Raw genomic sequence first — 72,089 nt, forward strand, 5'->3', positions numbered from 1 at the left:
AAAGTCACTACAAGACCTACTCAAAAATCAAACCCTAGGGCTTAAATTTCTATGAAATCCACTAAAACACTCAATGCTATCGAAACAAGTTCAGGTGAAGATCTTTGACAAGGGACTAATGAATCTGGGCAGTAAAAACTGAGAAAAAGCAAAACCTAAGAGAAAAAATGCAAAAAATGGAATTTTTTCAAATTTTAGCAGGGGACGCAGGCGACCCGTTAAGACAGGTGCGGGCCCGCTCTGTGCACACAGCGACAGTGCATCCAGGGACGCACTGTGCAATACTCAGAGGGTGCGTCCTACTGGAAAATTCAAGAAAAACCAAAATAAATCTAACCCTAAGCTAACCCACCCAAAGACAAAGTCACAGAGCCAAAAACCAGAAAAATAAACCAATTTTCTCAGAGCAAAGTTCATACAAAGGAAAAGACTTTCACATCAATGGACTCCCTAGCGGAGTCGCCAATTTGTCAGGCGGAAAGAGTCGATAGTGCGGACACAAATCAACCTCCCTAGGAGCCTAAGACTCTCTAGTGACAAACAAGACAAACAAGAGCAATCCTTCTCTAAACATGCATTTACTATATGGGAGATCAAGTGTTTAGATCCTACCTGTAACCCAACGTTGTTGTAGCAGTCCAGCTCCGCTGATCCGGATGAGCTCCTCCTTCACTTTGAAACCTGCATACACTAACAATCAAACGATTAAATAGCACTTGATAATCTCATAGAATAAAACATATTTAACACATAGACCAAGGAGTACATGAAACAACTCATAAATAACAAGTTATTGAGAAGAATGGACTCATTTGCATTAATAGGTAACAAAAGGAACAAATACAACCTGAGCCTTGGTGTTGTGCAAGTCCCTCCCAGGGTCCATCAAGAGTTCTCCTTTACTTTGACAAAGCTCACCCACTTCCAAATAGAACAAGCAAAGATGGCAATCTCTCCTCACAAGCTTCTAAATGGGAGTCCTAATTCCTGCAGCATTTACCCTTAGAAATGTATAGCTTCCAACCTCTCCTCCTTCTGGCCCAATGCCTGTATTTATAGTGCTCAAGAGGAGGTTAATCAGGTCCACCATCAATGGGATAATCCCCTCTTTGGATGGGATAGCTCCCTTATTGATGGGATAAGTTCCTCTTTGGTAGGAGTGCATGAACCATCTGGAGGTGCTCAATACACGTCGAACAACCTTCTAGAATGCTCTAGAAATGACCACAAGTAACTTTTTAAAGATGAAACTTGTACATTTTAACCTTTACAGGGGGATGCACCTGCCCCTTTACATACAGAGCGTCCAAAGACGCAGCTTTTGTGAACATTGGGTGCGTCCCCGCAGGTAAGGTTGAGAGAACCTGCGTACCCAGAGATAAATACATTTATAAAGACTTTCTCTCTTTTTGGAGTTTGACATGGAGAGCAGAGGCTTAAGACTTGCCCAAGAGGATAGCATGACTGTTGATAGAGCCATACTAACTGTAAATAGCCATGGTGACATTTTTTAGTGTAACACCTTCCGGCTGATCTCCAAGGATCTCAGAGTCTCCTTGGTCGCTTAGGACTTGCTCGTCTTCTATTGCGGTGGAGCTGGTAGGTTGACCTCTTGGTGGCGAGGCATGAGGTTAGTTTCTTTCTCTAATTCTTGCCGCTCCATATCCATATCCATTTGTTCAAGTGCTCGCTCTATCTCCTGAGCGAAGTCCTGCTCCTGCGATGGTTCACCCTGTTTGCCTGATGCCAGCTATTTTGATGACTCCACTACCTGTATGGGAGCTATTTCATCCATCTGCAAGATACACCCCCTATTGTACCTGTTCTTACTGCACTTCCTTCTCTTGTCTGAATAGCTCCTGTTCCTTCCGGAGTTGCTCCTTCAACTCATGCAACTCCTTCTCTGTTTCCTCCATTCTCCGTTTCTCTCTTTGCCTTTGTGCGTTTCTCTTATCGCGTTGTTGCCTCTTCACCTCTATAGCCATAGCCACTATCTCCACAAGTGGATATGCTCAGAACTTGCAGCTTTGCTCTTCCTCCATGCAATCAAAAATCTTCCTCTTGCCCTTGTCACGCACTGGTATGTTCACCTCTGCTGCTGTTGTTGCTTCTAGTGCTCTCCGAGATGCTGCTTCACATTGCTTTGCTAACCATTCCATAGCGAAGCCGACTAGTTCATTGAGTCTGGAGGAGTTGTAACAATATCTCCATGGGTCCTCCTTCACCCAATGACATGCCCCGTGGATCCAATTTAATTGTACTCTTGTGTAGTGATCTTTCACAAGACAATGTGGGTCATACAAATTGTAACTTCAGAGATCGAATGGATACTTCTTCATCAGCTCTATTTTGGCATCTGTATGCTTGAAACTCCAGATCTTGTATAACCCAATGTGCAACGAAAGAGAAGGCTAAGGTACCTTCTTCTTCCGGTGCAGCCTAGCTGTCAATCCTGCCGAGATGTGATATGCTACTTCCTGCATGATGAGTATGTCCAAGGCAAACTTCAGTAGAACATGCAGAGGCTTCTTTGCGTTGTACATCCATATGAAGGTGCCAGACAGTGAGGCATACCAATCAGGAATGTCTATCAGTGCCTCCATTGTTTCCTTCGACATGCAGGGTGGATCCTGTTTGAATATTATCTTGTAAACCAAGGTGAAAAAATGATCGAATAGCCGTGTGATAACTCCTCTGAAGCTACATTCAGACAACATCTTACAGTAAGTGTTCACAGTAGTCTCCACTGGTGTCCATGCCCACTTCAAGCCTGGGAACTCTTGTCGAGTGTAGATTGCATCCAAGATGTAGGCAGACATGTAAATCTCTGCTTGCATACCTTTGGGTGGTTGTCGAGACCTTGTTACCTGTTCCTTCAACTGATGAGCCAACATGATGGACCAGATACATACTTTTCCCTCTCTAGCCAGTTGGTCCAACGCAATCACCCAACTCTGTGGGAAGATTTCCATGCTTTCTTGGCCATACAGTCGACATGCAAACATGACAAAGTATTGATACACCTTCCGCAGTATCCTCATCTTGTAGATCTGGTTGGGTGTCATCCTGAATTTAGCTAACTCCTTCACCCAGTTCTTCAAAATGTCTCTGGAGTTGGCATTGATTCTGGATAAGCTGAAGGGTGTCTCCATGATGGTCACGGGCTCCGTCATCTGATACATCTTATCATAATCCTGTGCCCTGAAGTTAACAATCCCTGTCCCGCTGACACTGCTCAATGTCATCGTCTCAGGATCGGTGTGTGAGATGAACCAATGTATCATGTCCTCGCATGGGAGCACGAGATACCTACATGCAATCCAATACAAGCGGAACTTGTGGATGTTCACATACACCTGACGGTCTTTGAGGTCTTCCCCAAATGTGCCTGCAAATGCATCATTGACCTCTTTCCATTTCAACTTGATTTCCTTGTTTAGAATCAGCTTGGTATCTTCATAGATCGGTAGACTTGCAGACACTCGCTCAACTGCTACTCCAGTTGCACTTCTGTCAGCGTCCTTTGATCCTACACTCTTGGAGGCCATTGGTCCTAAACTTCAAAGAGGCAGACTAACACCTGCTAGATATGGAGACAGAGTGACATGCATGGCAAGAAATCTGTCAGCAAAAACCAAAGAAAACTTGAGGAAAGACATGCAACATACCTAGGGATTGATAGGCAAGGATTGCGCAATTTATTCTGGGAGGCTGGCTGACTGGCTTCCAGAACTGCGCAAAAGGTAGTTTGGACTATCTGGGTAGGCTGAATGGCTGTTGGATTTATGCAATCTAAATTCTAGGCCTACTGGCTATTGGAATTATGCAATGCGCAATTTCATCTGGCAATGGTTGCAGGCCCAGTGACTGCATTGCGCAATTTTCTGGGCCAGCAGTCACTGTCCCTCAGAATTACGCAATGCAAGCCTGGAGGATAGCTCCTGGGAAGAAATGTGCATTTCCTGAGAGGAAGACAAAGCCTTCCTTCTCAGGATTATGCAATGTTGTCTTGGTGAGGTAGAGTCTGGGCCAAGGCTATCCAGACCCGACGACGGGCAACTGAAAGAAAATGTGATGGTGAATTCATGGCGATACTCAGTGTAAGAAAAATCAAATGATCGTGCATGCAAATAGTGAATGAAAGATTAATAAAATGGAACAACATGCATGTGGGTGGAGTGGGTCGCCGAATCGGCGACCGTTCGTGAAAAACAGTTTCATGCATGCGACAATAGTGAGATGATAACGAAAACTGAAACGGTGCTAGTATGCATGTAAATGATAGCAATCATTCAAAGAAATCAAGCAAACAACACTCACACAAGCAAAAACACAAAAAGCGACATAAATGCTGCAAAAGACAAGTTAAGACCACTTACCCGTGAATAGTTGAGCTAGATGTGTCGAAGAGTCCTGGATGTGTTGTGGGATGTCAGAGCTCCAAGATTAATGTGAAGAAATGAGCTCTAAAGCGTCAAATAAATAATTTTGAAGCTCATGACATGCATGCTGCAAATCTAGGAAAAAGCGACACTTGGAGGAAAGATTCTAAAACGATCTTTGCATGTAACCTCCAGTTGCTAAAAATAGCTCCCTAAAATCTAGGGATGCTTTTTTCATGTTGCTTTTTCTATTCTGGGAAAAAGCAACCCATGCATGCAAGTCAAGTTTTCTTGGTCCCGGGTGGAATCGTTCAAACCAACTGCACATGCAAGAGCTTGCTCAACTACTGGGAAAAAATGTGCATTTCTGGGAGGGAACTGGGCTGGCTACCCAGGAGATTTGCACAATTTCTGGGTAGAACAACTGACTACTGACTAGGATTACGCAATTCTTGGGCTGAGCAACCCTGCTGGGAGGAATTGCGCAATTTTCTAGATGAAGCTTGACTGGAAAATTTGTGCAATTTTGGAGCCCAGCAGGCTGCCAGATAGAATTGCGCAATTTCTAGAGGGAAGGCTGGTTGCCCTCCAGAATTGCGCAATTTCTTGAGGGAGCTGCTCAGCCTGCAGCTGGACTAAGTTCGGGGGAAACAACCTGTGAGGGGAATGCAACAAGCTTTGATGGACAAGCTATATTTCTACAAGAAAATCACTGAAGCTTGTGTACTTGACGAAGCAAGACATGCTGTTGTGAAAGGTTGGTAGGGAGGCTCCAAAACAAAGCTAAGGAAAAAATTTTGAGGGTGGTTGTAGCCGCTACAACACAATGTCTGCCATATTGCATAAGGAGTTTCTTTACCATTGATATTGATGACAATGTGGTCCCATACTCTCTCCAATATTATTATCCTCTCCTTGGCTACATCTTTTTTCCATTGAGCAAGGTTATGGGCATCTGATGCTTGTGGTTTTGCAACATCTGTCTTGATGTATTCTAGCAATCCATTGTCATCCAATACCACCTCCATGTGATCCTTCCATGTGATGAAATTAGAGTTGTGTTCCAAGGCATACTCTAGCCTCAACTTGTTGAAGGTCATCTTCGCAGCTATGAAGAGATCCTTCTACACTAAACTACAAATTCGAACCTCTTGAGAAACAACTTTGAAATTCCTAATCTAATGTGAATCTTGCTCTGATACCATATAGAAATTATGGTGTATATTTGCAACTTCTCATGAAGTTTTAATCAAAATCACAAGATACAAACATACTCTACTGCTATGCGGAATTGAATTCACAATTTATAACATCAATCACAAACATGCAATTAAAAATAACACACATCCACACAATATTTTTCCAGGGGAAAGCAATCTGCTAAAAAACCCTTTTCATGCTTGCATTAATCTGATGAACAGAGATGTATTACAATTGCTTTGCTCAACTGAGCACAACCTACAAGTGAATAACCTATCTCTCTGCTTAATGAGAAGCTCTGACCTGGACTTAGTCAATTTTTTCCTCTACTTGAGCCCCTATTTCCTTGTGCAATTCCTTGAGAAATTAGACCCCTATTATTTTTGGAATTTCCCCAAAATGGATTGCGTAATTCCCAAGGTTGATCATATGACTACATGCAACACCTATACACTCAAGACTAGTCTATAACTGATGTTACGCTGCCTTGGAATCTCCACCACAATCGGGGAACTCGAATTCTCTGCATGCACTAGCTATTTTGCACTCATTGGTCAGTTAACTGGATGATCACTAGGTTTGACTGAAGTCCCACTGCCCAACTGACCTTCCACTAGTTCCTCCAACAGTTGGAACTATTTTAACTGAAAACAACTTGAAATAATTGACCTTGATTGCTACAAATTAGCAATCACACATGCTTAACTGAACTCTAACTCCTCCAACTCGAATTTACTGAATAAACTGGGTGACACAAGCCATGTCACACAAGTTAACTACATCCAAGTTGTCTGTTGATGTGGAAATTTGAATTTTCTCAATTTAATCAAGGCAAAATCAAATTGAGAATTTCTTACTGCATTTTTTAACATTGACATGGTCTTAACACTATTGGAAAAGTAACAACTATATGCAAATCCTTCCAAGTGTGCCTTTGGGTTCAAGAAGTGAAATATTTGGGTCATATTGTATCACATGATGGTGTCAAGGTGAATCCTAACAAAATCATAACAATGAGAGAATGGCCAATCCCCAATACCTTAAAGAAACTCAAAGTGGTCCCATTTTATCATAATTGTACCCTTTGTCTCGTATATATATACACACACATGAAGGAGAACTAGTTTTAATATCACCATTGTCTTGTAAATCGTATTCATTGTAAAGGAGCTTTCCCCCTCAAATAGGACTATAATTATTTATCTTGTATCATTTTTAAGGCGCAAGATTTATAACAATTATTGAGCATGCACATTGAACTAAACAAAGCTAAAATGTTGTTTTGTTTTTGTTTTTGTTTTTGGTCTTCTTTAACATGTTTGAAAGAGAATTTTTAATCGAGTATTGATGCTCTACCTAATTTGTATATCCTTGTAATGGCTTTGAGCATTGTTGTCTAATAGTCACTCAAGGATCAAACCATGGATATTCATCATATGGAATATAAACATAGAATTAAAAGGGAAAAATAATTTTTTCTCATGTGGTGTGTGTGTGTGTACATGCGCGTGTATGGAGAGAGACAGAGAAAGAGATCCATATTAACTTTGAATTTACCATGTGTAGAGGGATAAATATGTTGAATTGAAAACTTTTTTAAATTAAAAATGTTTGAGAAAAAGTTTGCACCTCAAGAAATTTGATCCTTCACAATACATGATAAATCCCAAGGCTTTTATTGTAAGCTATTTATTCTACTACTATATACAAAAACAAGAGAGTAAATATGTTGAATTGAAAACTTTTTTAAATTAAAAATGTTTGAGAAAAAGTTTGCACCTCAAGAAATTTGATCCTTCACAATACATGATAAATCCCAAGGCTTTTATTGTAAGCTATTTATTCTACTACTATATACAAAAACAAGAGAGTTTCATACTCTGGTACTTTAAAGAGAACATAACAACCATTAAAGATATGCTTTTGATATCCAATTTAGATAGCTTTTAGATACAAAAAAATAAATAAAAAGAGTCTTGAACGTTGTCCCGAGGGAAACTAAGCATTACTAATAGAGGTTTAAGAAAGGTTATCAAATTTAGTCTATTATATTGGTAACTAAACTAGCCCCAAATCAAGTTTTCAACTACTAAAGACTAAGAACAAAAAGCCAACAAAACATTCATAACATAGAAAACCATGTGACCTAAGAAAGGAAACAAAAAAAGTTTACTTAAGCAAAAGGACATGTTGAGACATCAATGGGGTTGTCCTTGGAGCATCCCTTAGCTTCATAGATGAGGACACTGTCATGCATCTTCGCTAACCATGTGTAGAGAGTAACAAACACCCTTTCTTCTCCAAATTTTGAATACGTTGCTTGGGCTCCAATGATTTTGCATCTTGATTGAGGAGGGCATGAGCTACAAAAGTCAAGTGTGCCAATAGAGCTTCAAGGTTTAGTGAAACTTCGCATTTAGGGTTCTATTAGTCCCTAGGTCCTAAACAAGATGCTTGGCCATGAATTTTTTTTCCTAATCAAAGTGATGGGCCCTCTCCCTCTTAAGCTCTTCACTAAGAGCTGGAAGACCATGTTTGATTGCAAGTTGAAAGGAGCAATGAAATACTTTTGCTACATCACAGGCCACCAACGCCACCTTAGTTTGGCACATCGAAGCCTTCCCATGGTGGCAGGAGTATGGAGCCATAACGACTAGACAAAGTTAGAAGCAAAGGATAGAAAGAGAGTGAGGGGAATCGTTGCAACAATTTGGAATGGAAATAACATGCTAGAGAACAAGAAAAGTGAAACTCAAATAATACATTGGATGGCAATGGAGATGGAGCCACACAACTTCCATTTGTGGTGAATTGATGGCATTATCTTCCATCATCATTCCAGTTGCATCCTAAGCCATCATGCCACAAACTTCATGTTGTGCAAACAAGATCTACAACCTACTCTTGACTATTGTGTTTAAAGACGATATGTAAGTCCGATAATGTTTTTTATTTCCATCACATGAGAATTTAGTCTAATTATACAATCAAATACCCAATATAAAAATTGATACATCCAAATTAAAATGAATCTATACTGATTATAAAAATAAAAATTACCTAAATTAAATTAAACAATATAAAGTAACATCATAACTCCTCTAACCTAACCCTTAACCTTATAACTATGACCTAACACCTACTTTTGATACTCCTCTAACCTAACACTTAACCTTATAACTATGACCTAACACCTACTTTTGATAAGGGGTGAATAATGAGTCACATTACATCATTAGAGAGTTCATTACCTGTGGGTGTAAATCAGCTATGAACAATATAAAAATATCGTTAGAGAGTTCATTGCTTTTCATTAGACAGTCGTTATGAGCCATTTGTTTCTCTTTTAACAATCTAGTCCCCACCGTACGAACTTGACGTGTAGCGCACTTAACTCTATCCAAGGAGCCTGTATATAATTACAAGACTTGATCCTTCACAAATAAAATAATAATTATTACTTTATTACAAGACTTGATCCTTCACAAATAAAATAATAATTACAAATAAAGTAATAATTAGGCTACGTCATCTTTTAACGCTTTACAAATAAAATATCATGTCTTACTTTTGAAAAAAAATGATGGTCCCAATCATGCAAATCACTTGACTTTTAATCGAATAAAAATAACATTTAATGCTATGTTCAAATTATTTAAATCTAGAATGCATGCCTGCATGCTATATATTGGTATTGTTTTTGATAAACCGAAATGATTCCAAACTAAATATGGAGATCACCTTGAATTTTAAAGTAGATTTAATCCTATTTAATCATTGAAGACAGCATCTAATGCATAGGGAAAAGATAAACCAATAGCAAATGAATAAGGCTTGGTGGGGATAGAGTTGTTTCTCACCATGTATATTTTCTAATTTTAATGGTAGTAAAGGGATAGGTTGAAGTAAGGAGTGAACTTATAATATTATTTTAGTGCATAGATTGATATTCATTTTATTTAATTTTAAATTTGTTATAATAATTTTGTATATGTTATGGATTGAAATTCATTTTACATTTAAATTTAGATTTATTATAATATTTGTATTATTTTATTTTTATATTTAAATCATTATGTGATGGCAATTTTTTTTTACAAATAAGAAGGTTTTGTTTTTGGGTTGGTTATAACCTTAAAATTTAATTATTATTATCGTTATAAATCTAAGTTTATTTTATGTTTTTTGTGATGTCTTTCCACAACATAATTTTTAGGGATGATGTATTAGTAAAGTTGTTGTTATTTACTAGAATAAGTGTAAAGATTTGATTTCGTTTTTCTAATTTATACTAATTTGTATTATGTTATTGAGGATAATCTTATGTTGTATTAGTAAATGTATTTATAAGCTTGAGAGATTTGAAATGTTCAAATATTTATAATATATGCATAGGTTCTATATTTATGAGACAATTGGGTTCTATAATGAACTTATTTTTTTTTTAAATTACAATTTATAATAAGCTTATTCATGAAAAGTTGGCATTCTATAATGAGTTTATTCATGAGACATTTGTGTTCTATAATCAATGTAGTGTAAACCTCCAATCCATGATGAGAACATGGCTACTTAATAAATATGGATTGTTAACATGGATTGTTAGACATGGGGAAGTGAGCTTATATGACCTAACCACATTAATCAAGACCTCTCAAAACATAATGAAAATGTTGGTTCCTAATAAGCATGATACCAAGTTCAATGGGACAATTACATCCAATAAGCCTCAAAGAAAATCAAACCTTAAACTTTATAGTTGTAAATGTAAATCCCTCAAAATACTACATTGAAATGTTATGTGCCTAGTAAAAACATCATGTGGTTTTGTAAGGTAATTAGATTGAACAGATCATGGGGGAAATTAATGCTTAAGCTTTATACTTGTAAATGCAACTCTTGAAGATCAAATTGGGGTATCTATTGAGACACTCCCATGAGATAGTGAAGAACTTATGTTTAGGGAGATATTTTAGTTCCACAAAATAATTAAGTGATTCACATGAACAATGTGAAGCATACATCCCTTTGAGAAAGAAAATCAAACTATTTAATAATTCCTAAAAGAAATGAAATTTTAAACTTTGTACTTGTAATGTAAGTGTACAAAAAATACAAAATTCATGTCTTTGGTCCCACATGTCCCATTTCCATGGAGAAGTGGGCTTGCAAGATAAGATAGACATGTTAAACTTTGTACTTGTAATGTAAGTGTACAAAAAAATACAAAATTCATGTCTTTGGTCCCACATGTCCCATTTCCATGGAGAAGTGGGCTTGCAAGATAAGATAGACGTGTTAGAGGTCCCATATGGAATCAAAGAAATTACTTTCAAAGAAGTGCATTTGCAAGGCATAGACACACTAATAGAACTAAGTGTGTCACATGTCCCTCATATAGAAGTGAACTTGAATAGCATATACACACAAGGGAAATAATTCCATTGGAAGCCTCTCATGAAACAATGAACTTCTAAGGTGTAGTTGCACTAGGAATATAATGTGCCACAGATCTCTGATGAAAAAGTGAATTTGCAAAGTGTAGGCACACAAGGGAATCAAATACATCACAAGTATCTAATGGAAAAGTGATTTGCAAAGTGTTGACACAATGAATCAACTGCATTGCAAGTGTCTTCTAAAAATGTGTACTCCCAAGATGTAGACACATAAGGGAATCAAATGCATCACAAGTTTCTTGTGGAAATGTGAACTTGAAAACTGTAAAACACATAAGGGAATAAAATGTATCACGAATCTCTCCTGGAAAAATGAACTCGCAAAGTGTAGACACATTAGATAATCAAATATGTTGAAGCTCTATCATGGGAAGTGAATTTGCAGAGAAAGACACACAACAGAATCAAATGCATTGGGATTCTCTCGTGGAAAATTTAACTTGTAAGGTGTAGACAAATACGGGAATAAAATGGGATGTAAGCATTTTGTGAAGAAGTGAACTTGCAAGGTCCAATAAAAAGACCTCATTGGTATATATAGGAGTCTAAATGGTCAAGATATAATTAGGGCCTATATAACAATACTAATGCAAATGCAAAACAATAACAATAGTGGCCATGGGTCACAATAATAACAATATAGGGGCTACACTAGTATTATAGGGACCTAACATGCCCCTCTCCTTCAAAAAAATGGCGTTGTTAATGCTTGAGAAGTTATGTATGCTTTTTTATAAAATATTCATCCTCCCATGTGGAATATTCAGCAAGTAAGCTCTTCCACTTAATGAGATACTCTGAAATTGATCGATTTTGCAGTTGTTAGATTCTTGTTTCATGATTACTTTAGGCTCAGATATGATTTTTCCTTCCTCGTCAAGTTCTGGAAATATAGTTTGTACTGGGATCTTGTCACCTATAACCTTCTTTAAGCATGAAACATGAAAAATTGGGTGTACTCATGAAGATATAGGTAGCTCCAATTTGTATGTCATAGTACCAATATTTTGCAACACTTTGTAAGGGCCATAGTACTTGGGTGATCATTTATTATCCTTCTTAGCTTGCTTGAGGGACATTTGTTTGTATGGTTGTAGCCATTAAAATACGCAATCGTGCATGCCAAAACTTCTTTCACTGCAGTGTTGATATTCTTGTTATTTCATTCAGTTCTGTGCCAGAGTCAGGTTATCCTTTAAAAGTTGGAGAACTTGTCATTGATGCTTGATTTGGTCATCCGTTGCTTAAACCTTAGAATTGTCTCTTAGAGATGATGCAATGGATGGTGGATGATATCCATAAAGCGCCATAAATGGGGTCATTTTTGTTGTCATATGGAAGGAAGTGTTATACCACCATTCTACCAGAGGTAACCACTTGATCCATTGTGTTTGTTTATCAGATACAAAGCAACGAATATACCCTTCCAAACATATGTTCACTATCTTAGTTTTCCCATCATATTTAAGATGATAAGATGAGCTAAGATCCAATTGAGTACCAAGATAAGAAAATAATTTTATCTAAAAATTTCTAGTGAAAATGGGATCTTTGTCACTTACAACAATCTTTGGGTTTCCATGTAGCTTTTGAATTGTTTCCACAAATGCAGTAATGATTGTACTAGCCTTGAAAGGATGAGATAGTGCACAAAAGTGTGCATACTTAGTAAGTCTATAAACTACCACCATAATGACACTCTTCCTTTGGACGTGGGTAGACTTGTGATAAAATCCATTGATTTCTCCTCCCAACGTTGACTTGGAATGACTAATGGTTGTAAAAGACCCGGGGTCTTAGTTGTCTCAACTTTATTTTGTTAGCAAACCTAACATTATACCACAAACTTTTGAATATCATATTTAAGGTCATCCCCAAAAAAATCCTTCTTGACCATGTGGTAAGTTTTTAAAACTTCTGAGTTCCCTCTTGTAGGAGAGATGTGCAATTCCGAAATAACCCTTTGTTTGGTTTGGAGTTCTTACATAGATGTAAACAATCTTTGTACCATAGTAAATAATATTTCCAGATAAATGTATCATATGCACTGGAATCTTACTGCAAATTTTGAATGAGTGTCCACACTTCTTTGTTATTTTTCTATTCATCCCTTTCTTTAGTTATCCACTCAGGTTGGATAATATAAATGGCATAGAGTAATGCCTCTACATCCTCATCCCTTCTTGAGAGTGCATCTACAAAAACATTTTGATTCCCTTTTTTGTACATGATTTTAAAGTCATAATCCGACATCTTTGTGACCCAAGTTTGTTGCTTTTCTAAAGATAATCTTTGTTCCAAGAAGTATTTCAAACTATCATGACTTGGTTTTACCTTGAAGTATCTTCCCATTGGGTAAGGGCACCATTTATTCAGGGCATGTAGTATTTCCAACATTTCCCTCTCATTAGTAGGTTTGTGTAAATGCTTTCCCTTGATTGGATGAATTTCAAAAGCATTGAGTCATCCTTCTTGCATGAAAACAACTCTAATGCCATTTCTTGAGGAATCACATTCCACAATAAAGATTTTTGTGAAGTTTGGTGTAGTTAAGATCAAAGCTTGTCGCATTGCCTCTTTAAGATGTTCAAAGGCCTTAGTTGCTTTTGGAGTCCAAGAAAATACATCTTTCTTCAGTAATATCGTTAGAGGTGCTACTATTTTCCCATAATTCTTAACAAACTTGCGATAATACCTTGGCAACCTAAGAAATCCTCGAAGATGCTTTAAGGTTGTGGGGATTTTCCATTCCTTGATTACTTTAATTTTGTTAGGGTCTACCTTTGGCATCCTCATGAGACACAATATGACCCAAATATTCCACCTTGGGTACCCCAAAGAAACATTTGGATGGTTTTGCATACAATTTTTTCTCCTCCAAAGTTTAAGAAACCTATCAACATGTTGAACATGATCTTTCCAAGACTTGTTGTAGATTAGTATATCATCAAAAATTACTAACACAAATTTTCTAAGGAAGGTTTTGAAAGTGGAATTCATCAAACCTTGAAATGTGGAAGGTGCATTACTAAGGCCAAAAGGCATGACCAAAAATTCATTATGACCTTCTTGAGTTCTAAATGTTGTTTTTAGAATGTCTTCTATATTTATTCTAATTTGATGATATCTTGAATGAAGATCTAACTTGCTGAAGTAAATTGTTCCATTTAATTCATATAAAAATTCATCGATGACAAGAATGGGAAATGTATCTTTAATAGTGAGCTTATTGAGATCTCTATAATCCAAAAACATATGCCATGAACCATCCTTCTTGTGCACCAATACTACTCGATAAGAGAAAGAACTTTGGCTAGGTTGAATTATACCTGCCTCTAGCATTTATGTAACCATGTGTTCCATTTCATTCTTTTAGGCATAGAGATATCTGTAAGGTATGATGTTTGGAGGAACACTTCCTAGAATCAAGTGAATAGCATGATCATGATCACAAATAGGTGGGAGACCTTTGTGAGTCTCAAATACCTTGGAATGATTGTCAAGGACTCTTTGGAGATCTAGAGAAATGGATGGCTTCGATGTTTAAGCATCTAGTGAGCGTAATTGTGTAATAACTCCTCATTATTCCTTATTCAAAATATTTTTCATGCCATTACAACTAATTATATTCCTAGGCTTCTATGTGATACCCCTTAATTCAATTTCCTTCCTTTCCCAAAAAATATTTAAGAAAAGTTCTTGAAAATAAAAGGCTATCGTCCCTAAATATTGTAACCATTGGACTCTCATGAATACAATATCAACACCATGCATTAGAATGGAAAACATTGGACTATTCAATACATACTCCCCCATGATTAGATTGATATTATGGAACTTCCCTAAGCAATTTATAGTTCCTCCATTTGCAACCATCACTTGCACTCTAGTGTTGGATATAGAAAGCAGTTCAAAGCCTTGGCTATCTTAAAATGAATAAAATTATGAGTACTACCCAAATCTATCACCACTATTACCATTTTCTTCTTGATATATCCTTTTACCTTGAGATTTTGAGGAGTGGTAAGTCAGATTTATTTCTTCTTTTTCAACCCCCGGGGTTGGTTCTTGGTGTATATCTTCTTATTTTGATGTTTCTTGTTCCTTTTCTCCCTCATCTTCACAATCTATGTAAAATAATTTATTCTCATCACATTTATTACCTTTAGTGTACTTGTTAGCACAACTGTAACAAATCATTTTTGTTATCTTTTCCTCTAGTTGGTTTGGTGTCAACCTTGTAGATTATGGGAGGCTAGGAGAGGTAAACTTCCATCTTTATAGCTATGAGTGGTAGACCTCCTTGTTGCCATAAATGTGCTTTCAACATTTATTACCACCCTAAATGAATTCTCCAATGACTTAGGTTCCCAAAGGCGAACTTCATGTTCTATATTATCCTTTAAAGTTCCTATGAAGACATCAATTAGATGCTCCTTTGGAATATCAATTACCTTGATATTCACTCTTTGGAAGTTCTCAATGTGCTCCACAACTATACCCCTTTGTTTGAGATTTATTAATGGATAAAGACGATATTTCTCTTTGTATCATTTCCCCCATAAAAATTGTCCAAGTTACAGGTGATTTACGACAACAAATCCATCTCTTCCACACAAAATGATTGGGTTCTAAGTATAAAGATGCAATGTGTACATTTTTTGTGTGTTGCACATCATGTAGATCAAAGAGTTGCTCCATCTATAGTATCCATGTTATCCGATCCTTACTATCAAAATTCCTTGTATAAATATTTAGAATGTGGTTGGTCTTCAACCCAAACTTGGTGTCTCTAAATCACGGTTCACATTCATTTTGTCCTCATCACGGATTTCATGAAATACCTTAACACTACTAGAAAGCATTTCTTGTAGCAACTTGATCAAACCTTCCTTCAAACCTTCCATTTATTCTTTTAACCCATCCTTCAAACCTTCCATGTCCCTTTTTATTTTTTCTTCTAAACCATCCATCTTAACATTCATCGCTTCCAATTGATTTTTGGTTGCTCTTTGTGAGAGTGCAAATTGTTGCACTTGTTCCTGCAAATTTGATATTTTGTGTTGCATTCCCTCTTCTTCATGTGTCATAGTAGATATTTCTAAGGGCTTAATGGGTGTAGAATACTTTTATTTGGGAGGCATTTTAGAACCAATTAACAATATTTATTCTTTACTATGCTTTTTGAATCACTTCAAAGTAATTTTTTTAAACAAAAAGTTATGCAAATTTAAAATTACACACCTTTTAAGAGCTTGATTTTGAGCTTGTTTATAAGGTTTACCTTGAAACTATTGTATATCTATGATTTTTTCCTCCAAAGGTCTAAAATTGCGTCCTATGGTAGTCCCTTGTGACTTCTTTCCAACCCCACCAGTTAGACAAAGATTGGGTTCTTTAATATAAATTTTTGCCAAATCTCCCACGATGGCTTGATTATGGATTGGTTCAGTAGAGCGAACTTATACAGAATGCCATGTGTCACTTTTTTAATATTCATCCCTAAAATGATAATCGAAAAATAAAATTCCGTGAAATTTCAGTGATTTTTAATGAAATTCAACTTCGATGCTCAAAGAGAAATTTATGACAATTTTCCTTGGGACACCTGTTTGAGACAAAGTTTTGGAGCATACAAAAACCCTAACTTCCTTGGACCATATCTCCAAAAATATAGCGAACCAAGGTCTGAAATTGTAGCCAAATGTTCATCAAGAATTCATCTCCACTTGGTAACAATTCTAGGGTTTGAAGCTTCACATAAAAAAAAGTTAAGCGGAATTTCCAAGACGACCCATTTGGAGTAGCAAAACCATAGGATCAAGAGCTCTGATACCAAATGTTAGTATCAAGATCAAAATAACAAGAAAGCATAAGAAAATATAGCTCAATGACTAGATAATAAGCCACTTCGAGGGTAAAACCTCCCTTTACATCACATAAATAAAGAATTCTTGGATGATTCAAATGGAAAGACCTCCATGGTATATATAGGAGTCTAAAGGGTCAAAATATAATTAGGTCCTACATAACAATAATAATGCGAGGGCACAACAATAATAATAATGGGCTTATATAATAACAATATAGGAACTACACTAGTATTATAGGGACCTATCATGTAGACACACAAGGGAATCAAATGGGTCACACATCTATCATGGAAAAGTCCCATAAATGGAGTGAGAAGGGACATGCCCCATCATGCAGATGGTGAGGATGTTATCACCTCATTCAATGTGTGAGGTCGTTGCTCCCCCATTCTTTGTCATCATATGGAGATGCAGAGGTTATGATAAGGCCAGGTTATTGCAGGTTAGATAGTGGTAATAGTTCTGGATGGGTTATATTCATGTTCCATTCCTCACATGTTGCTTCAGGTGGATGGCAATGATTGGCTCCTTTTTACATCATTCTATGGGTAGTCTAGTGCAATGGAAATCAATGCTATCTTCATTGGTCTCCACATGGAATTATGTATCAAGCTCAAGACATGGTGTTTGTTGTTCTTTCCTCCACTTTATCTACATCAAATTATGCTTTTCTTAGTTTTTCATGGTCACTAGGTCCACTGGCCATGGGATTTCTACATTCACATCTGAGCCCAACACTTAAGCATGTGTTTGTAGCTCCATTCATCGAAGTATGCTCCTATTTGTTTCCATTGGTTCACTAGGATGGTTAGGCAAAGAGATCATTGTTGAACAAGATGTGGGGGTTGTGGGTCGCAAGGAGGCTCCAAGGCCAACATGAGGGTGTAGAACTCAGTTAGGTTGTTTAGGGAGCAATTGTCATTGAAGGTAAAGGAGGCGCTTCATGAATTGGAAGAATACATTGTTGTAGAGAGAAAATACTTGTTCGACTCTAAAGTGATTTTGGATATGAAGGAATGGGTGCCTAACATGGACCATACTCATGAAAGGTTGAACGAATATCTTCTTTTCATTGACATGTTTAGGAGGCTGAACTCATTGTTAGGTCAAGTTCTTTTGGATTGTAATGATGCTAAGGAAGAAATGATGTTGGTTTTGGATGATGTTATGCTTCAACAAAATGATATGAGCAAGCAAATCAAGAGAAATGAGGCAAGTGTGGCTCCTGGTGCTGGCCTAAATTGTTGCAACCATGGGGATCTCAACCCAATTTAGGTGGATGCTTCCCCCTATTCTTATTCTTTGTCATGATGTTTAGCTCTCAATTTGTGGTGTGTTTTGGCTCTACCATTCCTTTTATGCTTGGTTTATGATTTCTAGTTTCTGTCCATTTGAAAGTAGCTCATAGTGAACAATTTCTATATCACTTTGTCAATCTAGGAGTTGCTTTGCTTTCTGAGATAATTATTATGAAAAATGGATTTTGATGTAATTATGATCTATTGTTTTGTCAGTGGTCTGGTTTCCCAAGTGGCAGGCCATTGTCAGGCAACATTTTTGTACACATGTAATTTCTTACAGTTAACCAAAATATAGCTTACAAAACAAGCATCTCATGGAAAAGTGAACTTGGGAGGCATACACATATAAGGGAATCAAATGCATCATAAGTATTGCATGAAAAAATGAACTTGCAAGGTGTAGACACAGAAAGGAATCATATGCATCACAAGTCTCTCATACAAACTTTAGGGGATCAAATGTATTGCAAGACTTACATGGAAAAGTGAACTTGCAAGGTGTAGACATAGGAATGAATCAAATACATTGTCAATAGTAAAAAGTTGAACTTGCAAGGTGTAGACACACAAGGAAACCAAATGTATCACAAGTGTCTAGTTGAAAATTGAACTAACAAAATGTAGACACACAAGGGAATCAATTGTATCACTAATTTCTCACAGAAAAGTAAACTTACTTAGTGCAAACACAAAAAGAAAACAAATGCAAACAATGCATCGCAAGTGCCTTGTGAAAAAGTAAATTTACAAGTAATTATACAAATAGAACATCACACATCTCCAAAAATTATACATGTATCTTTAATTAAAAACTAAGTTAATGCAATATAAATATATCTAAATCCTTGAAAAGAAATAAATATTAAATTAGTAAAGTATAATGTAAAATAAAATGTTAAAAATAAGATAGGCTAATAAAATAATAAATTTATAATTATTTGCATGCAAAATTCATATACAAATACAATCTTTATCTTATCAATTTAAAAGGTTGACTTTTAATTAAAAAATAAATTGACGTATTATCTATTCTTTTAATCTAAAAATCACATAATTTATATATATATTTTAGTGAAATCTCCTAATTAATATATCATTTACTACCCATTATGAATATATCCAAATTCTAAACTGAAAAAGCTTTCCATGCAGATTATTCCTCATGTGGCCTCTCCTTTACACAATGGTTAAAAGCCACACAAGGAACAAAGAATACAGGGAACGGATCCTATCAACCAGGAAAATTATATCCAATTATATCCAATACCTGTAGAAGAAAGTTAAAATTCCACCCCTACATTGGCAAATGATTCCTCATGAATCAGCTACCTTTCACACAATTGCTGGAAGCCAGGCAGAGAATATTGGTGACCAAAATCTTGTAGGATGAGAGGGACTCTTAAGTATTTTATAACAGGCTTGACAGCGACTTGAAACTAAAAAACGTCTATCACATGCCCACTTCCGACTTCTGTGTCATTTGAGTGGGAGGAACGTAAGTATGCAGAGTCCACTGTAGTGGGTGAATGGGTAGGGTCGGTGGAGTTGTAGAATATATCATCAATACTTGGTGTCTCCTTCGGTAACAGCACGCATAATTGAGATATATATATTTATAGTACTCCAGTCTTTTGAGATTCTGATCCCTTCATTTTTCTCGGAACCATATAAGAAAGAAGCATGGCGTTGTGTTTCAGAGAGGTTCTGCTAATAAGTGGGCTCGGGCTCCCCTCGAAGGACTGTTATTCTGTTGGTTCAAGATTATCTGTGAGATCTTCAATTTCTGTGCGCACAAAGGATGTCACTACCAGGGCAACTGTGTTCCCAAAAAAGTATAAGCTATATGAAACTGTGAAGGTAGGATTTTCCTATTTAAATTTAAACTTGTTTTTCTTTTCCCCCTTTTTTTTGGAGAAGGTTCGGGGGATCAGTTCTTACAGTGGGTAATGTGTCCAGGTCTATCAGGATGCCTCCAGAGGCATAGTTTGCTATAGAAATGAATATGGTGAGCTCATCTGTGAAGGTTATGACGAGGGTCCACATTTGCGCCGTACCCAAGAGCAAGAAGAGCAGTACAGGTAATCAATTCATAGTTTGCAGGAATTTTTTTGGTTATTCTTCATTTTTAGAGCCTTTTTGGATCCATCGGTGCAAGCAGATACGCTCTGACCAGCGATCTGATATACCCAAAGCAAGTTATGAACTCCCTCAAGTAGAAATTCCTACAGTATTAGAGCTATCTTACCGAATATATAGATTATGGTTCAACACCCAATGCCACGTGGGCTTTAGATTAATGTTGCAGAGAGGGTATACCCATCCAAATCTGCCTTTTGTCTCCAGTTATAGGTCGTATATCTTGAATTCTAATATTTAAGTAGTTAGATTATTTATGTGAAATTTGGGATGTTTTCAAGGGAAAACCCTCCAGGAAAATCAAAGATGTTTCCTTATATTAGTCATTGGTATCTGTAGTGACTCAGGAGATTCAAGTTGGGTGTCAGTTATATTACTCATTGGTATATGTAGTAACTCAGGAGATTCAAGTGGGGTGTCAGTTATATTAGTCATTGGTATATGTAGTAACTCAGGAGATTCAAGTTGGGTGTCAGTTGGCACTGGATTACCCAAATTTTCAACAGTATTAATTACAATTGATTGAGCTAATTCCTTGGGTTTTAAATTCTGGACTAGTTAAATGCTCAACCCTATTAATCTCAATTGATTAAGCTAATAAAATCCATATCCAATTTTGGTTTAAAAATGTATTTGTCCTAATATCACTTTTCAATGAAATCCATTATACCCCTTAACTCATTACACCTTTACACCAACAAAGGGTTGGTCGATACCCCACTCAGGCTAAGGCTGTAGAGCGCCTTACTTCTCTTAGTCCGCAAAATACAATGAAAAAGCCCTTAAAATGATCCTTGAATATAGGTATTTTAGTCTACGAAATATTGATAAATTAAGGCCTCTACAAATTTCTATGACATGTAGAGAACACAGATGAAGCTATACCATGGTTGCTTGTGAAGTCCTCTAAAAATTGCTATGACATGTAGAGAATACAGATTAAGCTATACCATGGTTGCTTGTGAATTGGCTTTTGAATCTATAAGAACTCTTATCTTTTCAAAGTTGGATCAAGTAGTTGGAAGAGTCTTAACTTTTTTTCTTCTTCTTAATCTCATAGATACAGAAGTTATAATGAAGAACATTCGCTTTTTTGACAGACCAATTGTTTTTTCCCTGATACAGGGAAGATGTCAAACTTTATGGCTGTGTTCAGGAAATAAGACCTTACCTTCTTGATGGAATTGATTATACATGCATGGGCGTAGATCTTGTGGAGGCCTCTTCTGAAGGGAAAGATGAAAGCTGATGTAACATTTCGGGTGTGTTTGGTACCCAGTGGATAACTTAGCGCAAGGAAAATATGGCCCTCGGATTGAAATCTTGTGTAGGACAACGTCTCAAGAATTTCACGAGTCTGGGCTCTGTAAATTTATTGTAAGAAAGCCCTTCTGATGAAGATGTACAGTTTCCTGTCAGGGCTGTTTCTTTTGCTCTTTATGTGTATAACTCTGCCTTGGGATAATATACATAAATCGACCGAGGCAGAAAAGCCTTTTTATTGTACATTTGATTTACCAGAAGATAAACCTCTGAATGGTTAAGAATGGAAACAAAATTGAGTCCATCTGGTTATCATCAGTTTTGATGAATTGTCTGACTCTGTCATTGGCTACTTTAACCATATATTTTAAGCTTGAAAATATTGATTAACATCCATAACATGTTAATAATTGGAAAAAAAAACATAGAATTTCTTATAGGGATTTAATACTGTATATATGTCATGCATATAAGATGGGTGCAGATAAGCATTTATTCAAGACGTAGCTTAACGTTTAAATTCTCTCCTCTGCATTTCTCTACCACCACATGATCTGTTAATAAGGCCAGGAAAACATTGCCACACCCATTCTGATACTATTCTGAGTAGACTTACAAAGTATGTAAAGAAACATGCTGCTGAAGGGTGGGACTTTCATACTGCCAAAAGTAAACCACTAGATCTTAAGGCAGCCTATGTAATCAGATAGAAATCTGGAACTCTTTACAGTTTTATTTGATTTGCAGGCAAAACCTGCAAAAATGTTTCCTCTTTAAGGTCATGGAAGTAACTCTTGAATCACCATTCTCTAAATTTCCTCAATGCTTTAATGGACATGGATTTCCATATCAAAATTTGGAAACTGTCAATCTAGCCAATCCGAACATTATGGTTCCTCTGTCTAGAGGTTGAGACTAGCTCGCTTTCTTCTTTATTTTTTTTTAAATACCGAGATTGGATTTAAGAACAAAATAGGTGCTAATTTGTTTTGAATATGTACGGATTCTGGTAATTTTTAGATTTGTTAAAATTTTCTATTCCCTTAATTTTCACAACCAAAAACATAAAATGAATTGGTTGACTTGTTTCATTTCAACCATGCCATTCATTGTACTGGCAACTCTTCTCGCTGCAACTTGGAACTTCTTTATTTGTCCGTTATTGGTATTGGATTCCTACCAGCTATTGCTACTAAGCTTCTTGTCTTGGCCTTGGATTCATCATTTACAGGTGATATCACAATGATAATTGGCAATAAATTGTGATTTCCACTGTTTTACTTTAGAGTTTATTTATCCATGACCCAAACCATTGTGAAGGCAATAAGACATTTGCTACTTTGTAGCTTGTTGCATGTGACTGAGATTTTTTTATTTGATCATGCTTCGTATTAAAGTTTTGATCATGCATGGAAGGAGGGATGTTTTGCACTGAGTGATGGACGAAATTCACCTTTTCCTGATCTGAAATTTACACCCATGAATGAATTAATTTGATGCACTTGTGTTGGCTTCATAATGTGACAGTTGATTGGATTTTTGGTACCTGCTTTTATTAATAAATGTGGTGTTGTTGTTTACTCAAATACTCGGATTCCTTTCTGCTCAGTTGATTATCTGGTTACGGTTTTAAGTTTGATGATATGTGTCGTTCTGGTCTTATACTTTGATTATCTAAGGGTTTCCTTGGTTAACTTGTTTAGATGTTTTAGCCCAGATCTGATGTTTTTTGGTAAACATAATGTTGTCTTTCGTCACTTTTGGCTTTTCCTTCACACTTTTGCATATTCCAGGTTCCCTCGGTCAACATGGAAATGTTTTAATTCACAGTTTTTTTCATTTTTGCATAAGTTAATGGAAATGGGAATTTAATTGCCGTGTTTAGAGTTAGACACAATACTACTAGAACAAGGAGGGAGAGATTCAGTCACAAATGTTTGGAAGGGAAATCAAAAATAGCACTTACAAATGAGAAAGATGTTACAAGATTGGTTAGAATTAAGAGTTGATTTAAGTAAGATCTAAGTTTGTAAGTTATTATGTTATGCGTGAAGTTTTCTTAGATTTTAATAACAACAGATAAATGTATGTTAATTGAGTTTAATATAAGGAGTTTATAGTGGGGTTATGTTTTTTTTATCTAGGATCAATTCATGTAAGTGCCATGTTGAGTTTTTAATGAATATATTGTTTTAATGGCTTTGAGTCTTTAAGAATATTGTTTATATTGGGTACCATCCTTGGAATAAGGAAAAATACTAAATGAGTTTCTTGGACATGTATTTCAAGGAAAAAAAAGCACCAAAAAATTAACAAAAGAAAAAGGAAAGAAAATTATGATCTATTCCCTTTAAATCTCTTGGTGACTAGTGATCTATTTGCATGAAACAAAAGAGAGATTAAAATAAAAGAAGGGAAAACCACTACACCCTATCTAACCCCACTTTCAATTTAGCGCATGCAGAAAACATAAACACTATTTGAACTAATGAAAGGGAACATACAAAATGCAACCAAGAAGAGAGTGGAACCCTACTTAACATAAATGATTATGCTAGTATCTTCCTATGAGACAAGTTTGGAAATACTGGCTATCTACTTCATGAAATGAAAGAGTTTAAATGAAAACAAGGAAAGAGAAATATGTCCTAGTCAACCCACTTTTCAAATCAATGCATACAACAAATATTTGGACTAAGGAAAGGAAGCATACAACATGCAACCAAGAAAAGAGTGAAACCCTACTCATCTTACATGATTATTTTGGTATCTTCCTACAAAACAAGTTTGAAAATACTATCCCTTGAATATATAATGAGATGAAACACACAAGCAATTAGAAACATACAAAAAAAATTAAATCCTAGATATAGATATGGGGATCTAAGTGCCCTTAGATGGTAACAACTTGACCCATAAGTTGTGTTCAAAACTCCATTGGGGTGGTGATGTTGAGTTGATCTAAATTGGATCAACATAGTATGTAGTTTATTGATGGTTTGGAATGGGGAAGAAAAAAATTGGGACCTATAGAGAATCCTTGGGACTAGATCTTGAAAATTGCACTAATAAAGCAAAATTAAAACCATGTTGTCATGGGAAACTAGAAGATAGTGAGTTGAGGGAACACAAAGAAGATCTAACACTTGAGAAAATGAATTCCAGTAATCAATCTTCTAAGCACCTATTTAAAATAGAAATAGTGGTTGAGATCAATGGCTATGAAGAAAAAGTAGACATAGTTAAGTTGAATAATTGGTTGTGATAATTGAAAATATATTTTGATGTGTGTAGTGTATGGGAGTAGAAAATAATGTTTTTCAAACTCAAGATAGAAGACCACACACATACTTGGTGGGAAAGTTACACCAAGACCATTAGCCTAGAGAGAGACTTGCTAGTAATTAGGTGGACAATATTTAAAAACCTTCTCAAGTCCTAGTGTTATCTTATTAGGGATGAAAAGGATTGAAGGATTTAAGTGACTCTATTTCTGACAAAGGCAAGAATAGTATACAAGAGCACACCATAGAACTTTGGAAGCAAGCCATTTATTGGGAAATAAATTTCAAGAACCTAGATGTGGTCATAAGACATTTGGGTGGTTTTCACAATAATATAAGAAAACAAGTTATGATATTCAAGCCCAAGGCCATAGATGAGGTCTATGTGTTGGTATAGTACATTGAATCTAACAAGAAAAATGGGTATCTACTATCCAAGTGGTTCAAAGTAGTTATACTGACTTGGAATTCCAATAAAGGAAAAAAGAAGAAGGGAAAGAGGACATATAAGAACGTTAACACCATTGCACATGTGTGCAAGTAACCCAACAACCATTGTGATTATTGCAACATTAATGATCACACTAAAGGAAAATGTTGGAAGTTGTATTTAGAGCTAAATCCCAAGAATCACATGTAGGAACAAGATAAGAGGAAAAATCTTCTAGTTTTGGACACATGAAGGGAGATTAAGACAAACTTAGATGTTGACAAGAAAGTTATCAGCACAAAAAATAAGAAGGAGGTGAACTGGAGTAGCCTCCCACAAAGGGGATAAGGAGATGACAAAGTTGTTCCATATCAATATTTTGATAAAGAAGAACAAGGTAGATGTTTAATTCAATTTGGTTCATATGGCATCCTCATTGTAAAATATATCAAAATAATATTGGCTTAGAGATGCATGGTCTCCTCCAAAATTACTAAACTAGCTTTGGCCCTTGAATTATAATTTGTTAATTCATGTATTACTTGTAATAAGGTGTGTTACCAAACATTTTGTGGGTAATATCCCTAGGATAATTTTTTTTCTCCAAGATGGTCCTCAACCAGCAGCGAACAGCCCCTTGCAGCCACCAGTAGCTCATTCTGCCATTTCTCCACCACCTGAGCCAGCGATGTGGTCCTTCGCTCATCTGCCATGATCGTATTTTTGAATGTGGGCCTCCTGATCATAGTATCCATTTGCAGGGAAATGTTATGTAACATTTCACTCTTAAAATCCTCCAACATAATTCATATCTCATGCGTGATGGCTATTAAAGAGGGAGAGGAATTGACCAAGTCTTGGCTAGACCAACCCTTTTTCCTAGCAACCCTAGTGTGATTCCTGAACACATTTTTGATGTCATCATAAGGAAACTGGTAGATATCTCCTCGAGGCAACATGTTGAGGGTTTCCATTACATCTTCCCTAATACCTCGAAGAAGAAATAGCCTGCGTGACTCAAGATCAATGGTGCAATTGACCCTCCTATAATTGAGTTGAAATCTTTCCTCATAGTCTAAGGATTCATTGGGTCCAAGGGTCATCTTAAATATTTCTTCCTTTCTTTCTTTGGACCTACAATTGTCCCTGTATTTTCCATTGAAGGCTTGTTTCATTTTGGCCTAGGTAGTGAGGTTGTCTCTAGGTAAATTCATAAACCAACGCAAGGATGCATCTTTGAGGGTAGATGGAAACAACTTCAGCTTTTGTTCATCAGAGGCATTAGTCATAGGTCCTACAGGAAACAACAAACTCAAACGTGAAGGTGTCAGGATCCTCATGGGTTAGGTCATGGAAGTGTGCAAGGGTCGTAGGGCTTATATTCTTCATTCTGGACTCTCCATTGGTTTCTCTGATAGGGAAAATCTCATTGTTCTTGTTTTCAGCCATGATTTGGGTAGGTGAGATAGGTTATTCTTCTCCTATAGGTTCTTAAAAAAATTCATGTTTCTCACCTAAAGGGTTTTCTAACTCCCTTGTAGTCGGAGAGGGAAGTTCATAGTAACCAAACAAGAATTAAGGTTGATTGCTTGAGGGGGTGGGGTTTTTTGGTAATAATTTCCCTTGGTTATCCCTACTCCTACGAGGCATGAAAGAACAAGTTTCTTTTTGATTTTTTTACTTTTTCTTTTAAACAATAAGACTGATGCAAAACAAGAAACAAAAAAAAAATCATCTCTTAAGTAGAAACAACGCCTACTTAGACACCTCCTCGGTAATGGCACCTAAAAGTGATGGGACCTGGTATTGCACCAAGGACGTTGTAACTCCTAAGGGCTTCTCAACTTAAATTATCAACCCGGGGTTCGTACAAACTTAGAGGTGACAGTGCTATATGCACAATAGGTTAGGTTCTACTCATGTCACCCTCATTCATGAAATCAGATCAAGGTGTTCAAAGACCACTCCTCCAACTAATTACAGTGAAAACTTCTTATGAAAGCATAAATGAACATGATTCTAACTACAAAGGTGAAAATGCCATTCATTAAATGTAAATGCTAATTGAAATTGCATGAAAGGAAAAGGCTAGTCTATTTGTAGAAGTAAATCATGCTACTCTACTTGCACACTTAATCAAATAAATAACCTACTTGCATGCATCATTTGTCTACTCACACTTGCTTGAAAATGAGGAATCCAATCTTTAACATACCTATGAAGAAAAATACTAATTCTAACTTTGTTTTGTTATCTGATGGTTGCAGTGAGGAAAGGATGAGGTTGGAGTGGTCTTAGAGTCTTCCCTAATCATCAAATCATAGTTTGGGGGACATTATTCAACTTAACTATGCTAGAGTCAAAGTATGGAGCAAAATTGGTTGAAGAAAACAATGCTACATGTCTTCTATAGAAGGTGCTACAAGAGGCCCAGTTTTGCTACAGGAGGAGGGTCTGAGAGCTTTTGAGGACATAAATGGTGTCTTAAAAGAGTAGGAAGGTGGATGAAAGTAGAAGGAGGTGAATGAAGGGTGTGGAAACCCCTTAGCCAAGCCTAGTACCCCTCAGAGGTCTATCTTGCACCAAAGTTGATGCCCACGGTGTCCTTCATCTACCTTAACAAAGTGACTTCAGAGACAGAGTTTGGAAGCAAGGTGAGGTGCCTAGGAGGAAGATGGAAAGGTCCAGGTGGATGTGGAAAGGTGTGCCCATCCTTGCAGGTCAACACAATCCTTGCAAACCAATCAAACACATGCATAAAATGATCATTATTGCAACAAAGTAAATTAACATGGAAAAGATGAGTTGAATTTTATTGAAATCTACTCTAACCTACAACACAATTCCAATTTCCAAACCAATGTTGCTAACTCCTAAGTTGCAGAAATTAAACATGCAGAAAGATTGCAATCCAATACTTAACAATTTCCAAGAAATCATAAACAAATATTTTTGAGTTGTTATTGTGGATCTTTCCAATCACTCTTCCCACAAGAGAGGTGATAGGAAAGCCTACAATTACAATTTTTTATGATATAACCTCTATTGAAACAAGGAAATAATTGCAATGCTTTGAACAAGAACAAGAAAGAAATACAAGAGAGGGACTAAAGCCTATGGGTTGGGCCCAAACCCAAGGGTTTCATCCCTCCAAAACTAACTCAGATGCAGACCAATGGTAAACTTCTCATTAACATAAAATGATAGTCACATACATCATATGAAAGATAAGAATAACAATGTCAAGCACTAGGCTCTCAGTAGCTACTCCTAGCTGCAACCAAAATTCAAATCCTAATGAGCCTTTCAGCTGGTTTATTTATACAAAAGTAATTGAGGGCAGCTCCCTTGAAAGGAGGAATGCTCCCCTCCAAAATCTCAAGATTTGTGGATCTAGTTCCCTTTGACCTTGTCATGCACTTAAAGTTCCTCCACTGCTAGTGAAATTGAGTTGTTGGTGAGAATTTTGTGATCTCAAGCTGAGTTAGGGAGTTAATGAGGTGGACAAGCCCCCTGTATTATCTCTAGGTGTCTCCATCAAGCCCCTGCATGGTAAATATCTCAAAATATGTTTTTTTTTCCTGCATATTAACCACATTAGGCCATACAATATGAAAAACACCCTCTAGTCTTCCTACTGGCTAAAAAAGTTAATTAATGTGAGAAAAGGAGAGTTTTAAGGACCAAAGGTTAGCAAAATGAACCTCAAAAATACTTATTGATGGACCCCATCACTAGGACTAGTCTTGCACCTAGTAATTTACCTCCAAGCATAATCTTGGTTGATAAACACCTAGGGCGACCTTTTCTCATCTAGCTTGAGGGATTCAACACCTTTCTAGTGGTTAACATGGGGACCTTGTAGTCGTAAAAGACACAATATCTGCAACGCCAAAGGCATCGGGTGGTTGGAACATAGGGGGAGGTATGTTAATCAAGCCTTTGCTTTCTTCCCATTGGTTTCCATCCCACAACCTACTCTAAAGACTGGTCTCAAAATAGTTAACAATAAGGTTCCATTTAAACTAGGCATACAACTTACAAGTGACCAAGATCCTTGCATTTCATCTAGGTCTTAGGACTTGCATCTCATATAGGTTAGTGAAGCATATAAGTAGTGGTTAACCATCTGGTTACTTGGTCTTAATTTATAATAAGAAATAATTTTGACTCCATAAGGCATTGGTCTAATATCTGAATCTAATATAATCTTTGAGTCTAGCTAAATTTAACCAAGTAGCTAGGCCACTCAATCGTGTTTCTCGGGCTTGTTCGTTGTCAAATTTCCTTCCACCTTCACATTTCCATAGGGACTACTCCCCAGCTTGTTTTTGGGAGACAACTAGAACAGAAATTTCGGGGATGAGGGTGACACCCCTCGACATGAGTGGTTATCATAGTGCATGTACAATCTAAGCGACAACTTTTTCTACAATGTTTTATCATCTATCATAAAATATCTCCTCAATGATGATGTCACATGAGGTTAAAATACTTCATTAAAGGATTTTCAAAAGTTTAAAATCATTTTTTTTTATGATATCATAAAGGGAAGGTTGGAATATTGGCATTATTTCATTTCATTGAACAACCAAATAATTATCGAGCAAAATCTTCAAGATAATTGTATGGATGGTTTTATCTTTTATGTTGGTACCTATGTTTCCTAAATATATGATGTGTTGATAACTTTTATTAGAATGAAATCAAACATGGTTATGAACATTCAGTTTCTAAGTTAGGTAGATTACATCATCTCATTCGTTGTCTTTTTCACCTTTCAGATGGATCCGTCATCCACACCATATATCGGTCATGCCGACGGTGCGAGTCGCTTCTCCCAGAATCTAGCCTCGGCAGTCTGGGCCATTTTTACCCCCTTGCATACGTTAGTCCTTTCGAACGGTGTGTGCATTGGATCTGCCACCAAAAATCAAACTAAATATGATGCAGTGATAGGTTTTTTAGTCAATGCCATTTCTCATCGCATCCTTCATCTTAATGTTCATTTAGATTCCTTGCTACTTGTCATGCAATTGAATGGTGTGTATCATGTACATAACCAAGTCCTATTTAGAAAATATCTACGAGTTAAGTTGTTGGTACGTGAATTTGAAACCATTACATTCAGTCATGTTCCTAGAGCCAAAAATCACTATGTAGATACCATTGCAAATAACATTCTAGATTGGCATTTATCACATGTATACCACAGAAGACAACCATAAAATAACACATGGCGAACCATCATCGTCATACAAAATGCATAATCATATTATGTATCATATAAATGTTTGGAGCAAATAGCTCTAAATACATCTGACATGCCCATAACATGTTACAAAAACCAAAACCAAAGGGACCCACATGTCCCCACATCTAGTCACTATCCGACGGATCTCGCGCCAAAGGCTCTACTCCACCTGCATGTAGATCATGTACTGACTGGCTAGCCATCACCATGCGCCGCATTATACCTCGCCACTCTGAGGGAAGGTCGGTACACTCATATGTGTATCGATCATCTAACCCACGACATCCACGCTTGGAAACTCCAGTTAAGAGTACATCAAATCTACGATGTACATGAACCATGAGGCATTATTGAGGACCAACAATGAAGCTTTACAAATTTTCGAAAACACTTGATGGTTGGGGTACTTTGACAAAATGTAAGGGTTTAATGAATAAATCACATTGGAATTTGCACAAAACTTGGAGGGTCTAGAGGCAATGGTGAAAGGATTCAAAATTACAATGGATGAGGAGTTTTTTTGTTGAAGTTACATGATTATCGAGGACAAGAGAATGTTGGTTCTCAAAGAAGAGCTTACATTTCAACATTAAAGAAAATTATTGCAAGGAAATGAATTATTGGTAACAAAAGGATGGGGTTTTGCAAGGAGTTCACTTCCATCACCATGGGAAAGAATTTTCTACTTCTTATAGAAGTTTGTCACCTGTGAGGGTGATCGGAATCTGGATTAGGGACCAAAATTTGCTCAAAAATGAAAGTATTTGGAATCACTCAAAACCTGAAGGACTGTGTCTGTCTCGTCAATACGATCACAACGCAATTTGTTTCACTAAAAACCGAGTCCGGATGAAGGAGAAAAGGCATGTTGTTCGTTTTCCTAAATAGTTAAAAAAATTGCATAACATGATAGAATGATGAAATGGCAGTATAATCAGCATGATGAGAATCTTCTTCAGTTTTTTCCCAATGAGGTTGTGACAAGTGTCACTTTAGGATTCGCCAGTTTGGTTGTGTGAAGGTGAAATTGCCCAATGTCCTCCAAGGTGGAATTATTAGTTCATGATGAATACTATGTGGAAATTGTATATATATATATATTTATATGATTTTAAATTCATATATTATATTATAATTAATATGTATTATATATTATATTATATATAAATATTATATATCTAAACCTTATATAATTCCAAAATCCGCATATACATATCAAATGGCGTATTTTAATATGGTATATCAAAGTCAACGAAGTATTGGCATTGCAATGTTTTATTTATGGTGGGAAAAATGTATTAAGGGATGGACAGAGGGCGGGTTGAACTCATGACCTCCCCATCCCAATTCCATTGCAGTAGCGCTGGACTAAGTGGTGGGTTTGTTAAATCATAGCCCGAAACCTTTATTTAAGCTTACAATAAATGCAACGGTGGGAGCGGAGGGAGCCAGCCCTGCGGGCCAGGTCCCTCACCATACGACCACGTAGCTATGACCATGGGCCAGCGCCAAGCATAAGCGCGCTTAATACGCCACTAATCTAGCTTAACCTTAACTAATCCATTTTTATGTTCGCGGTAGTTTTGGAGGTGCTCCGATTTCGGCAGAATTTCCAACTTTGGCGGACTTAACTGGAGTCTTTCCAGTTTTAGCGGAGGTTTTCTAGGCCAAACTGAAGAAAGCCATTGATTGCTCAATTTTTGACCAATTTTAGAAAATGCATAGTCAATTTTGGATGATTTCGACCTTATGAACTCATTTGTGTAGGTTTCAGAGGCAATAGAATACTTTTACAGGTGATTTTTCCATAGGGAAGTTCAGGGAAGCCTAGGGCCACCAGGGAAGGAGGTCATGCCCAGATCAGCCAGAGTCAATTTTCAGAGATCTAATAGTCATTTTTGGGGTTTTTGGGTCCTCTGAACACAATGGAATAGGTTTCAGGAGCAATAGGACACTTCTGTATGTGATTTTTCCACATTGAAGTTTTATGAAGCCTAGGGCCACCAGGGAGGAGGTCATGCCCAAAACAACTGTGGTCCATTTGAGGAGTTTGGAGAGTCATCTTAGGGGTTTTGGAATGCTTTGAGTCCATTGAAGCAGGTTTCAGGAGCTGTAGAGCATTGTAAATTGTACTTTTTTCCATTTTGAGCAAATACAGAGGCCCAAGCCATGGAAGCTGGACCAAGGAGATGTAGCCCAGGAGGGGTGAAATCCTTTATCAAAACACTATGTTGAGTGTTTTTCTTGATGGTTTGTTTTTCATTTGCTTATTGTTGTTCAATACTTACTTTCATGCTATTATGCTCATGATTTCACATAAAACTTGACATAAAATTTACTTGTTTTCAATCACAAACAACATACCCTGCACATGAAGAAATAGACAAGCATGTGTTTTAAATCTGTAAATAAAATTAGCACAACAAAACTAACATTCAACTACAAATCAGAGGGCCATAAAGCAATATCTTCTAGTATCACCTCAAACTATTAAACTATCTAAGGCACCAAAATCTAGTCAATATTCCCTTGTTTTTATGAAGGTCATTGCAGTTGATGGCACAAATCGTTCAACAATTTAAGAATATGATGTTATTCATTTCCCATAAGGGTTGATTAAGCTCATAGTAATAAATTCCCTAACATGAGAGGGTTGGACGTGGGAGTGGTTTTTGGAACAATCACTAGCTACAACAACTAAAAAGAGTAAGGAGGAAAGAGTTGCAACATAAAAAAAGAAGGCAAGAACACAACATGAGCCAAGTCCCTCCATCTTGGGCAAAATTGGTACAATACCTACTAGTAGTTCTCCTCCAAAGAGGATAGTTCGACCCTCACTAAAGAGGAAGTCCCTAGGGAAAAATTAGCAAAAATAAGAAGAGGAAGTTGTAGTGCTAAGAAAGGAGACTAACCCACAGAATGAACCTAGACTCTCGATTCCATGTGACAATGAAGTGGTAGTCAATGGAAGCTCTCCCCCAAAGGGATAGGTTCAGTCCATGCAAACAGGGAGGACTAGAGGGCTTCCTAAAGTTGAATTCCCTAAGAAAATAAGGACACATCCATTAGAAAGGATGAAAGGAGCCAATGAAGGTTAAGACAACCCCCCTTCTATAACATAAAAACTAATAAGGGGAGATGAAGGACAGGAGAAAGAAAGAAACTCTTGCTACAACACAAGAACTAGCAGAGGGTGAAGAGAGAGAAGAAATACCTATTTCCATACAAGAAATAATTGGGGGTGAAGACAAAGAAACTTCCTTTGTTGTAATATAAGAACAAGTAGAGGCTGGAGAGGAAGAAATGACTTATTCTAAAGGCAAAAAATTAGAAGAGACACATGTCACAACACCAAAACCAACAGAATGGGAGGAAGAAAAGAATACATCTACTATTACAAAAGAACCAACAGAAAGCGAGGAAACATAAGATGCCTTTGCTGTGACACCAGAACCAGTAGAAGGCGAGGAAATAAAATATACCTCCATTGTAACATCAGATATAGAGGAAGGAAAAGTTACTCTTGTTGTGTCACAGGAACCAGAAGGAGATATAATGGCTACAACACATACAAATGAAGTTGTTCCTGTTGAAATGGAGGACAAAGGCTAATGTGGCACATAAATTTTTAATTCACCAAAATTTGCAGAAGGAGTGATTGAGGTAGATAATATTGTGAATCTCTTGGAGCACCTAGCCCAAGTGGCTGAATATCTAAAAGAAAATGAGAGGTTCAAAAATCCCCCATAGGTATATTATAGGGATATTGAAACACAAACATAACCTCAAGAGGAAATTATGTATGTTGATGAGGAAACTTAAATGGAAGAAGCTAGCCTCCTGTATAAGAAGCTAAAACCTAAATGATTAGTGATAGTGACTATTGGCTAAGGGATCAAATTGCTAAATGGAAGAACCTAATTGAATTTTACAAGAAGGGACAATGAATTTGATATAGTATCAGAGGGATATCTACAATCTGAGACATAAATGGGTCGAATAGTTGGTTAGCCATCAATCCAAGTTAGAGAAGTGACATAAGGACACAACAAAGGCTACAAAATTGCAAGAACATGTGAGAATCATTCTAGAGCAAAAGGCACAAATGAATTATATGATTGATTATATTATTGCATGCATAGAACCCTTGCCCTATTTATTCATTATAATTGAGTGAAAGGAACCTTCTATTCAAATATAAATCTATAGTAGCAAGAAAACCTTATAAGCTGATATCAGAAGAGAAATTCTTGAAATTGTACTATGAAAGAAATAACAAGGCGAAGAACATGTTGTGTGAATTGTATCAACACAAAATGCTCCTTGAATTTGAACCAAAACGGAATTCAACCCCTTTCATTTGTGACATATAGTTGATGGTGTTAGGGTCCTATACTTTTTATAGGATTGCTTGATTATAGCCGATCATTATTATGTTTGAGATGTTGTAAATAATATTTCATCTTGAAAATTATTTCCAAAGCGACACCAAGTATTAAGATTTGAGGAAATATTTTGCATAACAATGTTTGGATTAGATCAGACTGTAGGTGTTTTCATCATAAATTGCTCGGAAGCAGCTTTCCAATGGTATATCCTGTGCTCAAATCCTATTCCTGGATGAAAGGATAGGCTAAAAAAAAGTTTGCACTTCACGAAGCAGATAAAGGCTCAAAAACTAATTCTGCTACAATTTTAAATTATATTTGCATCTATCCTTTGTTAAAAATATTTTCCCCCATTATGAATATGCCATATGATTTTTAACTCTAGCCTTAATCTATTATTTAAATTCCTAAACCTTAGTTGCATTTCCGTAAACCCAAACTCTAGCCGCATTCCCATTTGGTATTATACATTTAACTCTAGTCATTTTCCCATATCATTAAACGTGCTCACATAGTCCTTTGTAATACATTACAACGTAATACATTATATATAAACCCACTACCCCGGGGCATAAATTGGGCCTGCAGGCCACGTGTCGCCATATCGCACCATCCTACAAAGACCCGTAGCCGATAAATCCCGCAGTCAACCCCCTCCTACGACCGATTGCGATTAAATCTCGCCCTCGATAAGTCCCGCCCCCGATAAGTCCCAACTCCCGATAAGTCCCAACTGCCGATAAGTCCCGACCCTCACAAAGCCCCGCAGCTGATAAGTTTGGCCCTCGATAAGTCCCAACTATCGATAAGTCCTGGCCCTCGATAAGTCCAGGTCGTCGATAAGTCCCCCTGTCAATTGCCCCCACTGATTGCCATATCGCAATCAACGATCACACCAATTTTAACTCCCACTCCTGTGTACTCCCTTCCCAGTTGCAATTGCGATGTGGAAATCCTTGACTGGATGCAATATTTTATAGAATGGATTTAACATATTTTTCATCTCCACTCCCTTTGAAAAAGCACTGCGAAATATATTGTATAAGCCTCAGTACTGTTGCGATTGCGATAAGGAAAAGGGTCGTGTGTTTATAAAAGCTCCTTATCTCTCAATGACCCAAATCAAACCTTACTAGATCAACGATAGAGGAAGACTTCAGACCCCCTTGAGCTCCATTTCAAATTATTCAAAGAGGGTTCTAAACTCAAATCTACGTGTCATCCTCTTCATATTTCGGACCCCCCCTCTCATACATCACTGTAGCACCCTCGCCCCCTCTGAAAAGCAGATTCCTTTGACTTTCAAACCCGGCTCCACCTCCACTTCATCTCCTGACCTCCAGTCCTCAGCTACCACGTGGCCCCTCTCGGAATCCATTCATAGTCTGAAAGAATCGGTCCCCCTAGCTCGCTTTTAACAGAAAAAACAACAACGAAAGAACATAGAACAACATCGCATTTTCAGCATAATAGTCATCAAACAAAACTTAGTGGGAATAGTGGGAAAACGAGACACATCTGCCAGCATGACAAATAACATTTCTCTTTTAAAGGCCCAGTCACCACAAGAATGCCCAGAAACAACATCAACACTCAGCCGACTGATATTTTTTAAACAGTCTAGCCTATTTTTATACTTTTGTAATAAAATATTGAATTCCTTTTCAAGATATTTGTATAGATATTCGTAACAAATATTGATATTTTAAATCAATATATTTTGTAATAAATTTATATAAATACTTCATCATTTGAAGTAATACAGGTTGGTTTTTATGCAAAAGAACATTATTGTACATTGCTGAAGCATCAACAGTTTAACCAGTAATACAGAAAGCTCTTTCACAAGATTCTTGTGTCAAGTGGTGAAGTGCATCTATCGTTCTATGTGTTTATATTTCTCTGTTTATCACACATATTTGTTTCTTAATCTGAATGATTCAATAGATAATTAAAGGATAAAATTTGTTTAAATCTACACTTTTTTCTTAGCTTTGAATAATTTCCATGTTTTCTACTGAACTTTAAATATAGAATTTAGGTAACAATGCTCTATATCTAAAGTGAATCTTAATTTGTTCTTCCTTCCCCATCTCATAAACTAAAAGAATCCAATCAGTTTGGCTACCCTGCCCTGTGAGATCTATCTGTAAACATTGAAATCGATCTGTACTTTATGAAACAGACTCCATAGCCCAATGGTAATCTAGTTATCAACCAACCATTCAAATACAAATCAAACCTTAAATTTCATAACTAGCCTAATATTCAATACAAGAAAGTTAAATCTTACAGAGAGAGCCCTCTATGAAGCTGGTAGGGCTAGATCTCAGATTCCAGAGTAGGTTTGTGGTTACCTTTGCGATTTTCTTTTGCAACCTCAGAAAATTACAGAGTGCTAACAAATGGATTTTACATCATTCTTGCAAAATCAATCACATTGAAATACTGATCAGTTCATTGCCAAACAAAATCAAAGCTATAATATTTGAGTATAGAGATATTATTACAAGCCAAAATCCATTCTTATTAACTATTTTCATGGGTTAATAATCCCAATTACTTTGAATTCTTAGAGGTCAATCAAGAGGAAGTCATTTCTTATTGCATGGAATGAATAGGGTTCCTAAAAGATGATGAAATGGAAGTTTGTAGCTAAAGGTGGGAGCATGCCATAGAGGACATGTAGATCAAAGATGCCTTCAACTACCTCAATATCAAAGTAGCACTATAATGAGTTAAGACATATGTTAGATGCATGAAGAGATATGTGAATGCATGGGTGTTCCTCAAGTTCTATTACCTAATGATATGGATTCCACCACCCCGGTATCAATTTGATTGAGGTATAGAAGAGAAGAAACAAGCCAAGTGTTGGAGGGATATTGAGGAGGATTGTGGATATTATCCAACACATGGTCATGCAAAAAAACAATTTAGCATCAACAACCTCCATCAAAGTTTCTTTCATCAAGGCTTTGACTTTGAGTGATTAGCTGCTTGCATGAGGACATGCAACCTCTTCAATGTGGGGGAGATGATAAGTGTCTGAATTACCACCTTTTTGCACCCATCCTTTTCCTTTTTTTATCACTTTTTACCATCACCTTACTCACCCTTTTTATCTATACCTACTCATAATGATTTTTTTTTCTTAAGGTACAATTTCTTGCAACTCAAGTCATTTTAATGGATGCAATTCAAGGAAAAAATAACCCTTTCACACTTGTTAATGAAGACACATGTGAGAATTGGTGCAAAGTAGGTTACATGTACTTCATAGCTTCTGCAACATTGGTTGCATTGCTGCTACACCATGCTTTGGTTTTTGCAACACCAAACAAGATGTTGCAACACAATTCGATTTGTTATATTATCATGCTCTATTGTTGTAACACTAGACACAACACTGCAACACTAGTTAATTTGCTACAACATTGGTTGTGTTACTACGATATTGTTCTATGTTGTTGCGACCTTGAGAGGATCGTTGTTACAACATCTATGGGACTGTTGTTAGGACACCAATAGTTGGCCATTTCTATAACTCCAAACATAGTGGATTCACATTACTATTTTGTGTGGCCATTACACTAATTGGTACAACGATGGATGCATAAAAAATATAGATCAATTAGCATAGTGGACATTGAGAGAGGAAAAAAATGCAATGAACCAATTCACTTGATGGTAACTACCTATGTTAGCATGAATACCAATCTAAATAAATGCCAAAGGATCAATTTGTACTCCTGTCGAGCTTACTCCATATGTTAGAAAAAAAATGAGGAGTGACTTGAGGATCTTAGATCCTCATGTTTGTCCTTAACTCTTTCTTGCTTAAAATAGATTATGTATTTTGTATAAATACCACTACTCAACTTGAGTAGAGGGAAACTGGATAGTAAATAAGTCAATCAACAACATTGTAATTGAGAACTATATTTATTTAATATAAGGTGTTAGTTTAGTTCCTATAACACTTTTCTTGCATAAATGAAGATTTGAGGCCAACCCTTGATTGATAGTTCCACCATAATACTTCATATAGGGAGGTAGGGCCCGCTCCTTAGGCGAGTATTGTGGCATAGTAGTTGAGTTTTGGTTTCTAATTCAATTTGTTATATTATCGATTCTTTATTGCTACAACACTAGATTTAATACTTTGATTTAACTTATTTCTTATTTGTTGATCATTGTTTCCTTTATTCTCCAACACTAAAACTCTATTGAATAATACATATATATGTAGTGCTACTTATATGATTTGGTTGATTCTAGTTGTGTCAAATGAGATATAACACTGATTGCATGGATATTTCTCTATTTGTTCACTACAAGATTAAGTGTGGAAAGACCATCTTCTGATGCAATCACCAATTAGAGTTTCTTTGTTGTAATAGAGTTGAATTTCATTTCAATTAAGTTATGTTTATTTTCAATTCAGGTCACAACATATTTTTCTTCTACGCTAATTGAAGCTAGACTAGTTAGTTGTTGTTTTCTATTCTCTTCAATTGGGGTCATAGTTCATTTGCTACTACGCTGATTGAAGATATATAGGATTAGTTGTTATTTATTTTGGTTCAACTGAGGATCACGACACATTTGCTTCTAGGCCTAGTGGAAGTAGTTTACCTTGTTTGTAGTAGATTTATCTTTAGCTAGCTTTAGCATTGGTGACCCTATCAAATATATCTTGAATCCTTTGACCTGTGTGTGTTGATGCAAGTGTTTTTACTAAAACTTCATAATTTGAAAAATAGAAAAACAATATTTTTTTAGCACATACAATGCATGATACTTTGCAAGTATCATACAAATCCGTGGTTTGACAATTAAATGGATAATATTTCGAAGTTACCTTTTAAACAATTAAAACGTAATTAGGAGGCTCATCATCTTCTTCAAGTTATAGATCAGGATTGAGATATGGGGGGTGGGGGAGAATATTCCAAAGAAGGCATGGAAGGATTCAAAGAGGGAGAGGCTTCATTCTCTATAGAATCATGGGAGTGAGCTAATGGATCAAGCATATTTATAGAGGAGGGGTTATTTCTCAAATTACTAGAATGCAAGGGGGAATGTGAAGGGGGATTACGATTACAAACGACAAGAGGTGGATAAGTAGGTGTAGAAAGGGGGGGGATGAGAGGGAGTGTCTTGTCTAGGGTTGGATTTCTTCTTCTTTGTTTGTTGCCATTATTATTATTCTGAAACTTTTTGAGGAGATGGGATCTTGGGGTAGTTCCTAGAAAAATGGTTCTATTCATGGCACTATTTGTATTTGAAGGGGAGATTATCATAATCCACTAGTTGAATAAAAGTATAGCTATTTAGAGCGAGCTAGATGGTCTCTAGGAGGCCTTTCTTAAGATCTAGATCAATAGATATTTGAGTACAAGCAAGGAGGTTGTCACAAGTCTCAACTTGATCAATGTATTTCCTTGGTGTCTTACCTATGTTTCTAATAGTTTCCTCATTGGAATAATGGAGAGGAAGATGCGGGAGCTTGATGTATATTGGAATAGTTGAAGGGATGTCATTTTCCAAATTAAAATTAGGGATTCATTGATTGAAATACATATCTTGAGATATCTAGAAATATGGGCCACTACGGAATATTAGGTCACAATCATCCTTCTACTCAAATAGAAAAGCGAAAAATCCCTTACTGTAGAAGGAAAAATATAAATTTCCTTTAATTAACGGTTTCCAATGTTTTTCAATCCAATGCATGACAACTATAGATAAGGGCCAAATCTAGAGAACTACCCAATCAATCCTCAATCTGCAAGTTGAAGAGCCATTGTTTGGGATTGCTTAGCACAAAAATTGAACCTTCAAGATTTTTTCTAATTTCTTAATAAATCAAGAGGGAACTTGTTTCAAAGTATCAGTTATAAAAGACACTAGTGTATGAAAGTTTGTTGTGTTTGGTAGGGGAGGAGATGACATTCCTTCATAGGTTGTTACCATGGCAATAGGGGAACCAAAGCTACTAGGGTTCTTCAACACTATTAGGGTTTCCTCATAATGCTTTTATAAATTAAAATTATATATATTTGTGTGTGTGCGCATGTCTGAAAATGTCTCTTGCTGATAGTTGAAATTGAATTTATTAAAAATTAATACTAAATGAGATAACTTTTGGTATAAATTATGTAAAATATTATTTTATAAAAGAAAATATTACTTATATATCAAGACTCTTATTTTAACCTTTAATTGAAATTAGGGAATTTGTATTAGGAAAAAGCTATAGTATAGAAATTTAAGTTTTCCCACCCCGGTTTTCAGTTTCTCCTTATTTCTCCCATATAGTTAAATGCCCTTTCCCATAACCATACATTTAACAAGTTGAAAAAAATAAATTTGCTGAAAACACAAATTCTGGAAATTTTACAGAATGCTGGAAATTGCAGAAATAAAAATCAGCAGTAATAAACAGCCATTAAAACACATTTAAACACTGAGATTTTTGGTCAATGTGACCCTGGAAAAACCCCCTACAACTCTTGGGGAAAACCAGTTTGAGAGCTCTTCTTTGAAAATTGCCTTTTACAGTGAGAAATTTTTAGCAAAAAATCAGCAAGCAAATTTACAACTTATCTCTTTTCCCATGCTTCACAGCAAACTGGAAATTACAGCAAACAGGACATCAATAAATGCTGTACGGTCTCCTCGATTTTCGTGCCCACTTTCAGTATTAAATGCTGCTGTATAGCCCTCGTTTTGCGTGCAGAAAAACCAGCAAACTGCTCTTCGATTTTTGTGCAAACCTCTCCTTGAAAATCGTGCCAAAATCTGCCTTTCACTGTGTGTTGAATCAACTGTACAAATCTGCTCAACTGCTGCCTTGGAATGTGTGCCAAGTTGTTGTCTCCTTCTCCTCCCTACTCAGAAATCTCTCTTGCTCTCTTGCTCTCCTTCTTGCAATCTGCTCATGAAAGAATTGAATCGAATGTGATATTTTCCTCCTTTTCCTCCCTTAATATAACTCCAAATGACTTTTGGGTGATCCAAGTGACTTTTGGGTGATCTCTAAATCCAATGGCTGAAATAGATTTAGATCAATGGCTGAGATTAAATGCTCATTTAAATCTCACTTTTTATTTTTTAATTCAGCCCACTTTAATAAAGACCCACTTAGTCATTTATTTCCAAAGTCACTTTTCCTTTCTAATTTTTCATTGACTTTATAAAAGTCACTTTAAAATTAGACTTAGTAATTTTATCACTTAAAGTCACTTTTAAATTAGATTTAACTTTATAAAATTATAAAGTCACTTTAGGAGAAAAATTAAATTCTTTTGGACACTTTTCCCTAGGCCAAAGATCAAAGCCTAAGGGAACCACCTGTCCTCTGGTACCAAATTTCAACACTCCCTCTTACCGAGGAAGGTGTTCCTCACCACACCCATCTTGTCTTTGAAGTAGACATGCTTGCCCCGTGGTAAGGCTTTGGTAAGGATATCTGCAACCTGCTCATCAGTGGAAATATACTCAAGCTTCACAACTCCCTTCTGAACATAGTCTCTGATGAAATGATATCTGATCCCGATATGCTTTGACCTGTCATGAAATACTGGATTCTCCGTGAGTTTAATGCAACTTTGATTATCACAGTAAATCACTGAAGGTCTCAACGGCTGACCAAATAAGCCAAACAACATCTTGCGAAGCCAGATAGCCTCACAACTAGCTAGACTGGCTGCCATATACTCTGCTTCCGCTGAACTCAGTGCTACTAACTGCTGCTTCCGGCTGAACCATGACACTACTGCTGAACCCAACCCAAAACAGCACCCTGAAGTGCTCTTCCTATCAGAAGCACAACCTGCCCAATCAGAATCAGTGTATCCTGCCAATATCACTCCATCTCCCTGCCTGTAGTCCAGACCATAATCCACTGTCCCCTGCAAGTATCGCAAAATGTGTTTTGCAGCCACCCAGTGAACCTTCCTAGGCTCACACATAAACTGACTCATCGTGTTGACTGCAAAACAGATATCTGGTCTAGTGTTGACCAAATACATCAAGGAACCAATCAGCTGCCTGTACAATGTGGGATCCACCAACTCGGAATCCGAAGCATGAAGCTTCTTCCAGTTGGTGATCATTGGTGTCGACATGGGTCTACAATCCTCCATGTGGAATCTGCTAAGGATGTCCACAATATACTTCCCCTGCCCCAGGAAGAAATGCCCCTCCTCCTGCCACACCTCCAAACCCAAAAAGTAATGCATCAAGCCGATGTCCTTCATCTCAAACTCCGTCGCAAGATCTCTCTTGCAGTGCTCTATGAGTCTCTCTGCACCTGTAATGATCAAGTCATCCACATACAACACCAGAATGAGAGGCTCCTCACCAATCACAATAAAGTAAAGGTTCGGATCTGCCTCACTCTTTGTGAAACCCATCCCCTGCAAATATGTATCTATCCTGGATTACCAAGCTCTGGGAGCTTGCTTCAGGCCATAAAGGGCCTTCTTCAGTCTGCACACATGGGACTCCTTCCCATGCACCTCAAAGCCCTGTGGCTGCTCAATGTACACCTCTTCCTGTATGAAGCCATTGAGAAATGCGGTCTTCACATCCATCTGGTGGATCTTCCAACCCATCTCTGCTGCTATCGATATAATGGAGCGAATCGAAGTATATCGAGCCACGGGAGCGAAGGTCTCCTCATAATCAACTCCCTCTACCTGGGAGAACCCTCTAGCCACAAACCTCGCTTTGAATTTTTCAATGCTGCCATCTGCAGCATGCTTTACCTTGTAAAGCCATCTGGAAGTAACCACGGATTTGCCCTCAGGCCTCGGTACAACCTCCCAAACATCATTCTTCATGATAGAAGAATACTCCTCCTGCATGGCCTCTCTCCAGACCTGCTGGCTAGCTGCCTCCTCATAGCTAGAAGGCTCAGAGTCAAGGATGCTGGTAACAATCGCCATATAGCTACAAAACCTCTCAGGTGGTCTACTCTCTCTGACCGGCCTCTTCGGCTCAGCAACAGATGTGGCATCTCTCAAGGTGTCCTGAAGCCACTTGGGCTTTCTCTTCCCTGAGCATGCTTCTCCCATAGGAGAATGAAACTCCTCCTCCTCATCACCATCAGTAGCCCGAACTCCTGACTATCTGTCTGCTGTCCTCCTGCCTGCACCTGAACCTGTAGAAGCTGAGGCACCGTGTGAACTGTCCATCAATGGACTCCCTAGTGAACTGCTCTGCATGCTGCCCGGAGCACCACCCCTCTGGCTCGGCGAGCCACTGCTCACTGATGGACCTGACATCCTCATAGATGTACCTCCGGATCCTCCTGATCCCTGCCCACTAGATCCCTGCGACTGACTCAACTGCTGCTGAGGGTCTGGCTGATCCAGATACTCTAACTCCCATGACCTCCTAAAGGCCCTGTCCTCCTCGAACTTCACATCCCGTCTGACAACAACTCTCCTCTGTGCAGGAATGTAAATCCGAAAGGCCTTTGAGGTCTCACTATAGCCCACAAAGATACCCTTCTCGACGATGGGCTCTAGTTTGGTCCTCTTCTCCTTGGGTATATAGGAGTATGTAATGCATCCAAAGATATGAAGATGACCAATATCAGGCTTCTTCCCAGAGAAAGCCTCCTCCGGAGTCATGTGCCCCAAGGCACGATGCGGACTCCTGTTCTGCAAGTAAACAGCTGTGTTGCAGGCCTCTGTCCACAAGAACAATGGCAACCCCTGATCATGTAACATGGCCTTGGCAGCCCCTATGATGGATCTGTTATTCCTCTCCGCAACCCCGTTCTACTGGGGGTTGTAAGGAATAGTGAACTCCCTCCTAATGCCTGCCTCCGCACAATAGTCAACAAACTCTCCAAGGGTGTACTCTCCTCCATTGTCCGACCTCAAGGACTTGATCTTTCGACCTGTCTGAGTCTCCACAAGAGCTCTGAACTCCTGAAACCGCTTGAAGACCTCACTCTTGGTCTTCAAAAAATAAATCCAGGTCCTCCTGGAGTGATCATCAATGAATAAAACATAGTACTTGTATCTACTCAAGGAAACATGAGACATCCGACTGCTCACATCGGAATGAATCAAATCAAGTATCCCCGTCGCTTTGCTGTCACTGCTGGGAAAAGGGGATTTGGCAAATTTGCCCATCGCACAACCTCTGCAAGTATCAAAGTGATCAGTACTGAAATCTGGCACACCTGTAGTGATCTCCCACAATGTCCTCAAGGCTCCATGATACATATGTCCCATCCTGCGGTGCCAAATCTCACACAGCTCAAAACTGCTAGCTCTACTGTCGGTACTACTGCTCAATGCCAAAAGGGGCTGGAATGCAAACTTGTACACCTTTGCATGGCGTACACCTATCACTCTAGCTGAATCAGCTGGAGTGCCCTTGGGATACATCAACCCCTGTCCTCCCCTAAACAGTACCTCATATCCTCTGTCCTCCAAAGCTGAGACAGATATGAGGTTCTTCCTCATCCCTGGCACATAAAGAACCTCTGACACCTTCAAGGGAGGTTTGGACTCCCTCTGAAATGTCACTGTCCCCACCCCGACTGCTCTAACAACTCTGTCATCATCGAGTACTACCTCAGTATCAGTGCCACTCTCTGAAAGCTCTGAGAAGTACTCACGGACTCCTGTCATATGACGTGAAGCCCCACTGTCCACATACCAGATACCTGAAGATGCTCCGCTAATCGAGGGAAAAGCATGCTCCCTCTGAACCTGTGTGGTAGGTGATCCTGCACTAGAGGACTCACACGTAGTGAACGCAAACTCTCGGTCAAAACGACCAGCAAAGTCCTCAATCTCTGCTGAAGCTGCCACGTCTTGGTTCTTCCCCTTCTTCTTCTTCTTCTCTGGACACACAACTGCATAGTGTCCCATCTTTTGACAATTCCAACACTTCACCTTGGAATAGTCCTTCTGTGTGTTCCCCTGTTTACCTTTACCTTTGCCTTTGCCCCCACCACTGCTTGTGGAAGCCTGCTTCTTCCCTTTGCCTTTCTTGCCTCCTGCCACCAGTGCTACATTCTCATCCTGCTCAACTAGCTTGGCTGCCCCAAGCTGACCTTTCCTGATCTCTGTCTGAATGCAATCATCCCAAAACCTCTCCCATGTGGGAAGGGTCTCATGTGCACAAACCCCATCAGCAAAGTTCAACCATGAACGGGGGAGGCCATTCACTACAATCCGCACCAACTCAGTGGGTGGAATGGCCTCTCCAATCATTGCCAACTCATCTCTCACATTAGTAATATTTGTGAGATATCCAGCTGCACTATCATTACCCATCTTAATGTTCTTCAGCTTCTCCTTCAGGACCATCTTCCGGTTCTCATTGGTACTCTGGTAGAGATTGGACAATGATGTCCACATCTCATGGGCATTGCTCTTTCCTCTCACATGAGGAATGCAATGGTCTTTGATTCCGTCTAGAATCAGCCTCTTACCCTTGTTGTTCTTTTTATTATAAGCTGTCAACTGAGTAGCATTAGTAGGCACAACAATAGGGTTCTGTGTGGTATGCACCATGATATCCCAGACTTCTGCCTCCTCAAAGATACTCTGCGTTCTCTCCTTCCAAACGCTGTAATTTATATGCCCATCCAGCCTATCCTCCACCCTCAATCCCAATGACATCCTGCTATCCTAAAACTGAAAAATAGCACTGTTGTAGTAAAGATAAAACTGTCGTTTATGAAAAAAATCAGCTTGCTGGAATTTTTTGAGTGAAAAATCGGCAACTGTAATTTTTCCTTTTGCTGTCCCAAACTGCCCTTCAGCACTCAAGCTCCGATACCATGTAGAAATTTCTGTTTTCCCACCCCGGTTTTCAGTTTCTCCTTATTTCTCCCATATAGTTAAATGCCCTTTCCCATAACCATACATTTAACAAGCTGAAAAAAATAAATTTGCTGAAAACACAAATTCTAGAAATTTTACAGAATGCTAGAAATTGCAAAAATAAAAATCAGCAGTAATAAACAGCCATTAAAACACATTTAAACACTGAGATTTTTGGTCAATGTGACCCTGGAAAAACCCCCTACAACTCTTGGGGAAAACCAGTTTGAGAGCTCTTCTTTATTTCTGAAAATTGCCTTTTACAGTGAGAAATTTTCAGCAAAAAATCAGCAAGCAAATTTACAACTTATCTCTTTTCCCATGCTTTATAGCAAACTGGAAATTACAGCAAACAGGACAGCAATAAATGCTGTACGGTCTCCTCGATTTTCGTGCCCACTTTCAGCATTAAATGCTACTGTATGGCCCTCGTTTTGCGATTAGAAAAACCAGCAAAATGCTCCTCGATTTTTGTGCAAACCTCTCCTCGAAAATCGTGCCAAAATCTGCCTTTCACTGTGTGCTGAATCAGCTGTACAAATCTGCTGAACTGCTGCCTTGGAATGTGTGCCAAGCTGCTGTCTCCTTCTCCTCCCTGCTCAGAAATCTCTTTTGCTCTCTTGCTTTCCTTCTCCCAATCTGCTCATGAAAGAATTGAATCGAATGTGATCTTTTCTTCCTTTTCCTCCCTTAATATAATTCTAAATGACTTTTGGGTGATCCAAGTGACTTTTGGGTGATCTCTAAATCCAATGGCTGAAATAGATTTAAATCAATGGCTGCGATTAAATGCTCATTTAAATCTCACTTTTTATTTTTTAATTTACCCCACTTTAATAAAGACCCACTTAGTCATTTATTTCCAAAGTCACTTTTCCTTTCTAATTTTTCATTGACTTTATAAAAGTCACTTTAAAATTACACTTAGTAACTTTATCACTTAAAGTCACTTTTAAATTAGATTTAACTTTATAAAATTATAAAGTCACTTTAGGAGAAAAATTAAATTCTTTTGGACACTTTTCCCTAGGCCAAAGATCAAAGCCTAAGGGAACCACCTGTCCTCCGGTACCAAATTTCAACATATAGCACAAGCTCATAATAAAATTACATAAAAAATGACATCATGCCCATTTTACTTGTAAAAATGATCATGATTATGTGTAGGGCTATTCGTTGGGAGTAACTTCCAATACACATTATTCTAAAATAACTAACAATATGTACTCGACATAAGTGACATAATATCTTATAAACTTTATAATATATATTTTTTCATGGATCAGATGAAAAGTCATTCAGTTGTTGTTGTCTACCTCCTCCTCTCGCCTCATTGCCTTTATTTGTTTCTAGCAATGTTACTTGGTTGTCCACTTGAGCTAAATGACTCTACACCTTAGTTTCCATGTCTTAGCTTAGTAAGGGATTTGATTATTTAAATACTCAGTCTTTGCATTGTGAGAGGAGAGTGATAAGCATCTTTCCATGTGCCATATTAATGAAGGGATTTAAAAACCTTTCATTGCATAACCGAGGGACTAATTGTATGTAAGCCTTGTTATTAATAATTATAACCCCATTTTCCCACTAGCTAGATTTATTTAGTAAACCACTACTAAAATATTATTGCAAAGTATAATAACAATATACTTTTACATATGATTCTTGAACATGCCTAATCCTTTTGGAAACTAATCTAACTAGAAATCAAATAAAGAAAAATAAAAAATTAATTACTTTAAAATTAATTTGACAATCCCCTACTACTAATTCCAACTAGAAATCAAGTAAAGATAAACTAAAAATTAAATACTTTAAAAATAGTTTGACAATCCCCTACCACTATGAGGTTTGAGGTGCATAAACTTCCATCATGTTATTGGAAAAAAAAACTCGAAACATAAATATAAATTATTATTCTTATAATATCATAAATAACTCCTTCCACACATAACATACTACTCCAAACTTCATAATTTTATGATTGATAATTAAAATCACATTACTATTAATCTTTACAAAATAACTAAATAAAAAAAATAAAAATTATATAATAATATCATTTTAAATCATTATTACAAAAAATTAGGAGAAATCAAAAAGTTATTGAATCTATGTACTAAAATTGTTAAACTAAATAAAATTACCGTCCATTATACGGACGTAGATGTACCGTCTATTCGTGTTTGTTGGTAAATGCACTTTCTTGATGAAAGTACATTTAAAGTCAGATATTTTACATTGTTTTGGATCTTTTAGTTTTCATTTTTAAAAATGGGAATAAAGGCTTTTTCATCCCGTTATTATTTTTTATCTTTGTAATTTAACTTTATTCACCTACCTGGTTGTAATTTCTCAAGGATGAACTTTCAATTTTTTTTCAAAAGTTAGCAAGATAATAGTGTTTTAATAAAGTGTGTTTTTTTGTTTTTCTCTTCAGAATTTGAATTTGTTCACCTACCTATGTATAATTTCTCTCTCATTGGTTCAGGGAAAAAAGTATCCAACTATAACATGATTTAAAATTTATGATTTTTTTTTGGGTGATATGACAAAGCATCTTTCAAGTTGTACTAAAAGACACTCTACACTGAGACATATGTTATTATTACTTATATAAATATAAAGGAGGTGTTGTTTTTATACATGGCTTTTATATATATATATATATATATAATTTTTTATATTAAATATAAATAAAATATTTTAATATATAATTTAGTTTAATTAATTTAATTTAATTTAATTGGTAAGTGTTTTTTATAATTTTTATTTGAGATGGAATTGATACATGGAATATTGTAATGAAAAAAATAAATAAACATAAGAATAACAATTTATAGAGTTCCTTCCATGACATGTCGTATAAAGAGGTCCATCTTATACCAAAAAAACAATTCTTCAAAGTAAAAACTTGAAAAATATTTATAATTACTTTGAAAAATATTTATACCTTTATAGATTTGATATATAATAAATTAATAATTAAAATAATTTTATAAAATATTTTAATTATTATTTTAATTCAATGATGACTTTGCTCTAGTTATGTCACACAAGTTCTTACGTTTCAATTGAACACCATAAAATGTTTTTAACCATTTCCAATGATGAGCTATTGCGTTTATCATTGAAGATATTTATTATAGTTTTCACTTGTAATCAAACAACATTAGATTTGCCTTTCGCTTTATATGCTTTATTTTAGTTATGTAATTAAAAAAAATCATCAATTTTAAAATATTTGCATTTTTATTAATTAGGGTACACACATTGATGGAGTAAAAAAAGTGTGAGTGAGATTTTTTTGGTTAGTTAAAGTGTTTATATTAATCGTTGGTGATAAGATTTTTTTGTTTTTTTGGCTTCACTTCGACCAGATTTTTTTGGTTAAGAGAGCACTGCAAATATAGAAATGTAGAGATTAATTTTCCAAGAGGCCCAAAGACATACATGTTCTATCCACCAAAATATAGGCAGAACATAAAACCTAGTAATAACAACCATACTACATTGGAGGGAACAATATTTGAGCATTTCCAGGGGCCGTAGGCTAACCTTGCGCCTCGTGGACATCAAAATCGATGTGAGATAGACTCGCTTCAATTTCGTCCAGTTGTTCATCAAAGCGACGTTGGCTACAACGAATTGAAGCTAAGAAAACTAAGATTTCACCTTGTGAGAATTGCAGATCATTAACATAAGCAATTATCTCATTCTTGTCATTGTACCTTTGCTCCCTGAGGATGTCCAAGCATGCATGGATGCCACACCATTGTTCAACAATTGATTGCAGCGTCAAATGTTGCACCATGCTTCTTGTCGATAGGCTCATCCTTGGGAAACCTCTTCCTATGGTATTCCACCCTCCTCTTCACGCTCCTCCGCTTGTAGTGATCGATCCCCTCTACTTCAACATAACAACCAATCGGTGCAAGTTTGTTGTCGTTGAATCACTCAACCATCGAAGCCTGCCCAAAGGGAGGCTCACACCATATTTACAAACCCACAAGACATAGACAGGCCACGCCCCTCGAATTAGAGTCTCCTCTTGTCAATTCACCCCAAGATCATAATCAACTTGGCACACCAAGTCTGCACCCCTCCTAGTACTTTGTCCTCGGCTTCCTCAAATTCCTCCCATTCTAGTTAGAGAAAACTCTTTGCCATACCAACAATAGGCCAGGTGGTAAGGACTCTGCAGAGAGACTATAGACCAACAACCGGAAAAGGAAAGGCAGTGAAAATAGCCAACTAGAAATTGAACAAAAAAGCCCCAATAAAATTCCAAGCCAAGCCAATTCACATGAGTGCAGAATTCAATGATGACGATCACTGTGGCACATTCCCCACTCCTATCTCTCGGATCCTGAACCATTCTGACCCTCACCAAGCACTGACCCTTTGTATCCACAACCTGCACACCATCAAAATTTCTTGTTCCGTTCAAGCCAACACTAGCGAGCATACACGGGGAAACAACCTATACATACTTTGTTGCCTCAAACCCTCTAATCACCACTCGCATACCCAGGGTCCAAAAATAGATTAGCACAGTGACACAATGGTTTTTATAAAACTTGGATACCTTCTCGATGGTTATGATCCACCCATGCCACTTGGGGTGGTCATAATGTTCGTTATCACCACGCATCATTCTTCCTATTTGGATCATCTAGTGTTAGGCTTTGTACTGTCTGCGCTCCCAACTCCCACACTTCTTGTCTAAATGCACACCCCAATCGATATCCTCATCACTAGGAATGAGGATGGATCTATATCCCACCAGGTATATAAAAAAAAGACTCACACCGAACAATATTTACATGCCTCCTCACATCATCACCCTACCCACAAACTAGGAGTCCTCAACACATTAGCAACCAGAGCCCTTAGAATCTCTGATAAAGAACACCTAGAAACAGAAATAGAACACATTATTAAAGTTTTCCTGAAAAATGGATACAATAAACATCAAGCTATCAAAGCCATAAATAAAGCAAAAACGCGACCTAACAAAAATAAAAACTTTGACAATATAAAAGGCAAAGTCAACCTCCCTTACATACAGGGGTCTACAGACAAAATCTCCCGCATCCTAAAAAACAATGGAATTCTAACCACTTTCAAACCCTTAAACACGATCCGCAATTGCCTTAATCCAGTGAAAGACAAAGTGGACCCTAAATGCCATAAAGGGGTCTACTTAATTCCCTGCTCATGTGGCAAACCCTATGTAGGTGAGACTGGAAGATCCTTTAACACAAGAATCCAGGAACACTCAGCTGACATTAAACACAATCGATCCAAATCCTCAGCCCTAGCTGAACATTCTGATAAAACTAAACACCAAATATGTATAGAAGACACCCGGATCTTAGCCAGGAGCGATCACTACTTCATAAGGAAATTCAGAGAAGCCATAGAAATTAGCAAACACCCTAATAACCTCAACAGAGATGATGGATGGACCATAAGCAAAAACTGGGTTCCAATCCTATCATCCAAATCTACCCCTAATTAACCTAGAACAAACATAATAGATCTAATCCAATTTAATTTAATAACACACTTTGACCTTAATAAAATAGAATTTCAAAAAAATAAAAATAAATAAATAAATAATAATGAGAGGAATTAAACATCAATCAAAAATATCTTAACTAGAATAAACTCCTCAACATAGGACAATCTATAGGGAGCCTTAATAAATAATCACGACTTATCATTAAAACTAATACAAATACAAGGTAAAAATAACTCAATAAATAAATAAAAACTAAATAAATAAATAAATTGAAATAAATATAATTACAACAATTAAATTTATAATTATAATTAATAAATATATTAGAACCATTTAAATTTATAATTATAATTAATAAATAAATTAGAACCAATATAATTATAACAATTAACAATTTAAAAAATTAATAGTTAATAATTAATTAGAATAATAATTAAAAACAAATAAATAATTAAAATAAATACAATCAAAACAATTAAAATTAATAAATAAATAAATAAAAACTAAATAAATTAATAAATAAATAAATTGAAATAAATATAACTACAACAATTAAATTTATAATTATAATTAATAAATATATTAAAACAATTTAAATTTATAATTATAATTAATAAATAAATTAGAACCAATATAATTATAACAATTAACAATTAAAAATTAAAAATTAATAATTAATTAGAATAATAATTAAAAATAAATAAATAATCAAAAGGAATACAATCAAAACAATTAAAATTAAAATTAATAATTAATTAAAATAATAATTAAAATAAACAAATAATTAAAAAATTAATAATTAATAATTAATTAGAATAATAATTAAAAATAAATAAATAATCAAAATGAATACAATCAAAACAATTAAAATTAAAATTAATAATTAATTAAAATAATAATTAAAATAAACAAATAATTAAATTTATACAATTAAAACAATTATAAAGAATCAATATAATTGCAACATTTAAAATTAATAATTAAAATAATTATAATAATCAAAATAAATAAATAATTAAAATTAAAATTAATTAAAGTAAATAATAATTAAAATTGATGATGATGATGATGGTTAACGTCCGCTGAGACCAAATAATGATCTATCGGACCTAAAAAGACAAATTATTTATTTTGATTTAAGATTTTATTCCTATGCTCAAAAAGCTTGGAGAGAAGCCTCTCGAGTTCACTATAATTTTGGCATTGTAAAAGGCTAGGAAGGTCAGTATTGTAACAAAGGTTGTGAAATTGAGATCTAATGTGGTTGTATGCAGGGCACTCTAAGAGGAAGTGGTTTTCATCCTCGATGCTCCTATTCTCACAAATATGGCAGATTCTTTCCATCCATGGCGTTTTAGGAACTACCCAGCGGCCAGTTTCACTATGGAGCTCATGAGAATTCGTTCTAATCTTTGCTATATTAATTTTCTTTTTTGAGCTAGTTAGAATAGAGAGATACTTTTGATCTTCAAGGGTGGGGTTGATGACCTTCTTATAATAACTTAATTTTCTTTTAGATGCTAAATCTTTCTCACACCACAATTTTTCTTTGAACTTAGAAGTAACAATATCTTTAATGTTATTTATGTTTTGCAAAGCATCATTCTCATTGATCTCCCAATAGTTTAACCAGGCCCTTGTGTCCTTATGCCATCCTCGGTTAAGCCTTAGGTGATTTTGACTGGAATTTAAAGCTAGCTTAGGCAGTCTATGATTGTCTATGTTATTGAGCTTGTGCTTGTACATCAGAAACCTGAGCATAGCTAGGCTCTCAATAGAAGAAAGACCTGCTTCTATAAGGAGGATAGGATAGGGTGTATTACTTTTAATTTTCAGGTTATAAGTTATAAAACGCTTCTGGATTTGCTCAATCTTCCTCCATGATTCTCTGGAGATGCTGCAGCCCCAAACTTCACAGCCATATAAGATAACAGGAGTGACTAAAGTTTCAAAGAGGAACTTCTTTTTATCCCACATTACGAGGTTTGCTGTTTTACAATTATTTTCAAGACCAAAATAAGCTTTCCATCCCCCATTGATCCTTTTCTCAATGCTATGGTTCCAGTTGAGCTTGTGATGGATATCAATTCCTAGGTACTTGTAAGAATACACTTCCTCCAAGTTATTATTGTCATACGTAAAATTAGCGCAAGTGTCCTTCTTAGATTTGATAATCATAACTTTTGTTTTGTCTGTGTTAACAGTCATACCCATGGTAGAGCAGAAATCCTTAAGAAGCTTGAGTTGCTTATCAAGATCAGAAGGGCACCTTGCCAGAAGAACAATATCGTCAGCATAGAGAAGAAGGATAATGACTATCCCAGCTAAGATTGTGCCACCACATCCTGCTTCTTCTAAATAACCTTCGAGCTTATCGATGTAAATGCCAAATAGAGTAGGGGAGAGGGGGCAACCTTGTTTAACTCCGATGTTACACTTAATATCTTTTGACCACCCCTCATTGTTCTTTAGCTTGGCAATTACATTCTCGTATAGCCTTATAGCAGCAGCTCTTAACTCAAGAGGAACCTTTAGCTCTTCTAACCTATTCCAAAGGTTGTATCTAGGAACCGTATCAAAAGCCTTTCTAAAGTCTACAAAGCAGCAGAATAAATTGGATTTATCATTACGACATTCCTCCGCAATGATCCTTAGCGTAACAAGGTGGTCTGTTGTTGAGTGATGCCTTCTGAAACCTGCTTGGCCTTTAGCCCGCTTACCTTCACTTTCAAGCCATATGCTTAACTTTTTTTCCAGAATACTACCATATAATTTGGCTAAGAGAGGGCTGATCATAATTGTTCGATAATTAGAGGGGTTATTTGTATCTCCACTTTTAAAAATAGGGATAATGAGGCTCTCAGTCCAAGGTTTAGGGAACCCTTGCTTAATAGCTTGATTGAAAAGCTTGTGGATGTGGGGGATGAGGACAGGGCCTCCAATTTTTAAGATTTCTGCCTGGTAACCTTCAATGTCCTTAGCTTTCCCATTCGCGAGGCGATTAACCCCAAACTTAATGTATTCTAAAGAGAAGACTTCTTTCGTTGTGAGCAGGGTTTCCAAATTATCCGTGACATTAGGAGATTCATAAAGCTTTTTAAGATAAGAATTCCAATCGTGAAGAGCAATTTTATTATTATCCTTAGTCTTCCTAGTCAGAATCTGCCTCCAAAATTTCTTAGGAGCTACCTTAGAGAGGTGTAAGAGATTCTCCTGTCTTTGACGAATGTACTGCCTCTTTTTCCTTTTAATTAGGGCTTTGTATATTCTTATCTTGTCCATTTTAAGAGAATCATCAACAGCTTCCTTAATTGCTCTCCTCGCATTTTTACAATCTTTGTCATACCAAGGATTGGTTTTGCTATTTCTTTTATTATTTGAGACTTCAATTGAGAACTTTTTAATAGAATATGAGAGGGTTGTAGTAAAATTATGATATAGGTCTTCTATGTTATCTATACTAGATAAAGGAGGCAAATTAGTTTTTAATTCATTTAGAAAGAGGTCCTTTTTATTTTTATCAAATATTAAGTTCTTTTGGTTGTAAGTATTATTTTCTATGGGAACTCTATGCATGACAAAATTGAGGGTTATAAGTAAAGGCCTATGATCGGAGTCAGGCTCGTGGTCGTTTAAGATGTCAAAGTTTATCATTTCGTTGTATAATGGAAGATCGGAAATAACGTAGTCTACCACGCTGCTACCAAGTCCATGGATGCAGGTCATCTTGCTGGAATTGGGCCACTTTTTTAGACCGTTGCAAATTATGAGATCCTGAGCACTACAGAGCTTGACAAGCTCTGACCCAAACAAATTTTCCCCGAGGTCTTCAGAGCTCCTTTTGTACTTACTAGCCAGGGTAGGGTCTTCGTCTAACCAAAGAGGATTAGGGTTGGAACGATTGCTTAAAATAATAGCTTGGTTGCTTGAAGTTCAGGCATTGAAGTCACCTATTAAAAGGATATTACCATCATTCCTTAGGCTAGAAATATCGTTCTCTAAACTAATGTAAGGGTTAGTTTTATCTAGATTCTTCTTCTTATAGAAGTTAGAATTAATGGGGGGGAATAACATATTGCTATGTAGGACTTTTTATTATTAATGTCTCTGATCTCTATCCAACTAAATTGGTTGTAAGGGTCGTTTTTATAAAGCCTAACATAGGGGGAGATGTTCTTCTTAATGTAACAAGCTATTCCCCCAATGCCTCTATGGGAGGATCGCTTGTTCCATGTAGACCATAGCGTAAAGCCATCTATGTTAGGGACCTTAGATTCTTCGTGCTCCCAAGTTTCAACAAGCAAAATAATATCAACATCATTTGAAATCCAACTTATCTTGGGGCCTTTGTTCCATGAGAAGCCCCGACAGTTCCAAGAAAGGATCCGGAGCATGTTTAATTGCTATTGATTACCATCTTTTTGGTTTTTATCCCGAATAAAGGCTTTTCTATTTCTGATTATTGCCCATTTTCCTTCCTTTCTAGCTTCTTTTACCTTTTGAACCTCCTTTCTTAATTCTGCTTGATCTTCTGGAATGAGATCTTCATTTATGAATATTCCCGTTCCTTTTAGACTTGAGGTTTTACTAAGTATGTTGTGCTTATGATCAGTAGAGCTCACCTTTATGCGGATTAATCTTCCTTTATTCTCGATTAATTTCCCCAACCTTGTTGCTTCTGTGAGACATATTGTTTCAATTTGTAATCTATTATGTAATTCTGTCTGGACTAAGGCTAAAGTATCCTCATCTTCTTCCTCTTTTAAACCGAAGATTATAAGGTTTAAGGTCCTTTTGTTACGTTCGTGGTCTAATTCTATTAATTTTTTCATTTCATCTTTAATTGGTTTAATATCTAACTTATCTACCACACTATTTAGGGTGAGGCGGCTATTAACTTTTTCTTCTAATTCTTTAATCATGTCTTTCATTTTAAGACCCTCTAAGGTATCAGCGTCTCCTTGCTGGGATGGTTGGTTAGTATCTTGGTTTTGTTTTTCTATAACATGCAATCTAGTCTCCATTTCCTCCATTTTATTCTCCAGTAGTTCTATTTTATTTTCTATTTGTTTCTGGATAGTGTTTTCAAGAGATGCAAATTTGTTTTCCAGCACGGCTTCTAGCTCTTTTTGTAACTTGGCTTCTCTTTCTTCTCTGCGTTTCTCTAAAGACTCTATATACTCATAGAGGCCTTGTAGAGTAACTATGCTAGGTCTGCCCTTGGTAATCTTTGGTAACTGTGGTGAAGTATTCATACTTGAAATTATATGAGCAAATATGTATTAAAAAGAAAAAGATAAGGAATGTGTGCACCTGATATCCGAACTTGATGTGCGAGCCAAGATCTCCAAGCTTTGGATTGCGAGCTTTAAAACCAAGAGACTGTTTATATATCGCCGAGACGAGACTGTTTATATATCTTCCGAGACTGCTTATATATCACCGAGACTGTTCATATATCACCGAAACTGTGTATATCGCGAGACTGAGACTGTTTATATATGTCACCGAGACTATATGCGAGAGTATATATATAACCGGAGCCGGGACAAGAACACCGAGATCTGTTTATATGCGAGAACTGTTTATATATCACCGAAGCTGGGACAAGGACACCGAGATCTGTTTATATGCGGGAACTGTTTATATATCACCGAAACAGCGAGAGTATATATATAACCGGAGCCGGGACAGCGAGACTATATATCACCGAAACAGCGAGACTATATATCACCCAATGCCTATATATCACCGAAACAGCGAGACTATATATCACCTGAGACTGTTTATATATGTCACCGAGACTATATGCGAGAGTATATATATAACTGGAGCTGGGACAAGAACACCGAGATCTGTTTATATGCGAGAACTGTTTATATATCACCGAAGCCGGGAGAACACCGAGATCTGTTTATATCACCGAAGCCGGGAGAACTGTTTATATATCACCGAAGCCGGGAGAACACCGAGATCTGTTTTAATGCGAGAACTGTTTATATATCACCGAGAACTGTTTATATATCACCGAAGCCAGGAGAACACCGAGATCTGTTTATATCACCGAAGCCGGGAGAACTGTTTATATATCACAGAGCCGGGAGAACTGTTTATATATCACAGAGCCGGGAGAACACCGAGATCTGTTTATATCACCGAAGCCGGGAGAACTATTTATATATAACCGGAGCCGGGACAGCGAGACTATATATCACCGAGATCTGTGTATATCACCGAAGCCGGGAGAGTTGTTTATATATCACAAAGCCGGGAGAGCTGTTTATATATCACAGAGCCGGGAGAACTGTTTAATTTATTAAGATTAATAAATTAAAAGAATTATAATTAAAATAAGAAATAATTATAATTAAAATAAAGAATAATTAAAAATTAAATTAAAACAATTAAAATAGAAATAATTAATTAAAATTAAATTAAATTAATTATATAATTAGAAAATTAAAACAAATATAATTAATATAACCATAAAACCTAAAAGTAAAAAAGAATAATTAAATTAATTATATCTGTAGGCTAAGCATCTCTATATATAATTGGAAAAAGAAGACCAGTGTTTCAATATTTTCACATCCTGAAGATGAACCACCGTTGCTGGTTCGAAACGTCAATGAAAAAGAATCCTTATGCGATGGATTCGGAAGATAATCTAAGCAAAGATATTTAAACCTTATAATTTTAAAAAATATTTCAACACGAGATTTAAATAAACTATTTGAAGATCTATATTAACTAATTTATGTCTATATCGACTTCATATATATATATATATATATAGAGAGAGAGAGAGAGAGAGAGAGAGAGAGAGAGAGAGATGTTAAAATAAAATATTTTAATATTAAATATAATGAAATATTTAATGACTAAAGAAAAATGTAATTGAAAATTAAAAAATAAAACTAAAAATATCAAGTACTTCTTAATAAGAATAATAAGAGGGAGATGTGTAATTCATTCAATTCTTAATATAAAATTAATATGTGACATTTAAAAATATTTATAATAATAAAAAATTTCAATATGGGTCATCAATAAAATATTTTAATTTGGAGGATTGAGCAATATTGACATATACTTCAAATATATATTAATAACAAAAAAATAACATTTTACCATAGACAATGTAGTCCATAGATCTTAATGCACATGTTATGTAAAATATTTTAAGCTCATATATATATATATATATATATATATATATATATATATATATATATAGCAATTGGAAAAAAAAGAAGTTATTTAAAACATTTGAATTAGTTTTACTATTTTTCATTTTGGTCCTTTTCTAAGTTTTTTTTTTTTGTTTTTCATATTTTCCCTGAAATCCAACAAAGATTTTTTGGACTTACAAATTTAAGTTATTTTCTCTATATAACATTCAAAAATACAATTTAAATAATGAAAAACTACAAATTGTATATATAGAGAGGGGCAACCACTACAGATTCATTGAGATCTATTAAGGGATGAGAAGGATGCAATTTTTTTTTTCAAATTTTGCACTCTAAAATAGGTTAACACCTGAAGAGATTTGATCCCGCTCGTCGCATATTAAATCAATGCTTAAGAGCATATTGTAAATAGAAACTTATAAAAATAGGTTGGTTGTGCCAAACCTTGACATACATCGACATGACAAGACAAAAAATACTACTAGTGTTGCAAGCAAAAAACAAGTGAGTCATAACAACTATTGTGTATAATCTCCATGTATCTGTGTTGGCTGGTCACTACCCTCATCCAAGGAGAATGAGACATTGGTTGATTTCTTGGATAGAATGGTCAGCTTGTAGTCAATATGGTCATTTTTTTCCTCCATCTCTGTTAATCCAATATAATTCTCTAGTTGATTCCTCCTGTAACTCCCTATGCGACCTGCAATATTCAACTCATGTTTAACCTTATACTAGCTTCGATCCATGATTAATGAAGTGATGGGAATATAGTCATTAGCATTACGAAAGACTGCACCATAACTGGCTTGGCGTAGATTTCTTTTTGAGGCCCTGTCGAAGTTAAGTTTGATGAAGTCATGTGGAGGAGGGGACCAAAAGGAAGGGATGGAAGGGAATAAATTGGGTACAGAGGGAGTTTTCCATAAATAATAGGTAGAGGGACCCATTTTGGTTAGAATTACTTTTTCAAGTTGTGTTCATTCTCAATCTTCAGAGGACCAAGGAAGAGAAGAAATTGTTTCCCTTATTTTATTTAGGGTATCTTACCAAATAAATTCTATGGAGGCACTAATATTCTTAAATAGTTTGTTACATTCCTTCCAAATCTCCCATACGATGAATCCTAGGATGCATTTCCATTCTCTATTGACAATAGGATGAGGAAACGGGGAGTCATGCTAGAAATGTAGAGTGGAGAGGACATCATTTTTTATTTTGTTGGTCTGTTGAAAGAGAATTTCAAGGTGGCCCAAGATAGAAGTAGTGAAGTTGTAGTTGCTAAGAAAATTATTAACATTTTTTAAATTGGGGAAACAAATAAGACAGATTGAGGGGCCCCGAAAACCATGACTTTAAATCTTGTCCCATGTCAAAGTTTTGTTACATAATAGAAGCCAGAGCAAAAGAGTGATTTTAGGTGAGTGTTTGAGATTTCATATTTTATGCCATTTTCCTTGATCATCCTCATTGTTGTTGTTTTTTCCTGAGAAGACTGCAAGATTCAGAGAGGTTGAAATTTCCTAAAGGATAATAAACCCAATGAAGAATATCGTTTCCCTCTTGAACCACAATTCTTTTGTTTTCTAATTCTTACTTGATAATTATGCTTTCATTTTGGGACAGAGGTTTAATCCATTCCTTGCATGATTGTACCATTGGGAAGTGTAGGGGGACGGGTCCCAGTAATGTGCAACTAATATATGGCCCTTGGAGATGAGGAAGTTCCTTCTTTGGTGGAGTTGTTCATTATGAGATAATTTTTTCCACTGATCCCATGAGTCATCCCAAAACAGTGCATGATTCTTTGTTTTGATTTCACCAAAAATATGCTCCTAGAGAAGATGTTTGTTGTTCCAAGAAGCATTCTAGATATGAGAAACCCTAGTGTTGCCTGTCATTCTAATGAGCTATGATTCTTGGGTATTGGGGATGTTTCCACATTTTTCTCCAAAAAGCCTTTGGGTTTTTTATCCATCTCCATTAGGTTTTAGCACTTAAGGTGCTACAAATATTTGGATCACAATGACCAAGGCCTCTTTTTTACAAAAGAAAATTTTCCCCATGTAATTAGAGCCCATTTTCAGTATCTTTTGGAACCCCCTTGAAGGACATTGTGCTGAATATTTCTGAACTTGTTTAGGATGGCTTTGGGGGCTACCATTCCTAAGAAAATATAGGTCGGGAGGGCTTAAAGGATAGATTTGAGAAAGATCAAGTGACTGACTAGATTGAGTGATTTGAAAGTCCAACAAGAAAGTTTATATTTAAATTTAAGAAGAATATTTTTCCATACCTTTTTTATGAGAGGATTTTGAGTTAGTCATGTTATCACTCAAGAAAAAATATTTTAAATTCTGAACATCAATTTTTTAAATTTGTCAAAGGGTTGGTGTCAGTTTTGGGCCTAGTCTTTTCATCTTGTTTTAGAGTCTTGTTAAGAGTCTTGTTAGTATGTCAAATGGGGTCAATTCTCTGTTTTAGTCTATCATTGGTCTCATATCTCACTTGAATATCATATGTCGAAACTTATTTCAAAGTTCATAGTGTAGAAACCCGGTCTAGGCTTTTCGAAATGGTATCAGAGCAATCGAGGAAATAATAGATAAATGCCAGGTACTGGATTCAATAGTTTCACATGGATGTTTTCTTCAGAAATGCAATATCGAGCATTCCATTGTTGGAATTCGTTCACGTCTAGAATCTGGAGTTGAATTAAAGGATACCATGATGATTGGTGTTGACTATTATGAAACAGAGGCTGAAGATTGCAGCACTCGTAGCAGAACGGAAAGTACCTATTGGAATTGGAAAGAACAAAAAAATAAGGAATTGTATCATTGAAAAAAATGCAAGGATTGGAAAGAATATTATGATTTCAAACATTGATGTGGCAATGCCTGAGAAGCATTCTATAGACCCTAAAACAATACTTGCTATCATACTAGGCAGTGGAGTAGGAACACGGCTTTTTCCTCTTACAGGAAGAAGAGCCAAACCAGCAGTACCAGTTGAGGTGCATACAGACTCATTAATGTACCAATGAGAAATTTCATTAACAGTGGGATCAATAAGATATTCATCTTAACACAGTTTAATTCTCAGTCTCTAAATCATCACATTTTCGAGGCATATGGTTTTGGAAATGGTGTGAACTTCGATGATGGCTTTGTGGAGGTTCTAGCAGCCACTCAGACTCCAGGTGAAGATGGGATGAATTGGTTTCAGGGCACAACAGATGCTGTGAGACAATTTATGTGGTTTTTTTCGGGATCCGAGGAATAGGCATATAGAACATGTTATTATTTTGTTGGGTGACCATCTCTACCGTATGAACTATATGGAATTTGTACAGAAACACATTGATAAGGAGGCTGATATCACAATTTCACGTGTCTCGATGGATGACAGCCGTGCTTCTGATTTTGGTCTCATGAGAATTGGTGATAGAGGTCGCGTGCTTTATTTTAGTGAGAAACCTAAGGGGGAATTTCTTCTTCTTGGCTATATGTATAGTGGTTTAGGGACAACAATCAAAGAAAATTCCAGGGAAGAGATATCTAGGGAGACTCTCATTATTGATAATGGGGAACAACTTTCTTGTGGTTCAGAAATCCGGAAGGCATTACCACTTCTGCACGAAGTTTACAGGGATAGCATGCACAAGGTATTACATGTCGGTCTTGACGCGTGTTCTGTAACCTCCAAACTGTTAAAGGAAGATGACACTGAAGCTTGGGGTATTGAGCCATTTGATATAACATCCACACTAGACAATTCCTGCAAGAATTTGATTCGAAAGGGTATTGTACGGGTTGCCGACATCAAATTTCCTTTACCTTACAAGGCACAATCATTCCCAATTGTGCTTGTTTCAGATGCCCCGGACTATTTGTCCCCAAAATACCTGAATAAGACACTGCCAGAGCTTGCTAGAGTCTCATTTGAGGCACTTGTTTTGTTTTTTGGCACTCCAGGTCGTTATACTTCACAATCAGCAAAAGCTATTCAACTGAGCAAAGCCGGAAGGCCTACAAAATTACGGGGTCAATCATGGTGGCAAAGATACTTCGAATCATTGGGACTACAAGAAAATGAGAGCATGACCAGAAAATTTGAGCTGCTTCAGACGCAAAAGTCCCTTTCGATTTAAGAACCATAGCTTGCATGCTTTCCAAGTTGAGGTTTGTTTAATGCAATGAAAGATGGTCATGATGGAAATCATGAAAGGTTTTGTTCAATTTATTCATTTCTGATTCAGGAAAAGATGCAGGGCATTTCACTGCTGCATGGGAATTATATAAAGCACAGGAAGATGTTGTAGCTGCTTGTAAAGAATTTGGCATTAAAGTTACCCTATTCCATGGCCATGGTGGGAGGTTCAAGCTGTGCTGCAAGTGACACAACAAGCACAATGATGCAAAAATTCTGGGATTCGACTCTGACATTAGAGCCACCGGAGATTGATGAGGATGGTCACACTGATTTCTCTCCAAGGCAGTCATTTGATGGTACAGAATCAGTAAAATCAGGATATCCATTGTTAGGTCTTGCGAATACATTTTATACCTTGGAGCAGAGAACAATTTCAACCTTTTTACAGTGAGGAAAAATAGCGATGCTGCAACTGATGAAGAGAGAGGAAAATTGGAAGTTGTAGGTGAATACCATTTAGGAGAGTTTGTTGTATCTTATTAGGCATGGATCTCTTGTTATGCGTATGCCAGATTCAGAATCTAGCCAGATTCCTACAGTTATATTTGGAACAGTCAATGGTGTTATTGGTGTCATTGCATCTCTTCCTCAGGAGCAATATCCGTTTCTTGAAAAGTTGCAAGAAAATCTTGTCAAGGTGATCAGGGGAGTAGGGGGTTTAAGACATAAACAGTAAAACAGTGGCGATCATTTAGCTATGAAAGGAAGACTGTGTTTTTGAAATTACACAACAGTTTCGTAGTGCGCTACGAAACTGCTGTTGCTGCAGGTTACAATTCGGTTGATCAATTATGATTGACAAAGCGGAAAATCTTTTTGAAAGGTTTTGTCATCACACATGTATATGGGAAAGGCTTACAGCACATAAAGAATGTGGCACTCAAATAGATTGTTGGGTAATTAAAGAATATCAAGATGGTTAATTGGTTCCGTTTGAGGAAACCAAAAGCATAAAAACAGGGGCAGTTTCCTACTTCTCAGCAGCAGTAAAGAGATAAGACATTGAGGACCAGTAAGGAGCTTCGAACATTCACCACAGCTAAATTCAAGGAGACCACTTGTCAGAGAACGAGATTTGATTGTAATAAAAGCTATTACCAGCATGATATGGAATTAGACTCCTAATTGTCTTAGGTTTCTAAAACTTCTAGTTGGCAGTTTGTTGCATTTAATAATTAGTTAAAATAAGAGTAGGTGTCATAGCAAGCAGAATAGGAGTTCCCCTCATGTTGGAGGAGGAATCTCGGCTTTGTAAAGAATTCTATATATAGCAGAAACAACAATGGACTTTAAGGTTGGAAAATTTCAAAGAAATTGGAACTATTGTGCTATGTATATGACTCCGTTTTAGTAATACAAGACTTGACTTTAATTCTCAGGAATCAGAAGGAGTTTACTGTTCAAAATGTTGTGTATCATCCTCTCTTTAGTATTTGCAGTGGTATAAATGTGTGATTACTTAGAAATCACTATTTGTGCTCTAATTTCCTTCACATATTTATATACTGTGTTGTCCTGTATGTTTCTGGTGTATTCTGAATGGTTAAATTTTGTATGCCCTGACTTCTATGTAAGGTTGATATCATTGTTACACTAAAACGAATTTGACTTCATAAGCCCAATGGATATTTTCTAGTTGTGTTTCCACCACTCATATTTTTACATTTGTTTCACAAGAGTTAGCCATCTTAATCATAATCAAAAACATTAATCCTTTGAGAGAGCCCTCTTTGGTTGGGGAGGCTAAGCCTCAGCCTAAAGTAGGTTTGAAATAGTTACTTAAGGTCTTCCTGGTCAGTAGCCTTCCAGGGTCTGATTTTGAGATAACATTTTGGTGCGTCTGCCGGGAGTCTGAAGATTATTCATTCCTGAAATCAAGAGACTGAACTTCTGAAGGTAGCAGGAGCTCAGAAGAATTTTCGAGGCTGCAATCTACCTTGGCGACTCCATTGTTGAAGAATTCAAAATTCATAGATTCATGGTGATTCCACTGGAGTTATGAAGGACCCAGATGCTACCATTCTTATTTCAAGGTATGCATGCATAAATTTTTCAGGAATTCATGGTTTCCCAAATCATTTTCCCAAGGATACATATTTTCTGAGGAATGGTTCAAAATTCAATGGAGAAGATTTGAGTTTAACTTTGAATCATATATCGGATTTCTGTGATTTTACTGAGCTTCTTAGAGTCAAACGTGAGGATGTTTGCATTATGTTGTTCTATGATTCATTTCAAGGGAAATGTAAACAGTGGATTGAAAGCTTTCCTGCCAAATCTATTAAGTCATTTGAAGATTTTTGGTTTATGTTTTTGGAGGAATGGATAGATAGATCAGATTTGGTGGCAAACTCTCCTTCAATTCAAGGTTTCAAACAATGGAAAAATGATCATATTAATGAAGAAGTAGATGAAAATTTTTCTTTGTCCTTGTCTTCTTATCTAAAATCATTTTAGTGCAAGACAGAAGATAAGATGAAATTTTTGGATGAAGTTGCTAAGGACATTGAGAAAGACATTGAAGGTTTACAAGGTCAAATTCAAACATATAGTCTTCATGGTCATGATCATTCTTTTCAAAAGGTTTCTATGTCAGAACACAAGGAGAGGGTGTTGCTTCCTATCTATTTCGTGATTGAGGAAGAATACACTGTTATTGAAGATCAGTTGGCACAACCAGAAAGTTACGAGAACCATCAAGCTGATCATGTATTCTGGGATCCTATAGCTAAATACATGGAAGAGTTTTACTCTCCAGTGTTTCAGTTTTTCTATGAAGATCAGAGGAAATTTCAGTGGTAGTGGTCATCACAATATCATAGTGGCTCTGAACTCCGATGCAGTCAAAAAACTCAAATATCAGATAAGACAAATGATTGGCTACATTGGAAATTTCACATTGATTGAGCTGAAAGAAGTTTGAATTGATAGGGTAGGTAGGTAGGAAAATGCAAATAAGCTCAAGGTTGACTGAGCATTTTTCAGTAGATGTAGATTTCTTTCTCCTACAGTGATCATCAAGCTTAAGCCCGAGGTGAAGGCCCAAGAAGCTTGAAGGGGATGCTTGACAAGCAAATCTATGTTTGTTATAAAGAGGACAAAGCACTGGACCTGCATGTTCTTAGTGTACCACAGGGGCACACTATCCCAAGTGGAGCCACCTGTTATCACTCAAGAAAAAATATTTTAAATTCTGAACATCAATTTTTTAAATTTGTCAAAGGGTTGGTGTCAGTTTTGGGCCTAGTCTTTTCATCTTGTTTTAGAGTCTTGTTAGTATGTCAAATGGGGTCAATTCTCTGTTTTAGTCTATCATTGGTCTCATGTCTCACATGAATATCATATGTCGAAACTTATTTCAAAGTTCATAGTGCAGAAACTCGGTCTAGGCTTTTCGAAATGGTATCAGAGCAATCGGGGAAATAATAGATAAATGCCAGGTACTGGATTCAATAGTTTCACATGGATGTTTTCTTTAGAAATGCAATATCTAGCATTCCATTGTTGGAATTCGTTCACGTCTAGAATCTGGAGTTGAATTAAAGGATACCATGATGATTGGCGTTGACTATTATGAAACAGAGGCTGAAGATTGCAACACTCCTAGCAGAAGGGAAAGTAGCTATTGGAATTGGAAAGAACACAAAATAAGGAATTGTATCATTGACAAAAATGCAAGGATTGGAAAGAATATTATGATTTCAAACATTGATGTGGCAATGCCTGAGAAGCATTCTATAGACCCTAAAACAGTACTTGCTATCATACTAGGCGGTGGAGCATGAACACGACTTTTTCCTCTTACAGGAAGAAGAGCCAAACTGGCAGTACCAGTTGAGGCACATACAGACTCATTGATGTACCAATGAGCAATTGCATTAACAGTGGGATCAATAAGATATTCATCTTAACACAGTTTAATTCTCAGTCTCTAAATTGTCACATTTCCGAGGCATATGGTTTTGGAAATGGTGTGAACTTCGGTGATGGCTTTGTGGAGGTTCTAGCAGCCACTCAGACTCCAGGTGAAGATGGGATGAATTGGTTTCAAGGCACAACAGATGCCGTGAGGCAATTTATGTGGTTTTTTTTTCGGGATCTGAGGAATAGGCATATAGAACATGTTATTATTTTGTCGGGTGACCATCTCTACCGTATGAACTATATGGACTTTGTACAGAAACACATTGATAAGGAGGATGATATCACAATTTAATGTGTCTCGATGGATGACAGCCATGATTCTGATTTTGGTCTCATGAAAATTGATGATAGACGTTGCGTGCTTTATTTTAGTGAGAAACCTAAGGGGGCATTTCTTCTTCTTGGCTATATGTATAGTGGTTCAGGGACAACAATCAAAGAAAACTCCAGGGAAGAGATATCTAGGGAGGCTCTCAGTATTGATAATGGGGAACAACTTTCTTGTGGTTCAGAAATCCGGAAGGCATTACCACTTCTGCAAGAAGTTTACGGGGATAACATGCGCAAGGTCTTACATGTCGGTCTTGACGCGTGTTCTGTAACCTCCAAACTGTTAAAGGAAGATGACACTGAAGCTTGGGGTATTGAGCCATTTGATATAACATCCACACTAGACAATTCCTGCAAGAATTTGATTCGAAAGGGTATTGTACAGGTTGCCGACATCAAATTTCCTTTACCTTACAAAGCACAGTCATTCCCAATTGTGCTTGTTTCGGATGCCCCGGACTATTTGTCCCCAAAATACCTGAATAAGACACTGCCAGAGCTTGCTAGAGTCTCAGTTGAGGCACTTGTTCTGTTTGTTGGCACTCCAGGTCATTATACTTCAAAATCAGCAAAAGCTATTCAACTGAGCAAAGCTGGAAGGCCTGCAAAATTACGGGGTCAATCATGGTGGCAAAGATACTTCGAGTCATTGGGACTACAAGAAAATGAGAGCATGACCAGAAAATTTGAGTTGCTTCAGACGCAAAAGTCCCTTTTGATTTAAGAACCATAGCTTGCATGCTTTCCAAGTTGAGGTTTGTTTAATGCAATGAAAGATGGTCATGATGGAAATCATGAAAGGTTTTGTTCAATTTATTCATTTCTGATTCAGGAAAAGATGTAGGGAATTTCACTGTTGCATGGGAATTATATAAAGCACAGGAAGATGTCGTAGCTGCTTGTAAAGAATTTGGCATTAAAGTTACCCTATTCCATGGCCATGGTGGGAGGTTCAAGCTGTGCTGCAAGTGACACAGCAAGCACAATGATGCAGAAATTCTGGGATTCGACTCTGACATTAGAGCCACCGGAGATTGATGAGGATGGTCACAGTGATTTCTCTCCAAGGCAGTCAGTTGATGGTACAGAATCAGTAAAATCAGGATATCCATTGTTAGGTCTTGCGAATACATTTTATACCTTGGAGCAGAGAACAATTTCAACCTTTTTACAGTGAGGAAAAATAGCGATGTTGCAATTGATGAAGAGAGAGGAAAATTGGAATTTGTAGGTGAATACCACTTAGGAGAGTTTGTTGTATCTTATTAGGCATGGATCTCTTGTTATGCGTCTGCCAGATTCAGAATCTAGCCAGATTCCTACAGTTATATTTGGAACAGTCAATGGTGTTATTGGTGTCATTGCATCTCTTCCTCAGGAGCAATATCCGTTTCTTGAAAAGTTGCAAGCAAATCTTGTCAAGGTGATCAGGGGAGTAGGGGGCTTAAGCCATGAACAGTGGCGATCATTTAGCTATGAAAGGAAGACTGTGTTTTTGAAATTACACAGCAGTTTCGTAGTGCGCTACGAAACTGCTGTAGCTGCATGTTACAATTCGGTTGATCAATTATGATTGACAAAGCGGAAAATCTTTTTGAAAGGTTTTGTCATCACACATGTATATGGGAAAGGCTTACAACACATAAATAACGTGGCACTCAAATAGATTGTTGGGTAATTAAAGAAGATCAACATGGTTAATTGGTTCCGTTTGAGGAAACCAAAAGCATAAAAACAGGGGCAGTTTCCTACTTCTCAGTAGCAGTAAAGAGATAAGACATTGAGGACTAGTAAGGAGCTTCGAACATTCACCACAGCTAAATTCAAGGAGACCACTTGTCAGAGAACGAGATTTGATTGTAATAAAAGCTATTACCAGCATGATATGGAATTAGACTCCTAATTGTCTTAGGTTTCTAAAACTTCTAGTTGGCAGTTTGTTGCATTTAATAATTAGTTAAAGTATGAGTAGGTGTCATAGCAAGCAGAATAGGAGTTCCCCTCATACTGGAGGAGGAATCTCGGCTTTGTAAAGAATTCTATATAGAGCAGAAACAACAATGGACTTAAGGTTGGAAAATTTCAGAGAAATTGGAACTATTGTGCTATGTATATGACTCTGTTTTAGTAACACAAGACTTGGCTTTACTTCTTAGGAATCAGAAGGAGTTTACTGTTCAGAATGTTGTGTATCATCCTCTCTTTAGTATTTGCAGTGATATATGTGTGATTACTTAGAAATCACTATTTGTGCTCTAATTTCCTTCACATATTTATAAACTGTGTTGTCATGTATGTTTCTGGTGTATTCTGAATGGTTAAATTTTGTATGCCCTGACTTCTATGTAAGGTTGATATCATTGTTACACTGAAATGAATTTGACTCCACAAGCCCAATGGATACTTTCTAGTTGTGTTTCCACCACTCATATTTTTACATTTGTTTCACAAGATTTAGCCATCTTAATCATAATCAAAAACATTAATCCTTTGAGAGAGCCCTCTCTGGTTAGGGAGGCTAAGCCTCAGCCTAAAGTAGGTTTGAAATATTTACTTAAGGTCTTCCTGGTCAGCAGCCTTCCAGGGTCTGATTTTGAGATAACAAGTTGGATCCCAGGTATTTGGGTGGAGGAGGGCTCCTTTGAAAACCAAGCAAATGAGATATGTGAATTTGGACAACTAGTAGTCTAGTATTAAAAAAGAAGATTTGAGATTTTTCCATGTTAATGGAGCTTCCAGAAGCATTAGAGAAGTATTGAAGGATGTTTTTAATGGTAGTGGCTTCTTTGATAGTGGGGATTCCCAAGAGAAAGGTATCGTCCAAAAACTACTAGTGTTAAGAAGAGAGATTATGGTAACCAAGAGGAAGACCTTTTAGTTGGTTAAGTTGTAGGGTTGACTTGATAGATCTTCCTTTCCCTTCATTCATGAGGAGAAATATGTAAGGGTAAATAGGGTCTCCCTACCTAATACCTGTTGAGGGGGAAAAATTGGGAGTGTGAGACCCATTAACTAGGTTGGAGAAGAAAATTTTGGAAATGAGGGAAAGAACCCATGGAATCCATCGTTCTACATACCCAAAAGTAGTGAGCATGTGAAAAATAAATTTCCAATTTGTCAAATGATTTTGACATATCAATTTTGAGGAGCATGCCTAGAGACTTATTAGAATTAAGTGAGTGAATGTGTTCATGGGATAGTATTATGTTGTCCATAATTTATCTGCCTTCAACATAATCAGTTTTCTCGGTAGAAAGAAGTGGGAGGAGAATGACTTTTAGTTAGTTTGAAATAACTTTGGAGATGATTTTATAGATAACATTACAATGGCATAGGCTTAAAATATAAAGCAAAATCAATGTGGACTTTTTAGGAATAAGAGATATAATGGTAGCATCAAGGGTTGTTAATATAGAGGAGGAGCATCAAAATTCTTCTACTACTTTCCAAATATCACACCTAAGAATTTTCCAACAAGCCTCATGGAAATCAATGTTAAATTCGTTAAGACCTAGGGACTTGCATTAGGAATTTCCATAATATTTGCTTCCAATTCTTGCATGGTGATTTCCTTCAAAAGGATATCAATTTTCCCCTTGTCATAAGTTTGGGAATGTGCTCTGTTATTTTCCTGATAGCAAGCCTTCTACTCGGAACCATTTCTGTGAGTGTGGCTTGAAAATAATTCATGAATTCCCAGACTATTGTATCATGGATTTCCACTTTTTGATGATTGTGTGTTTTGATGCTTGATATTCTATTACTTTTCCTATGGTTGATCATAGATATGTGGAAGAATTTAGTGCTTTTTTATCCCTCCTTAAGCCATTGTACTCAGGAATTTTATCCCCCAGAGGATTTCCTCTTGCTGCAATATTTCCTCCAGTTGGAGGTGAGTGACAGCTTCTTGATGTTCCAATTCCTTATATCTGCCATTTTATATTATTTCTTATTGGATGGTGTCCATATCTTGTTATATATTTACTTTTTCTTTGTGGATGTTACCAAAATATTCAATATTTCAGTTTTTCACTTTTCATTTTGAGATATTTTCACTGTTATTGGA

At 36.6% G+C, this 72,089-nt stretch overlaps 1 protein-coding gene and 2 pseudogenes across 1 annotated transcript; all 3 read left to right on the plus strand.

The window, feature by feature from the left end:
* The first annotated feature begins 19,603 nt into the window (after positions 1-19,603).
* Positions 19,604-21,918, plus strand: LOC149175608 (uncharacterized). The gene is made up of 3 exons (XM_089422901.1): positions 19,604-20,072; positions 20,172-20,293; positions 21,477-21,918. The coding sequence occupies exons 1-3, from the start codon at positions 19,896-19,898 to the stop codon at positions 21,598-21,600; spliced, it is 423 nt and encodes a 140-aa protein (XP_089279027.1). The 5' UTR covers positions 19,604-19,895; the 3' UTR covers positions 21,601-21,918.
* Positions 21,919-55,098: 33,180 nt separating this feature from the next.
* Positions 55,099-63,707, plus strand: LOC149175609 (putative pectin methylesterase CGR2 pseudogene; annotated as a pseudogene).
* A 4,287-nt stretch (positions 63,708-67,994) lies between these two features.
* LOC149175610 (putative pectin methylesterase CGR2 pseudogene) lies at positions 67,995-68,747 on the plus strand (annotated as a pseudogene).
* Positions 68,748-72,089: the final 3,342 nt, after the last annotated feature.

Source organism: Pinus tabuliformis, chromosome 4_1 (genome assembly GCF_031772625.1).
Source record: "Pinus tabuliformis cultivar Carrire ecotype Pingquan chromosome 4_1, CPIR1, whole genome shotgun sequence".
NCBI lineage: Eukaryota > Viridiplantae > Streptophyta > Pinopsida > Pinales > Pinaceae > Pinus > Pinus tabuliformis.

Bases quoted from the DNA above. Each gene is read 5' to 3' on its own strand.
- LOC149175608 (XM_089422901.1), top strand. From the start codon at position 19,896: ATGGCGTTGTGTTTCAGAGAGGTTCTGCTAATAAGTGGGCTCGGGCTC. The intron at 20,073-20,171 runs GTAGGATTTTCC...TAATGTGTCCAG, and splicing joins AGCTATATGAAACTGTGAAG to GTCTATCAGGATGCCTCCAG. The intron at 20,294-21,476 runs GTAATCAATTCA...TCCCTGATACAG, and splicing joins GAGCAAGAAGAGCAGTACAG to GGAAGATGTCAAACTTTATG.